This window comes from Esox lucius, chromosome 2 (genome assembly GCF_011004845.1).
Source record: "Esox lucius isolate fEsoLuc1 chromosome 2, fEsoLuc1.pri, whole genome shotgun sequence".
Lineage (NCBI taxonomy): Eukaryota > Metazoa > Chordata > Actinopteri > Esociformes > Esocidae > Esox > Esox lucius.
The window spans coordinates 26,501,676-26,573,764 of record NC_047570.1 but is presented as its reverse complement, the minus strand read 5'-3'; the positions used below and the strand labels follow the sequence as shown (position 1 = coordinate 26,573,764).

The window sequence follows — 72,089 nt, the reverse complement described above, 5'->3', positions numbered from 1 at the left end:
TATTTTGTGCCCTGGGTTTATTTTGGTTTGTACAGTGTATAGTGCATTTTGGAAAGTGTTCAGTTTTACCACATTTTGTTACATTACAAAAATGTATCCAATTCATTATTTTCCTCATCAATCTACACAAAATACTGCATAATGACCAAGCAAAAATAGCTTTTTGTTAGCTAATATTTTCAAAATGTTTGCAAATCTATTTCAAACGTTTGCAAATCTATTTACATTTCTATCAAATTTACAGGTATTCAACCCCATTACTCATTACTTTGTTGAGGCACCTTTGCCAGCAATTACAGCCCATAGTCTTGGATATGATGGTACAGGCTTGGCAACAGTATTTGGGAAGTTTCTCCCATCCTTTTCTACAGATCCTCTGAGCTGTGTCAGGTTGTCACTGCACAGCATGTTTTCAATAAGGATCTGTCTACACATACATCTGTTCATCTTTCCCTTGATCATAACTAGTCTCTCAGCCACTGCCCTGAAAATCTGTAATGCTGTCACTACCAACACTGTAGAGATGGTTAAGGCCCAGTGATGAGCTTTGCCTGGTTTCCTCCAGGCATGAAGCTTAGCATTCAGGCAAAAGAGTTCAATCTTGGTTTCACTAGATCGGAGAATTGTTTCACACGGTCTGACACACTCCTTTAAGTGTTTTTTGGCAAATTCCAAGAGGCCATGTCGTGTACCTTTTCCTGAACAGTGGCTTCTGTCTGAACACTACCATAAAGGCCTTATTAGTGGAGTGCTGCAAAGATAGTTTTCCTTGTGGAAGGTTGGTTTTGCTAACATGCAATGTCAACTGTGAGATCTTATATAAACAGGTGTGTGGCTTTCCAAAACATGCTAACTCAATTGAATTTACACAGGTGGACTCAAATCAAGTTGTAAAAACAAGGATGATCAATTCTGTTTGTGCTTTGTCATTATGTGGTATTGTGTGTAGACTGATGAGGGGAAAAATCAGTTGAATCCACTTTAGAATAAGTCGGTAATGTAACAAAATGTGGAAAAAGTGGGTCTGAATAATTTCCTACTGCACTGTATGACTAGGTGTTAATCTGATGTAAAACAACACAATATGTACCAGCTCTTATTTATAATGATTAAGAGAAGGTGCTGGATATGTTTTTGGCCATATGAGCTTCAGAACCATGCCTTATTAAATAAATGCATTTATAAAAAGTTTGGATGGCCCCTGCTTCCCTCTGGCTAATCAACCAAGATTTTAAATAAATAACGTTGGTTCATTCAGAGCCCAGGTTATGACCGGTTATGACGCGTGCCATTTTGTAACTGTACTGAAAACGATGTCGACCAATGACTTAGACGTATGATGATGGAATACGCCCATATAGAATGTCTGGGGGGGAAAATAGCGCGCCCCGTATCGAGAAGTGACACCTCAACAAAATATTTTGAATGTAGGCGGGACTTCCGGCTAAATGTACCCGGAAGATTTGTATGCATGTTTCTCTTTTCTAACGTGTATCCATATGTTCGCTTTTTATGCATCAATCACTGTTTTTTATTTAATTTAGGTCATTTCAAAAAACCCTGACCAGGAGGATGTTGTCTTTAGATTTCCTTGACGATGTTCGGCGGATGAATAAGCGCCAGGTATGTGCGATAACATTGTTGGTGTTGTGAATGAGGCTGGTGTCGTGACGATTGCACGGCTAGCCAAGTTAACCCCGCGTTGTACAATGCAATGGGGTTGAGCGGCGACCATAAAATTCTCTAAACAACAGATTTTAACAATCAAATAATAAACCGAATTTACACAGTTTGTTATTGCAATGTATTTTGGGCGCTAAAATGTTGAGGTTCGAGTTCAGTCCGTCGGCAATGCATTTCCATATTAGTCGCCTTTCAACCCCTTTCTAAAACGTTAAGTACATTTTTGCTATTCCAAAACTAGACCGTTAGCAAAGAACCATTTCGCAGGTTATAACACGTTGCAAGTCGGTTTTTCTTGCTAGCTCTCCAACTCTGTTAATGTGGTGTGAAATAAAATTAAACGTATAGCTTGCTTAGGTAAGTCAGCTAGCAATATCGTCTTTTGAACATTAATGTATGAAGTGTGCTACACAAGTAGTTAACTTGTTCCTGTAAACGTGTACATTCGGTGGAAGTGGATGTAGCTTCAGCCATTAACGTTACTAGGCTGCTTGATTCTCCCTGGATGAATACGTCTTCTTTAAACCTGGTAATGAGGAGCCACAGTTCGCAGGCGTTTGTTACCGCCTACTAGTTAGTACACACTGGATTCTAACGACTAAGCCCTTTACTGGATAGTACTGGACACAAACTGCTCAGTAGTTTGTCCTTGTCTCAACCTAAACCTGACCATAAACAACTTAAACTGAATGTAAACCTATCATTTCCCCCAGCTCTACTACCAGGTGCTGAACTTTGGTATGATCGTGTCTTCCGCTCTGATGATCTGGAAAGGTCTGATGGTGGTGACAGGGAGTGAGAGCCCTATTGTGGTTGTATTAAGGTAAGCATTGGTGTAGCTGTTAATAATTTGAATTGATTAAGGGTATTTATATGCAGAGTGCATTATCAGACACTCAAATACTTCATTATAGTATGGGCAAGTGGGTTCTTCTATCACCAATGTGTAGTACCCACAAACCTATGCTTTGACAAGTTTTAGCGGGAATGTTCAAGAAGCTATCCTTGACTTTAGCTTTCTTTTGTTTCAGTGGGAGTATGGAGCCTGCTTTCCATCGAGGTGACCTGCTGTTCCTGACCAACCGGGTCGAGGACCCCATCAGAGTCGGCGAGATTGTCGTCTTCAGGATAGAAGGGAGAGAGATCCCCATAGTACACAGAGTGCTGAAGATTCATGAAAAGTTGGTCTATGACGTTTAATACATTACTTATGAGAAATTTAAGAAAATCGGTGTAAAGGTGACAGTGTTAATTGTGGCACACTTTTTTATTTATCTTGTTCATTTTTATTCAGTCTAGTCTTTTAGTCATTATATCTTGAAGCACAGATGCAGCTGAGTCATTTAACTGAAAAACTGTGAAACCCGTGGCCTAAATCATCAAATAGAAGGGGTTCTTTCAAATCACTATAGTGCGGAGAGAGCAGCGTAACCCTCTGTCCACGATGACACACTTGACATAGCGACACACTGTGAAGACGCCTTGTCATCTCCAAGGGGAACTCTTGAGGGTATATTGTCCCATAATTACCATTTCTACATTCAAGTCTTCACCACAAATTGTATACAAATTGCAACCAAACACTGTTTCATAACCGTACCTGTTTCACATGTTCATTTAGGTTTGAAATCTAATGTTAGAACAGAGTGTATACAAATGGCTTGGCGAGAGGTTTATAAGGACAGTGTCGTCTGTCAGTTTGGAAGTGTGACACGTTTCATTGCTGCCGATGAGTACATGTCTGTTCGTTTCTTAGTGTGACAGGTTACGGTTAGGGTTGCGCTTCATCCATTCAATACAGATTTGTTGCTTACTGACTTGCTCTTAGTCAATGTCTGCACCCCCTGATCAAAACATCTTCCCACGGCCAGGTATTCACCCCATGTCACTGGTCAAGCACCGCAGTACGGATGTTTTGACTATGCGTTTGCAAAACTCCAGAAATGTTGAGTTAAAGCAACATTCCTGTGATGTTACAGTTTTAAAGGTAAAAAAAAGTGTGTTGCTTTATGGGGGAAGTAGCATTTGCAGCAACCTACGCGCTTGAAAGAAAGCTCATTCTCTGTGTTGCAACCATGGTTGAGCTTGCAGGCCCTGACCTACCACGAGAAGTCAGTAAATTATGACAAAACAAGCCAACCTTTTCCACTGTATGTTGCACACAACAAAGTTATATTCGGGTTGCTCAGTATGTCACCCCCATACATTGTCTGGAACTGAATTGCATTGCACCATAAGATGCATATGAATCAACCAGTATTGTTCATTGTTCAATCAATAGGAAAAAAAGGTTGACATGACTCAACCGTGATGTATGACGGTTTTGACTGTTGCATGCCATTTCAATTACAGATGAATTCCTTTCAGTATCAGCAAAGTGGCTTGAGACTTACAACATGCATCTGGAAATAGGTGTCCAGTTTGCCTTGCGTGACACACTACCCCGTTCATGTCGTTTCAATACTTGGTCTCGAAAGCAGCCAAATGATTATTATTTTCCATCTTCAAAATGTTTATTCCCAGGGAAAATGGTGACATCAAGTTCCTGACCAAAGGTGACAATAACGCAGTAGATGACAGAGGACTCTACAAGCAGGGACAGCACTGGCTGGAGAAGAAAGATGTGGTGGGAAGAGCCAGAGGGTGAGCATTTATCTCACTCCACCACAGTTAGTCTGATGTTTCATGTCACAGGCAAATTATACTGACCTTGCGTCTGCTGTCATCTAACTTGTGATAATGGATAGGCTAAAGTATTTGGCTAACTATTTAATATGCTGTGTAACATTTTTATCTGAACTCTGCATCTTGATGGCACCATTAAATTGCCATAAACATGTTGTCGGATATTGAATTTTAATATTATTAATGTTGTCTCCAGGTTTGTGCCATATATTGGCATAGTTACCATTCTTATGAACGACTACCCCAAATTCAAGGTATGAATATATATTTTATATTATTATTTTAATTTTTTACAAATAATGAATAAATAGTTCACTAGATTCTCTCATAAGGAACATTAGGTAGGTAGCTAAGGTTAATATTGTTGGACCAGTAGCAAGACTCGGCTGTCAAATGTAGTACAAGGAAAACTGGCAACCAGAAATCAGTTGATTTGAGATTCAAGTAACTGGACTCATTCTATTGTATTCTTCTTTCTTTTTCCAGTATGCTGTTCTTTTCCTGCTGGGCCTGTTTGTCCTGGTCCATCGGGAGTGAGACTGACTACCTGACTGTCCCGGAGTGAGGATTAGAAATCTTCACCATGCCTTTTCAAGACAGAATTATGTTTAATTATGTCAATACACGTTGCTATTTCTGTACCATATTTTGTGGCTCATCTGTAGAAATGTGGATAGTTTTGTTTACATTTCAGAAAAACAAGCTTTACAATTTTTTATGAGTGGAGATTCAATTTAAGTAGCGTAAGGAGCTCTTCAGTACATTAGTAAAATATTTTAAATGGTTAATTACATTTTCTTTCACTGGTAATTCATTTTAACAATGAACATTGTTTTGCTTTGCTTAAAGTATTGTCTGACAGGTATGTTTGTGAAATTAAATATGACATAAGTTTCCCTCTATCCTGCTTTTGGTTAACTTCATCTAGTGTTTTCTTCAGTTGAAGCATAAATTCACAAAATCTAATTGTGCTCTGGGTTATTCCCAGAAAGCTACATTTTAGTTTTGTCAGACAAGTCTTTGTCTTACTTGACCCAGGGTTATTCAAGATAGTGTTGCCACACAGAAAACTGGCCAGATTTCTGGATATTGTTGTCCAGTGGACACTTTGAACCCAAAACACTCTAACTAGGAATTGTACTAACCAACTGTGTGGAACCTCCCAGACACCAGTGTATTTAACCTGAAATCATGTAAAACACTTTGATTGCACATAACTGTTTACACAGCAGCTCATTAGCATACATCAGTCACTCCACACAGTATTGTAGGAATTATTATTGACCTCAGCCACGCCAGCCTTGGGCTGTTCCCTTCATACTGGTCGAATAGGATGGGACAGTACAGGTGTATAAGGGTGGAGAAAGAGTTCCAGAAATGAAACATACATTTCTGCACAAACTGCAGCTGATTCATGGTACATACTATTTAAATTGTACTAACAACAGGGCTTTGTCAAAGCCTATTTCATGCTATTTAACAGTAAAGGTCTACCAGTTTGGCAGCTATGCAATAATGCTCTCCGTAGACTTGTCTGTAGCCAAATCATCAAATTCTGTCGGCAGGCACTTCTGTGTCTGGTTAAAACTGCGATTTAAAATTGAACAGATTTATAAAATAAACAGTCCTGTTAAGATTAATTGTTATATAATGATTAGCTGCTCCATGATGCCTGAACCCAATCAAATATAATTTGTCTTACAGTGGGGCAAAAAAGTATTTAGTCAGCCACCAATTGTGGAAGTTCTCCCACTTAAAAAGATGAGAGAAGCCTTTAATTTTCATCATAGGTACACTTCAACTATGAGAGACAAAATGAGGAAAAGAAATCCAGAAAATCACATTGTAGAACTTTTAAGGAATTCATTGGTAAATTCCTCGGTAAAATAAGTATTTGGTCACCTACAAACAAGCAAGATTTCTGGCTCTCACAGACCTGTAACTTCTTTAAGAGGCTCCTCTGTCCTCCACTCATTACCTGTATTAATTGCACCTGTTTGAACTTATCAGTATAAAAGACACCTGTCCACAACCTCAAACAGTCAATCTCCAAACTCCAATATGGCCAAGACCAAAGAGCTGTCAAAGGACACCCGAAACAAAATTGTAGACCTGCACCAGGCTGGGAAGACTGAATCTGCAATAGGTAAGCAGCTTGGTGTGAAGAAATCAACTGTGGGAGCAATTATAAGAAAATGGAAGACATACAAGACCACTGATAATCTCCCTCGATCCGGGGCTCCACGCAAGATCTCACCCCATGGGGTCAAAATGATCACATGAATGGTGAGCAAAAATCCCAGAACCACACAGGGGGACCTAGTGAATGACCTGCAGAGAGCTGGGACCAAAGTAACAAAGGCTACCATCAGTAACACACTACGCTGCCAGGGACTCAAATCATGCAGTGCCAGACGTGTCCCCCTGCTTAAGCCAGTACATGTCCAGGCCCGTCTGAGGTTTGCTAGAGAGCATTTGGATGGTCCAGAAGAGGATTGGGAGAATGTCAGATGAAACCAAAATATAACTTTTTGGTAAAAACTCAATTTGTCGTGTTTGGCGGAGAAAGAATGCTGAGTTGCATCCAAAGAACACCATACCTACTGTGAAGCATGGGGGTGGAAACATCATGCTTTGGGGCTGTTTTTCTGCAAAGGGACCAGGACGACTGATCTGTGTAAAGGAAAGGATGAATGGGGCCATGTATCGTGAGATTTTGAGTGGAAACCTCCTTCCATCAGCAAGAGCATTGAAGATGATACGTGGCTGAGTCTTTCAGCATGATAATGATCCCAAACACACCGCCCGGGCAATGGAGTGGCTTCCTAAGAAGCATTTCAAGGTCCTGGTGTGGCCTAGCCAGTCACCAGATCTCAACCCCATAGAAAATCTTTGGAGGGAGTTGAATCTCTGTATTGCCCAGCGACATCCCCAAAACATCACTGCTCTAGAGGAGATCTGCATGGAGGAATTGGCCAAAATACCAGCAACAGGGTGTGAAAACCTTGTGAAGACTTACAGAAAACGTTTGACCTCTGTCATTGCCAACAAAGGGTATATAACAAAGTATTGAGATTAAGTTTTGTTATTGACCAAATACTTTTTTTCCACCATAAATTACCAATAAATTAATAAAAAATCCTACAATGTGATTTTCTGGATTTTTTGGTTGAAGTGTACCTATGATGAAAATTACAGGCCTCTCATCTTTTTAAGTGGGAGAACTTGCACAATTGGTGGCTGATTAAATAATGTTTTCTCCCACTGTATGCTTCAGTAACAACTGGTGTTGAATAACTTTGATAGTGAAGTTCAAATTGTATTTGTATTAGACTCTATTTAGTTGGTCAAAATGTATAGAAATGCAAACAGATTTTGATTGATCCTGCTGTACTTCAGAGAAAATAACTGATTGGCCAAAATGTTATCTTTCAGTGTGAAAGTTACTGTAAACAGTACTGTATTCACTGGATTTAAATAATTATTGAAAATGTGTTCTTTGTTGATGGCTGGAGTCAAGACCAATCATATAATAATAATATTTTCACTTTTAATTGGATTTTGTAACCAACAATATGTGAGGGAAATAAGAATGGATACATTCGTCTGCATACCCTTTGTAATGGGAGTTGTAACTGTGTTTCAATTTAACCAACACATTCCCAATTCCAAATCAAACAAAGGTAATTTGCCATCACCTTACATCAATTGAAGTGATTCTGATTAGTCCTAAAAAAAATCAACTATTCCTGTAGGCTTCCCTTAAATGTGTCTTTGCTGTAAAATGCAGAGAGAGCCATGGTCCACAAGGAGCTAATAAAATATCTATAGGATCTTATTGTAAAAAGGTACAAATCAGTACCAAACACACTGTTCTAAAAAGTTGATATCACCATGTCTAAAAGTGACCTCAGACCTATCTGTCAGAAACTGGGCACTCCCGGCACATTTCAACCATAGCACATAGTCTCTGCAAGTCTGAGCTTTGGGGAAGCATGGCAAGACAGAAGCCTTTTCTGAGAAAAAATGTTATCCATGTCTGTATAGACTTTCTAGGAAAACACATTCAGTCTCCCATGTGGGAAAAAATTGTTGTGGTCACATGAGATCAAGGTAGATGTTTTTTGCCATAATTCCAAAAGACATGTTTGGCACATTTGCCACATTCCCCAATGTTCACAATATATTCTGTCAAGCAAGATGACAGCAGTATCATGCTATGGGGCAGCTTCTCGTCAGCAGGGACGGAGCACTAGGTCAGGATAGATAAGGGACAATGAACAGCTCCAAATATCAAAATACTTTGGCATTAACCCTGCTGCCCTCTGCCAGAAAGTTAAAGATTATAGCTTTCAACCCAACAATCTAAAGTCACACAAGGGATGGTTTGAAAAAATAAGATCAATGTCCTGAAATGGCCCAGTCAGACACCAGTCCTCAATCCTATAAAAAATCAGGGGGCTGTTCACATGAGATCATTTTGCAATTTGACTGAGATTGAAATCTTCCGCTAAGTGGAAAATCCAGATGTGCTAGATTGATAGAAACATATCCAAACCAATTTACTGCTGTAATTCATAAGACAACGATGCTTTCACAAAGAATTAGTTCAGGGGTATGCACGCATGCAAATGTATTTTTCAGAGACATTTTCCATATGATTTAAACTTAAATATGGTTATTTACAATAGCTTATTAAAGGTAATAAAACAAATACATAATTTTTCTTGATTTCAGCCTTTACAAAAGCTGCGTTTTCAATAAGGGTGTTCATCCTTCTGATATTCACAGAAAATGATGCTGTGACAATATTGTTCCCTGGGATTTCTAAACATAAAGACAGAGTTGTATTACTAGAGCAGATACATAGAGGGTGCTACTACTCTGGATATTACTAGCCACTGCCAGCAGGTGGAAAGTAGAAACAGCGAGTTGTGGACCAGGTATACAGAGTTGACTGCATGCCGCTCACTTTGGAAATGTCAATAATAAATGGTTAAAAGGATATTAGACTTGTGAGTATATGTCTAAGTCACTTCAGCAGAAGCCACTCAAATTTCAAAGAATAAATTTTCAAATAAAGACGTATCTGGGCAGAGCAGGAATTTAATGTAAAAAAATTATATCACCACAAGATTGACCTGATGCCCCTGAGAATGTATTGAATGATCCATATTTCCAGGAACATTGACAGACTTTGATGTATGTTTGCTCACGTTTGATGGGTGTGACAAGGTATGGCTTGGCAAGGTGTTTTCGTAAAGGACAGTGCCCATGCTAACAGCATTAGACTTTTTTTTACACACTTGACTAAAATGTAACGTTTTGGGGTATTAAAACCATTTACTTAACTAAAGGAAACACTATTTGTGATAGAAATTGACCTTCTGTTGGGGCTTAAGAAGGCTTCGGGAGATTTTGACTTTTAGGTTTAAGATGATATACAGTCTAGATGTGGCCTTACAAATTTGCTAATACAGTTTTTTTAGTAATAAAAGGGTGAATGCGTCTTTATATGTAATTACAATCCTTCCAACAGGCTTAACTTTTATCAAAGGAATAACCAGTGGTTTCTGTCTTTGAAACAGACCTCTAGGGAATAACCTGCATTGATTCACTGGGCAGGTATGGCCAGTTTGTAGGGACCTCACACATCCTTCAGGCACTTCAAAGAGCCGCAGCCCATATGGCTTCCATTCTATAAAGAGTCGAGGCCAGCTCAATAGAGGACCTCAATTTACCTTTTAAGTATTGTCCTTGTCAAGGTTATTTTACTTGGGCTGTAAGCAGCAAACCCATAGAAGGACTTACCCACAGAAGGGTATGCCACTTACAATATTTTAATGATTTTTCTAATCCTAATCTTCTCCACAATATTTTGTGACAACTAATTTGCGATTATGGCCTTGCCTTGTTACAACAACTCCACAGCAGGCAGACCTTACCCATATCCATCCGTCCATGCCTGCCCTCTGCTGTAACCCTGGGCAGTGCTGCTACATGGAGTGACTTAGACAACCTATTGACATATTTCTGAGAAACTAACTGCAATAGCTATAAATCTTTATTTGGCAGTTGCAGGGGTGAAGACTAAACCTGAACAAAATCTCCAAAAAATCACTAAAATAACATTTTAGAAACATCATACTGCATGTCAAAAGGTTTTTAACATGCAATATGATATTTCTACCAATGCAATAATGCACACCTTTAATTATTGGCTGTCCTTTAATGCAATGAAGGACAGATTGGATCCATGAACTCAGGTCAGCTAGTAGAGACCAGAGTCCAAACTAAACATGGCGAAACTGCATTTAACAGTTACGCTGCACACAATTGGAATAAACTACCAGATCTTAGACGTGCCCCAAACGTATACATTTTTATATCAATTGTTAAAAACACTTCTCTTTTCACACGCTTATGACTGAGTGCTTAAACTTAACCACACTGTTTGGAATCTACTATGGAATCTAACAGTTATGTTTTTATTTCTATTTTCTTATTCAGCGGTTTATTGTTGATTATTGTTTTTATTGTAGTTTTCATTCTATTATATTTTTGAATTTGTCTTTCTTTGTTTTTGTTCTATTTTTCTGTTTTACCAATCATTAAATTATTTTCTGTAAGTTTCCGACGCCATCAGAGGAATGACATCTGTGTAAATGTAACAATCTGCAGATGACGGATAATGCAAGTTCTTGTGCTGCTGTTTAGACAGCTATGCAGGGTATTATCTCACAAAAGGACTGACGGGTTCATCCTAGCGCAGGAGTGCAAGGATTGAGATACCGGAGTGGAGAGTCCCCCTGGAGGGAGGGTTGAGAATTGTAACAATCTGACTGTTTTTTATTCTATTGCATTTATATATTTTTCTTTCCATTGTAAAGCACATTTAATTGACTCTATGTATGAATTGTGCTATATAAATTAACCTGCTTGCTTGGCTACCCTCCTGGTTTGTGTGACACAAACCCACAGTGTGCAATCGTAATGAAGGAAGGTGTGGCAGGAGTCTTGAATGTCAAAGGTTGGACAGGGGACAATATAACCTTTCCAGTTGGCCAGGTAGCACCTCTGAAGTGACAAAAAGGATTCTCTGCCTTAACAGCACTAATCGTGGAGTGATAATAAACAGGTACTCTTGCGCGTTTCAAATTGCACCCTATCCTCTGTGCAGTGCTCCATTGGACCGAGTCACTAGGAGTGCGATACATTAAGAACACGTGCCATTTGGGATGCACTCCTCCTGTCCTAAGACTGATGGACCAAGGACCACAGCTGCCTAGGTGCCACAACTGGGCAACCAAATGTCAGGTTACTCAATGTGTAATCTCATTCCTTGACACTTCCGCCAAAAAATAACCTGGGGACAAGATTACTCACTGTGGAACTATGCCTGTCTCTCTCCTAAATGGCACCCTTTTCACATAGTGCATTAATTTTGACTAGGGTCCATATATAATAGGAAGAGCTGATAATGGGCCTCATTTGCTTCTCAAATATTTTCTCCTGTCCCGCAATGTACTGGATATTTATCACAATGGGCTAATACTAAGTTCTCGGTTTGTAAGACTCATAATACATACAAATGATCATATTCACTACTGTTCAAAAGTTTGGGGTCACTTAGAAATGTCCTTGTTTTCCATGAAAGCATTCAATATGAATAGGAAATATAGCAAAATATAGTCAAAAAAACAAAAAAGATATATTAATTGACAGTTTAATATAGTAATTGAATAGATTAGAAATTATCATTTTTAATTGAAATAATATTTGTGTCCTTCAATATTTACTTTCTTCAAAAAATCCTCCATTTGCAGCAATTACAGCCTTGCAGACCTTTGCCATTCTAGTTGTCAATTTGTTGATGTAATCTGAAGAGATTTCACCCCATACTTCCTGAAGCACCTCCCACAAGTTGGATTGGCTTGATGGGCACTTCTTACGTACCATACGGCCAAGCTGCTCCCACAACAGCTCAATAGGGTTGAGATCCGGTGACTGTGCTGGCCACTCCATTATAGACAGAATAGCACCTGACTGCTTCTTCCCTAAATAATTATTACCTAGTTTGGAGCTGTGCTTTTAGTTGTTGTTGTAAGAGGAAATTAGCTACAATCAAGCACCGTCCACAGGGTATGGCATGGTTTTGCAAAATGGAGTGATACCCTTCTTTAAGATCCCTTTTACCCTGTACAAATCACCCACTTTACCACTACCAAAGCACCCTAGACCATTACATTGCCTTCACCATGCTTGACAGAGCACTCCTCCAGCATCTTTTCATTTGGTCTCAATCAATCAAATGTATTTATAAAGCCATTTTTACATCAGCAGATGTCACAAAGTGCTTTTACAAAACACCTGGCCTTAAACCCCAAGGAGCAAACAACAGTAGTATTGAATTTCATTAGGTTTGCGTCTCACTAATGTTGTTTTAATGATCCGAACACTTAGATTTGTCTGTCCACAACACTTTATTCCAATCTTCCTCTGTCCAGTGTCTGTGTTTTTTTGCCCATCTTAATCTTTTCTTTTTATTGGCCAGTCTGAGTTAAGGCATTTTCTACGCAACTCTGCCTGCAGAGGCCAACATCCAGGAGCCTCTTTACTGTTGATGTTGAGACTGCTGTTTTGTGGGTACTATTTAATCAAGCTGCCAGTTGAGGACCGGTGAAGTGTCTGTTTATCAAACTAGACACTCTAATATATTTGTCCTCTTACTCAGTTGTGCACCAGGGCCTCCCACTCCTCTTTCTATTCTGATTAGAGCCAGTTTGCGCTGTTCTGTGAAGAGAGTATTACACAAGGTTGTGCGAGATCTTCAGTTTCTTGGCAGTTTCTCACATAGAATAGCTTTCATTTCTCAGAACAAGAATAGACTGACGAGTTTCAGAAGAAAATAATTTGTTTCTGGCCATTTTGAGCCTGTAATCAAACCCACAACTGCTGATGCTCCAGGTGCTCAACTGGTCTAAAGGCAAGTTTTTTCGCTTCTTCAATCAGCACAACAGTTATCAGCTGTGCTAACATAAACATTTTTCTAATGATCAGTTAGCCTTTTTAATATAGGATTAGCAAACACAAGGTGCCTTTAGAACACAGGACTGATGGTTGCGGCTAACAGGCCTCTGTAAGCAAATGTAGATATTTCATAAAAGTTCTGCCATTTTCCAGCTACAGTAGTCATTTACAACATTAACATTGTCTACACTGTATTTCTGATCATTTTGTTGTTATTTTAAAGGACAGAAAACTTTCGAAAACAAGGACATTTCTAAGTGACCCCAAACATTTGAATGGTAGTGTACATGCCCCGGCCTCTGAAATGTGCTAGAATATTCATTACTCTGTAATGCAACCGTTTCATTACAGACCAACTGAATACAGTATTTTGGCTATTTAACCAGCTCCAAACACAAATGTAGGTTAATATTATTTTAAAGTAAAAATGTTCCATTGCCGAGTTTTACAGAATACACATATGGAATATATTTTAGTCTTCTAAAATTCAACATATTTTTATGACCCTTGTAGGGCTCATAACTAAGATGAGTTTGGGCTTATTACTGATTAAATAGTTTTATTGATATTTCCAGTTAGTCACTAGCTGTTGACACCAATATTCCTAAACAACAAATTGTTCTAATCGTATTTTACGCAGCAAATATATATATTTAGCCTAATTATTGCCTAATTTAAACTGGGAGAATGACTGCAGCTTGGTCAACCATGCTTGTAAAGTGCTCTTCATAAAATCACCCTGACTTCGTCTCAGTCATGCCAGAGAGCCCACCCAGATCAGCACGATATAAATTCAGCATAAGATTGGATCTCGTAGTCTGTCACGAATAACTGCGCTTCTATTGCCACTTTGAAATTGCGCGTCCAGGAGGAGAGTTAGATATTTTTCCGTAGAGATGTCGGGATTTTATTTGAACAAGCTTTGCCAGTTTGGTTTATTCACATATCTCGTGTTTTTTTCTTACATTTCTCTAACAACTTCAGTAAGTTTTGATTTAACTGAGCACAGAAATAAAGTTGCGAAAATTAAGGTGAATCAAAGAGGAAATCTTTGGGCGACAGGTATGGCGTGCGTACGCTTTTTTTTCATCTACAACAGCTAATTGTCAATGTAAAATCAGGAATTGTTAATAAATTTTGCTCCAAATTACAGCAAAAGATAAATTTGAAAGCAAAGTAAATCAATATGTATTTATAAAATATACTTTAAATATATACCATTTAATACATATTAAAATGTACTTGAGAATAAAGATTACACTTATCAAAGTATTTTCCTTCCCCTCCAAGGTCATTTTATGGGCAAGAAAAGTGTAATGGATAGTCCGGTGCTCCAGTCACCCGATGTGCAGGCTGTGGATGCGTTCGAGCTCGCCTTCAGTCCGGAGCATAACGGGATAGTAGACCTCTTCCAAGGGGTGCTAAGGGTCGCGTTGCAAGCCCAACTCAAAGGGGATACAGAGAGCCGCTCTAAAACACAGGTAAGCTATTAACTAAACCAACCTGGTATACTAACATATTCAGTTGAAAATGTGTAAAAATACGTTATTTAATTACATTATTTTATAACATTATTTTATCAACTTCACTGACATTAGTAACAATTTACATGTGCAGTAGAACATATGTCAAATGCATATTTTAATTACATTCTCTTAATATTCTAGGATACTGGATTGTTGATGAAGATATTAAAGAGCTACATTCAAAACAACAGAAAGTGATGCAAATGTCTAACATGATGTCCTTATAACCAAGCAGTAATCATCCAATATATCTCTGACAGTTTTGCTCAATATGGAATATAATACATACATTTCCTATGCTTTACCATGGTTGTAATATATCTGTTCAGCTTAATGCCATTTGCAATATCACTGGATCCAAATTGAGGGGGTGAATGACATTTACATGTGTATTTATAATTTTTGAAGATGTGCTGTATTGTATAATTGATATTAAATTATTTATATTCAATAAAACCAAGAAGTTGAAACATTTTTGACATCAGCTGTATGTGAAATTGTAAAAAGGTTTAAAAAGTAAATGGTTTTATACTTGAAGTGTGAAAAGCACAGAGCATACTGTTATTTCCTGTATACTCCATGCAGTTGAAGGCAAGTAATCATATACACTGATATACTGTAATAATATAATACTAAAGCCCTCTGATTGGGTAAGGCAAGAAAAAGATATAAATAAAATCCTGATGTTTTGGAGGGTGTTTGAATGTCAACCCAATGTAAGTGCTATGACACAGATTGTGTTTTTAAAAAAAAACATGTTCACCTGGATAAGTTAGTGGATATCACATGCTTTATCTGCCAAACATCCAAACTACATTGCTATTGTAGGATATTTGGTTATGGTATGGTTATAGTGAGATACAAATAATAATTGAGAATATGTGAATATACTGTATATGGAACACACATTCAGCTTTAATCTAACGGTAGGCTACTAAACAAGCGCCTTTGTTAGAAGTGAGAATCTGGTACAGTAATTGGAATAGGCAGTTGATGAGTAGGCAGTAGATCTTGATGAGTGTTAATTTGAGAGTAAATGTCATACTGGACAATGTATTAGTTAACTTACTCTAAAACGTAAGAGTTGTATAGTAAGTGAGAGGAAACTGCACCAAAAGTTTGAAACAACACAAAACACCTACATTTGATTTAGTGTTTTGAGTTGTTTCATGAAAAATAAATGTATACTAGCAATGAACTGTTGTTACAACATACCATGTAATGTTTCAAAACATCTCAGGATGATGTTTTAAGACCCCTGCAAGGTAAGGATGTATCTCCTTTACATTGTCAGTAGCCTAGTGGCTAATGGTTTTGGTGTTAAAAAGCTCTTTGTTTTTTATCTGTACAGGTTTACGAACACAATGGCATATAAAAAATAAACCAAAAATTGGAATGCATAATAATTCCACATATTTACAGGAGTGATTTCAACAGGCACTTCAAAGTCCAATTAAGTTATTTACTAACAGAGCAATATGAACATGAGCCATTCTACATGCAAAATCCTCTCACTACTGCTTGTGGACTTGATAAGTAGTCTACTAATTGACAACATATTACATATTTGTCTCCTGATGCTTTAATGGAGAACACAGAAATCTGTGATCTGATGACTATATTACATATTGATATTACAGATATTCCATACTTGAGAACAGAATAAGTAATGTCAAATGTTATGAAGTGAAATCACCTTATCTTGTGGACAAATGGTTTATTAAAAATGCACAAAACAAAACAAGTGGTAAAAAAAAAATAGAATTATTGCAGTTTCTGTGCACTTTAACACTAATATTGAGTGATATTCTATAGGAGCCTATACTAAATGAATTTATTGTAAAAAGATTCACTCTGCTGCAGGCTATAGCAGGACTGAGACTGAGAAATTAACAGATTGTACTCCCAGCATGAGTGAGAGAAAATAGCTTTTAATGAGAATCTAAAAAGTGTGTATTAAAAAATCAAGTCAAAGCAAGCAACACTTAGTTACATAAACAGTACATGTGGGTGCCTTTTATAAATATATCAATGATTTCATGAATATTTTCCTTGACCAGAACAAAATTCAATACTGTATTCACATTCAACATTTGCCTCTCCATTTCCCACCACTCTCTCAGTATTCAATCTCTCAATATTCAATCCATTTTTATTCTCTGTATTTTGGAAAATCTTGGTTCTTCTCAGTCAATAATGACAATGAAATGTCTTTCTCCTTTGTTGCCCAGGGACAATGTATTGTATTATAAACATAACTGATAACATTAGTCAATTGTATTTCAATTACTCTTACCAAAGTCTTTTGAGGGTTGAAACATTTCCTGTAGGCAGGGTATCTCATTTTTCCAAGCAGTTATTTGTTCTGGGTAGCTTACTTGACTGAAACTCTATTCATAGATTGCACATCTGTCACTTGGTTGCATCGTTGCCACGGTCACTAACATTATATAGACAACACAGCCATATTGATGACTTGAAGTTGAAGAAGGGGTAATGTCTTTAAACAGGCTAATTACTGTTTTGACTAAATTATGCTATGGAGCTTGAAAATACGGCACCTATGCTGAAGTAGGCTAAGAAGTAATAAAAACAATGTTTCCGTTATCATCATATCAAATGTAGCCTACTACTTGACAGATTATAATGTTTTCATTAACTAGCAAAGTCAATCAAGAATTGCTAGCAACATTAGCTTGCTAGCCTGCATAGCTACAATTCAATGGATCCCCTCAATATTATCTAGATAGTTACAATTTTACAGCATCTAAACATAAAGACAGTGTAGAGATGGGTAATTTATTGCTTAATAATGTATTCAGTTAGTCTGTAATGGAACGGTTGTATTACAGAGTCATGAATATTCAAGCACATTGCAGAGACCAGTGCATGTACACTACCATTCAAAAGTTTGGGGTCACTTAGAAATGTCCTTGTTTTCGAAAGTTTTCTGTCCTTTAAAATAACACCAAATTGATCAGAAATAGAGTGTAGACAATGTTAATGTCAATGTTGTAAATGACTATTGTAGCTGAAAACTTCTGATTTTTAATGGAATATCTACATATGCGTACAGATGAACATTAACTGCAACCATCAGTCATGTGTTCAAATGGCACGTTATGTTAGCTAATCCGAGTTTATAATTTTAAAAGGCAAGTTGACCACTAGAAAACCCTTTTGCAAATGTTTTAGCACAGCTGAAAACAGCATGGGGTGAAATCTCATAAGATTACCTCAACAAATTTCCAACTAGAATAGAAAGGTCTGCAAGGCTGTAATTGCTGCAAATAAAGGATTATTTGATGAAAGCAAAGTTTGAAAGTCAAAATTATTATTTCAATAAAAAAATCAATATTTCTACCCTTGTCAAACTAATTTCATGTATGTTTTCATGGAAAACAAAGACATTTCTAAGTAACCCCAAACCTTTGATTGGTTATGTATATGTATTTGGAATTTCAACTTTCCAGTTTCCTGAAAACTGACAGTGTGGAGTTTTAAAACCTGTATGGCTATAGTTCTCTCAAAAAGTAAAGCTGCATTCAACAGGGTATAGCCTGCTTGCAAACTCGGCTTAGTGGTCGCCTTTGTCAATTCTTTTTTGCCAACATTTTCGCTAGCCATCGGCTAAACAAGCAAAAAAAATATATCAATACTACCAAACACAATACGAACCTTACCACACAATACCCATGCTCCCATACATTCTCCCTAAGTGGAGATGTTTCCAGTTTTTTATTATTATTATTATAATACGCTGGTAGAAAAGCTTCAATCACTCAGAATCAGAGAAGTTAAAGCTGCATTTTATAGCCCCGGGTAGGTGGGCTTCTGTTCTGGTGGGCCTCACCAATTCAAGGAGTGATCATATAATGAACTTAATGTAGACTGAGCGTAAACCAATACAATATTATACTGTGTCACAGACGGAAAGGAAAACATGTTTTCTTTGGCCTTTCCCATTCACTCCATTACACAAATCACAGTTTTTGCCCACCTTTTGTGGTAGAAGATCCACAGTGATGTTTCTCTGCTCTGACAGCCACATTCATATCGACTGACATGTTTTGCTGGAGGCTTATAGGATATTAACCATGTTAATGACAAGGGGTGCAACAGTCAGACAGCAGAAGATGCATTAATTTGCCTTTCATGAAAACATTCATGTTGATTGGATAGAGAGCTTTTTTATTACAATTGCTCACTATGTCCTTATATCTTTTAGTAGTGAAAGATAGATATCCCGATAATCTTAGCATCCTTTAATGTTGGAAACAGAGAAGTCAAATCTGGAGTAGTGTAGTTTGGGGTAAACTCCACCCTAAGATCAGTCTATTTACTGACACAAAAACAAAGTTTAATGGGTTTTTTGCATGTTGAAGATGGCTATGCTTAGGATAATGGATTATAAAGTAAAATAATTGGCTACAGTTGACTGATTCATTTGTATTTAATCAAATGTAATGTTTAGGAAAGGGGCATTTTTTTTCAGCAACTGGGGTAAGATGTAAGTAAGTTGCTCACCGGGGAATCTTCTCCCATTAGAAGATATTGTCTTAGGATTTTAAAGAATTGGCCTTTTTTTTTTTTTTACCACACTTACATTTTCCATACACGCCTCTTCATACAGTTAAACTAAACTCATTATCGTTTAAATACGGAAAAAAATTCAATCCCAGTAGTCCTTAAAATGAAATTCAGAAGAAAACATTTTTAATAGTTGTTTGAGAAGGTGTGATGATACAGAGGAAATTTATAGTTGAAATGTATAGACTTGTGGCTGCCAGAGGAGGTGTATTGCACCATGTTACCCTAATTTGTTTGGCACATGCTGAATCTGCAAGCATGTAATTGAGCATCCTTACATGTCCTGTAAAGCCAGTGTATTTTTATTTTGAAGAGAGCATCGTTTGACCATGTTAGTTTGCCAGGTGTTTCTTTATCAACATTTGAGTGGAGATATGAAATGACATAACGTTGGTAATGCAAGTGTAAACCCTTGTCTAAATGTTTCCAAATGACCACTTATTACTCAATACGTAATCCTGTCAGTGACATCTGTATGATTAGTAACTCCAATATAACAATAATTGTTTTTGGTTCAATCAAAATTTTGCTAAATCTACATTATAACACACACCTGGACAATTTCCCTTGTTTGGTCATATGATTGCCTGGCCTAAATGGATTGAAAAAGGTACTTGCTCTGAATACAAATACAAGTCTTGTTGAATGTGAGCTAGACACGATTCAAAAAGCCTTTGGGTCCTAGTTTATTATGCATGTGACTGAAATAAGATGGATCAATGTAGCATTAGCTCAACTGAGTAAACACTTTAGGCGAGAACTATAGCCCGAATCCTAAGATATTTGATCTGTGTTTTTTCAAACCCTTCCAGGGTTTGCTGTCAGGTAATTCTTCCTCCCTTAAGTTAGGCATATTTAAGCCCTAGCAATAGTTTCTTAATGTTAGCATGACAATACCATACTGGTTTGTGGGTTTAACAGATGTACTATATAATCAATACAACCATTATAGTTAATCTGAGAAACATACTGGGAACACACTGGTCTGAGTACATTCAGAAACATGCAATGCTCCTATAGAAGTTGTAAACCTGTTCGTAAATCAATATTCAACACATACTTCATACATTGAGGCAAAGCTAACAATTGAGGGGATATACTGCCACCCTCTGGTATGAATGAGCATTTGCATGTATAGGTGTGTGTTCGTGAGATAGAAAGAGAGAGAGAGATATCCAGATTTATTCTCTCTCGTTATGTGAATAAACCCTATGTTTAGACGTGGGAACCTGAAGTCCCCCATAAATAGTAAAACCTGACAAATCAGTCCCCACAAGTTTTTTGGCCGGCCCTCATTAGGAAAAATTTAATTTCCAGTTTCTGGGGTAGGGTTAGGATTTGGTGTCTCAATTTCTACAACTAGATTTTGCAAAAAAAATTAGTAAGGGAAAGTAGGATTTTGCATAGTAAAATGTGTTAATATATTGGTTCTCCATAAATCTAAAATATGTTTGTGTGTGTGTGTGTGTGTGTCAAAGTTGCGTGCAATTTAAATTAACCTGTAATCTATTGAAGAAAAAAATATAACATTGTTCAGAGTATTTCATAATGTTACAGCGTCTGACAATTTCAGATTGTTTTCAGGATCTTGTCTGTACACGTTGCATTAAAACCGCTTCGTTGTTGATGTGATTGGTCAAGGGAAGAATCTAATCCGGGCAGTGCGGCAGGGCAGGACAGCCATTTTATTACCATAACAACATCCATGGTCCATCCGAAATTACAGTAAATATTTTGATTCCAGAGCAACCATGGGCCAGTGTGGGATTACTTCGTCAAAAACCGTCCTGGTATTTCTAAATCTAATATTTTGGGTAAGATAACATCGAGGAAACATCTATTAGACGTGCAAGCTAGTCACGCTTTGACTACGCAACACATAAACTGACATTAGCTTGCTACTGACTCGCGTAAAATAAGTTGCAGCAAGGAGTCAGGCGTCAACTAGCTAACGTTAACGCTGTGTGTTACAGTAATGAACGTGATTTGCTTTCGCATTAAGTTCTCTAGTTAAATATTTATTTAAAAAACAAACGACCACAAAGGTATTGCAAAAAAAACAGGTTAGAACATAAACAACACTTAATGTTGTTTGCGTTACTGCTTGCTACTGTAGCTAGCTATGGTTGCTAGTAATAGCATAGCTAGTATTGATCGTTAACCGTCTTGCGTTCAACGCTGCACTGATGTTTCATGAATGGCTAAAATACCGAAAAGCAGTTGCAAGACTGCATGATTGTATCAGTGTTTGCTGGCTATCTTGCCAGATAATTTAGCAGAATTTGTACTGGCTTCTTAGCCAGCATGAGCATGCAAGCTAACGCCTAGCCGCACATGCGCAAATCATTTCCTCAACCGACATTTCACTGAACCAAGGTTTTTACATGTTTGTATTGCATATTTAGGTCTAACCACTCACCTAAACTCATTCTATATTGTTTGATAGCACATAGTGAAGCAATGTTAAATTAGTAGTAATAACTGTATTTTTGGTTAATCAGAGGTATTTAGCAATTGCCTGTATTTGATCTATTCCAGAGCTAGCACAACTGATTTGTCATTTAATCACTGATTAGTGAAGCAATTGTGCCTGCTTAGGGATACAACAAAATTATAAAAGTGTCTTGAGAGAGAGTTGAACTAGGGTCCCCTGACTGACAATGCACTTCCTTTTGTAATGGACCTACTATGCTACACAACAATCATCAGTGCCATGGGTAGCCATCAGCCGTCTAGAGCTGGCTTCCTTTGAAATGAAAGCTTCTAAACTGCCGATGTTGGATCCAGTGTCCACAGGACTCCGTAATTGTGAAGATTTGATTCTCAAAAGCTAACGCGTGTTCTTGTCAGTAGAAATATCGCAGAAAAAAGGCTTTTCATTTGTTTCTGGCATGTAGCTGGTAGAACATCATCCAGACACTGCTGATGGCAAAGCATTGCAACGGATGTAATGCAGTTGAAGTGTTAGCATAACACCTTGCTACGTCACTGGTAGCTGGTGAGTGACTAACCCTGCCCTTCTGCTCACCAGTGTTTAATTACAACTAGATTGAAAAACAATACATTTTTTAAATTGTCAAACTTGACTTGTGATAGTCAGCTTGAGTGGGAGCGTCAGCCACTCCTGTTGTTTGACGTACATATGGATGTGTCACCACGCGGGCAAACCTTTTCTACAGTGGTCAACACCAATGGCACTGTCTATTTTCTTCTCGATCGGGACTGGCTGAGCATCCTTCAGAGCCACAAGCACCGCTGATCACACCCCCCTGAGTAGCATTCTGCTCAACGTCAATGTGCGCTGTCTGTGATTAGCTACACCTGACACTAAACAAAATCCCCCTCACCATAAATAATTGATGTGCGGGTAAGCCATTGACTATCAAAACTTGGTAATTATAGAGCTTGGACACTGCCATAATTAGACACATCATGACCAGGGTAGAGTAGCAGCACACTACCAACTGTTCACTGATAATGTCTGACACCAAAGGCGGTTGCGTAGCAGGGTAGCAGTATTACCATCACCATCGACCGTAATCAAAGCCCTTGTACTGGACACTTCAGTTTTATTTCCAAAAAGCCAAACAAACAGAGCATTCCAAATTGCTGTATACAAACACCCTGTCGTGCTCTGTGTCTTGTCTTCTCTCTAGGCTGCAGCTGGTATCCTGTGTTACATTGGGGCTTATGTGTTCATCACTTATGATGACTACGACCACTTCTTTGAGGATGTGTACACTTTGATACCAGCTGTCGTTATAATTGCAGTCGGGACGCTGCTGTTCATCATTGGGTTGATTGGTTGCTGTGCCACAATAAGGGAGAGCTCCTGCGGATTAACCACTGTAAGTATTCTGATTTCAATGGCTTAATGCTTGCACCCCTTTTGATTTGATCAAGACCTTCCTTAACATTTCCCAAAGTAGGAAAAGGCAATTTCAGATTTTTTCAGGATCTCGTTTGTACACGTTGCATTAAAACCGCTTCGTTGTTGATGTGATTGGTCAAGGGAAGAATCTAATCCGGGCAGTGCGGCAGGGCAGGACAGCCATTTTATTACCATAACAACATCCATGATCCATCCGAAATTACAGTAAATATTTTGATTCCAGAGCAACCATGGGCCAGTGTGGGATTACTTCGTCAAAAACCGTCCTGGTATTTCTAAATCTAATATTTTGGGTAAGATAACATCGAGGAAACATCTATTAGACGTGCTAGCTAGTCACGCTTTGACTACGCAAAACATTAACTGACATTAGCTTGCTACTGACTCGCGTAAAATAAGTTGCAGCAAGGAGTCAGGCGTCAACTAGCTAACGTTAAATATTTTGCTAAATATCTAGGTTAAATATCATGTTTCCATTAAAGTAAAGCCAAAAAATTGGAGTACAATAAATAGGAAAAAATAGGTAACGTGACTGGTTATGAAAACACTAAAATAAATTAATACAAAAAAAAAGTAAGGCCATTTTACCCAGTTTTCGGAAAGTCGCAACAATTAGAATGCAAACAAGGTGCCTCGAAATGTTATTTTGAGTTGACTGCGACCGCTTACAGTATTTAGATTCTGCAATTATATATGTCCATACAAATAATGGAATTTTACGTCAATGTTAAAACAGATTTCATATTTTTCTGATTGAGTGGGGATCAAATACTTATTTCACTCATTAAAATGCAAACTTATAACATTTGACATGCGTTTTTCTGGATTTTCTTGTTGTTATTCTGTCTCTCACTGTTCAAATAAATCTACCATTAAAATGATAGACTGTTCATTTCGTGGTCAGTGTGCAAACAAAAAAAATCAGCAGGGGATCAGATATTTTTTTCCACCACTGTAGACCTACCAAATAGTTTTAAAACAAGCTTTTTAAATAATTACATATGCTGCAGAGCCAGAGGTTAAACATACCTACATACAAATGTATTTGAAATTTAACAGACTTTACTTTGTCAACGATTATATCATTTCATTGAGCATTCGTTATGGTGGTCAATCGTTAAATAAAATATGGAATTGTTCCGTATTCCAAATCATACTTTCCATGTTTGACCATATTTGTGATCTAAGTCAGGTTAATGAACATACATTGTAGTCTGGTCTAAGTCTAATTGCTTCATACTAAATACATCCTTAAATATATCTTGTAACTGATCAGCTTTAGAGCCTCACACTTTGAGCCTTGCTACATGAGTCAAACTGTCAGCTGAGTAGCTGTCAGCAATGCCATCCTGGTAACAATTATTTGATATCCAAGTGGAATCAACAGAGGCTGATTCAGTAAATGTGTAGTTTTTCTGTGTATATATTATGATTAAGTCTATTATGATTTTATATTTGATGGAGCAGAAAGTATAAACTTAGCACTTAATTCAAGCAGCCCTTTACTAACCTTGCAGCAGTGCTTATTGCAATGCATGCGTTGCACTGTGCTATTTGTGAATTAAATGGGGGGGGGGGGGGGGGGGGGGGTGAACAAAGGAGACAGTTAAATCACGTTAATTACAATTATTTGTATGACAATTAATTGCTAACTAAAATGGCATTTTTTTGACAGACCTAGCTGTGTCATGTTATGAGTGTGCATTTATTTTTTTTTAGGTAAAATTTATCCGTATGGAGCTAAGCACTGGTTAAATCCTTAGGCAAAACGTGCTTCTCTCAGCTGATTGCTCCACACCAGACACTGGTCACTATTAGAAGGAGGTGTCAAACTTCTTCTGATGTTCATAACTTATTTAATATTCTGCTGGTTTCCTGAGTCGTAGTGGGCAAATTGTATAAATGTGAGAGGCTGCAGATATTATGGCTATTCTATCAAGATTTACATCACATCTACTTTTATTATCAGATTATTTTACTGACACAAGATCCAACCATGTCAAGCAGAAATTTATACAATTTCGCCAACATATCATTTTCCTACTTTTTCATTTGTCAGGTAATTTCTAACACATCAAGAGCTTGAATGGAAAGACATTAGTAATGTCCTGTGATCTTTTTGGTATTGAAAAATGTTCACACTAGCGAACATTTCATTTGGGTAATGTGACACCATGTGGCGATTATCTAGCATTCTAGCACTGCTGTAACCACTAATATGTTCACAATTTTTGTACCATAGTTTGCTGTCATTCTCCTGCTGGTGTTTGTCACAGAAGTGGTTGTTGTCGTTCTTGGCTACATCTACAGGGCGAGGGTTAGTATCACTCTTGCTTCTATTTGCCCATTCACAGTGGACGGGGGTGAATGGAAATACAATGTTTTATCTAATATACTGTAAAAAAAAATAATCAGAGGTTGAACAAAATGTGTGGGTTATTCTCAGGTGGAAGACGAGGTGAACCAATCTATTGAGACTGTGTATAATGAGTACAATGGCACAAACACAGATGCCCCGAGCCGTGCCATTGACTATGTGCAGAGACAGGTGAGCACAACTCTACTGGAGTTCTTCACCTCCTGTCATGTCTTTAAAAATTTTGACTTTAGGTGAGTTTGTACATTGTCTACAGCAGTCTCACTAATTTTGTTCTTTTCATTCTTGCCGTCTTTCCCCCGTCTTCCTGCATAGCTCCACTGCTGTGGCATCCACAACTACTCTGACTGGAGGAAAACTCGCTGGTTCAAGGAATCCAGAAACAACAGTGTTCCAGTCAGCTGTTGTAAACCCAACGTCAGCAATTGTACTGGAACTATGAGCAGACCTGGGGACCTATACCCTGAGGTAAGAGAGATACTGCACACTACACTAGGGTTTAATCATTGCTCTGCTTTCCCAAAAATGTATTCCAAAAAAATTAAATCACTCTTTTCCTTGGTAACTTAACAGTCTAACCCGGAACTGTCATGTAAAACATTTGACTGATTCAGCCAAGCAATGTGCTTTCTTATCTTAGTTTGCTTAGAACATTGAATATTGTAAAATCTTGTACCAGTGAATACTCTGAGGAAGACAACTTCATTCAAATTAAATGAGTCCTTTTTGAAGTTGTTCTATCAATTATCTATCAAATTCTTGTTTTTAAAATGTTTGTCATTCGGTTTTTGAAACAGCCTGCGTCACAGAGCCCACATTAAAACAGATTCAAATGAACAAACCACTTCATAGAGCAAATGTTGAGGATATCAGGTCCTTTTTTAGGCATATTGATAGGAATATTCTGATAATTAAATCAACACATAAGTGAACATCTCAGCAGAATGAAATTAATGTGAGCCTTTTGGCTACACACACTTTTTGATGCTGAAGAGAAAGATGGGGAGAATGCAGAAACAACAGCTGCACTGTACATTTGAGGAGAAGGTAATAAATGCAGTCTGATGGCATGCTACAGGGTTAAGCTACTTGAAGGTGTTTAGGAAACCTCTTAACATTCAGTTGGACTGCCACACAAGGTGGTACAGATATTGTAGATGTTATATATGTTGTGCAATGCTGTGTTCTAGGGAGACACCTATTTATACATTTTGATGGTATGATTATAGTCTGAGGATTTAGATTAGATTCAACTTTATTGTCATTGAACAGTACCAGTACATTACAACAAAATGCAGTAAATGTTCACGTCTTGATGATTATTATGCATTAATTTATTTCACAACTCTAGGGATGTATTAAATCACATGAGCATATCTTTAATTAGAAGTTTTATTGTACAAAATTCTGCTTTAGGTTTTATTGTACAACATTTTGCTTTAAACAGTTTCTGCCTTTTAAAACAGAAATCATGCAGTTACACAGAATAATACAGAAACTACAAAATTAACCATGTCTATATCTCTTTGGACTTTAATATAAGCTAACTCTGTAAACATCCATGTCATTTTGATCTACTAGCCCCTATTATGCAATGTAGTTGAGTATTTTCTGTTTGTGTGTTTTGTCACGTTTTTATCAAATTCCCTACCTGCTCAGTGATTCAGGTAACTTGCCACTAAAGTAACTGTTTTTGTTACTTAAGTTATTACTTGTATTACCTTTACTAGGGTGTGCAAAGATGGATGGTGATCTCGAAAGATGTTGTACCAAATTTGAGGTGTTGCACCCTTTAGTTTTTCTGTAAGTTTTGCATATAGGACATCCGTCGTCTTGAACAACCCCATTCTTTCAGTATCCAGAATGCTCCCATACTTGTGTCTTCAGGTGGATACAGCGCATCAATGGTTGAACTTTCGGTAGCCCCCCTCAAATCCAAATGTTGCTCTCCTGACAGTATGTGCCGCACGGTATTTTAAGCAAGCAAGTTTATTTATACAGCACAATTCATACATCGAAGCAATTCAATGTGCTTTACAAAATACAATAACATAAAAACAAATACTCAAGTGAAAACATCAAAACAAATGTAATAAATAAGAAGATATACAATAAGAAAACACAACACATCAAGATTAAAAATGGGATAAAAACATATGAAGCTACAAGGCTAAACAGTGTGGTTAAGTTTAAGTGCTCATTGGTAGGCACATGAAAAGAGAAGTGTTTTTAACCTGGATTTAAAAATGGATACGTTTGGGGCACGTCTAAGATCTTCTGGTAGTTTATTCCAGTTGTGTACAGCATAAGTGCTAAATGCAGCTTCTCCATTTTTAGTTTGGACTCTGGGCTGTACTAGCTGTCCTGTGTTCATGGATCTAAGAGCCCTGCTCGGTTTATATTCTTCATACATATCAGAAATGTATTCGTGTCCTAAACCATTCAGAGATTTATGAACTAAAGGCACCACCATCTATTCTGTAACTGACTGGAAGCCAATGCAAAGATTTAAGATGTGCTCTTGGTCGTGGTTAACATTCTAGCAGCAGCATTCTGAATGAGCTGCAGCTGTTTTACAGTCTTTTTTGGGAGTCCAATTAAGAGGCCATTACAGTTGTCAACCCTACTAGAGATAAAAGCATGGATGAGCTTCTCTTGGTCTTTTTGGGACACCAAGCCTTTGATTCTGGCTATATCTTTTAGATGATAGAATGCTGTTTTGGTGACCGCTTTGTTATGACTGAGGTCTATCTAAACACCAAGATTACAAAATGTATCCCTGGTTTTAAGGGCCGAGGATCCAGCTCTTTACTAATACTTCTATAATTTCTGTTGCCAAACACAATAAAAATCACATTGTTTGGTGAAAAATATCATAATGACTAGAAAATCCTTTTTAACATTGGCTATAATTTCTCCACTAGGTTATCCACTAAGTTGGTGCTCCTTAAAAATCATTATCCAACATGGTGGGATTCAAGTAGATACTATTTGATTTGGCTGGCTATGTTCATTTTGAATCAGGAATATCCTGGAATTGAATTGACCAGAAGACATCATAATGTTTCAAATAACTTATTTTACAACATTGTTCAGAGTCCCCCTTTAAACTTTTTTGACATTCCGTTTATCAGTTTGCATCTATTTGCAGTCTTGTCATCCTCGCTTTAGACACTTAGTACTGACCCCCCCCCCCCCCCCCCCCCCCCCCATCTTAAACCACCCTGGACTGGCTAAAACTATTCTCATCTCTATTCTAAGCTCATACTATTCTCACCTATGGTAAGGGAAAGGGAGGAGGAGACAAGATAAAAAATAAATAAAAATCTGGCTTGTGACAGAATTCTACACAATGCACCTTTATTTGTAGTCAAATTATTTTGGCTTAATTTAAGTTTAGGTTCAGGTTTGAAGCAAATGTTTGGGTGATTTTTCAACTGGGCAAAATGACTGCTTCTGCACATTTTTCTGAGATTGTTTTTTTTTTTTCTATTTCCCTCAGGGTTGTGAGGCTCTCGTTGTGAAGAAACTGAAAGAAATAATGATGTACGTCATTTGGGCTGCCCTCACATTTGCAGCAATACAGGTAAACATCAACAATTGGGGTATATGATAGATAGATACATGATAGAAGTTTTAAGAATATTTGATCCTGTGATTAATGTCTGCGCAATCTTGGTTAGGGTTGCATCTGAAAAACACCATATTTCCTAATTTTTTTTTATTTTTATTTATTTTTTTAGAAACAAGCTACTATCAAAACATTTAAGAGCATTGTGAACCATTTTAGGTCATTTGGATATGTTTTTTGCTCTATTTTGAAGTAGAAAATGTACTTCCACTTCAGCGAATTGTCAAACAAGCTGAAAGGGTGTATAGCGCTTCTTGTAGAGTTTTGTTTAAGCCGGTACAAAGCCATGACTGGCAATTTTTACTGTTACAGTGATGGAGGCTTCTTTTCACCAAAAGGCTGTTTTAGGCAATAGTAGCTTCTACCATCTTAATATAGTCAACTTTATTGATTGATATCTCCTGATGACCCTGATGGACGGTCTGTCATGATTGCATGACACAAGGCTGGGACCGAAACCCTGCAGTACTTTTACTTTAAGAGCAGCATACTGGGAAATGTGAGTCGGTCTTGACTGGCCAGCAACTCAACTGAGCTGGTTAGTGCATGTGAGTGCCTACCAAGATGGAAATGCTAACTGGGCATGCTGTTGTACTCCTCTGTCTGCATATAGATGCTGGGGATGCTATGCGCTTGTGTGGTGCTGTGTAGGCGAGGTCACGATCCTGCCTATGAGTTACTGGTCACCGGAGCAACCTATGCATGAAGAGGACACAGGCCCCGCCCACAACAAGGGCTCCACAAATAAGAATAAAGAAATGAACCCTCATCTGACAGGTCCACAGTACATAGTTTTCAGCTGTAGTAAGCTCAAGCACACCATGCACAGGATAACTAGTAGCCACACACTGGTGATGGGGTGGGAATCTGTGAACATTATTTATTGAACATGCTTTGTTACATTATTTTAATTTTATTTTTTTAACACTATGAAATGCCTAAGGCCAAAGTTGTAAATGGCAAATTGATATTGTGTTGTTGTTGTTTTCCTTTTGCTTAAAAGATACAGCTTTGCCTGTTTTTGTTTTCCTTTTTGGGACACATAAGGGAAGATTTGGGGCTGTTATGGAAGAGAAGAAAACTACCATTCAGCGCAATATGTGGAATGTAGTCTTTCCTTGTGTCAGTTTGCACTATGACTAGAGCTCTGGAGGTGTTTTAGGAATAGGCCTATTTAATCATGGGAATATAGAAGTACCCTTAATGTAAGTACCACTAAACTGAATCAAACCGTTACAATTCCTGTGTAGAAGTTCTATTAATGCTACCTTAGACCCATGTGTAGATGGTTGAAGCTGTGTTTCTGGTTGGTACAAATGTGTATATAGATACATGCCTAGAGGGGAATCTGAATGGAATTTTCTTGATTGTTTTGTCTGTTCTTGCCAACCTTTTCAAAGCATGCTGTAGGAGAAAATCCAAGGGTAGGAACTTCAGGTCTTTTGCTCCAATGTATTTTGAGTAGGAGATTGGGAGGGAGAACAGAAGGAGTCAAGAAAATAAAAATGGATTCCTTCAAAACCCTGCTTAGGCAATTAATGTAAACTACCAATTAATTGGGTTTGGGCCTTGGAGGAAGTCTCACTGTTTTATTTAGTATTCTGTGGCATTGTGTATTATTGTTAAAAACTAGAAGTCAATGTGGAGTAGATATGTAGAAATGTAGCGTAGCAGAAAACTGAACCAAAATCATGTAAATAGATTGGTGAAAGATTTTGATTGAAATAAACCTCTACATTTCAACTAACATGTTTTATTGTTCAGTGATAAATTGTAGCACCAACATTTGGTTCATCCAAAGTATAGATGCAATTAAATTAAATAATTTTTATTAATGAAATATAAAATACAGTATGGCCATTTATCTTAATTCTGTACTTCCTTTTGTATATCTGATTAGTTTGCAGTTTCTCCTCAATCGGGCTGTAGGGTAATGCAGTATCAGCTTCTTGTTACCCTCAGGCTTGGGTCAAACCTTACATCCCAAGCCTGGTACTAGTCTCTCACGCCCTGGTCATCCCAGTCAAAAGGCTACTTACAAAGCATGTAGAGGTCTGTCATTTTCATCATAAGTACACTTCAACTTTGAGACTGGGTCTCAAAGAAAACCATTAGTAACACACTACGCTGTCATGGATTAAAATCCTGCAGCGCACACAAGGTCCCCCTGCTCAAGCCAGCGCATGTCCAGGCCCGTCTGAAGTTTGCCAATGACCATCTGGATCAGGGGTGTCCAAACCATTCCATCGAGGGCCAAGTGTCTGCAGGTTTTTGGTTTTTCCTATAAATTGGTTCCCAGTTCACACCTAAACAACCAGGTGAGGGTAGAAACTAACCAATTAGTAACCTAATTAGTCAATCATGTACAAGGAGAGAGCGAAAACCTGTAGACACATGGCCCTCCGTGGAATAGTTTGGACACCCCTGATCTGGATGATCCAGAGGAGGAATGGAAGAACGTCATGTGGTCTGATGAGACAAAAATAGAGCTTTATGGTCTAAACTCCCCTCGCTGTGTTTGGAGGAAGAAGAAGGAGGAGTACAACCCCAAGAACACTATCCCAACTGTGAAGCATGGAGGTGGAAACATCATTCTTTGGGGATGCTTTTCTGCAAAGGGTACAGGATGACTGCACCGTATTGAGGGGAGGATTGATGGGGCCATGTATCGTGAGATCTTGGCAAACAACCCTCAGTAAGAGCATTGAAGATGGGTCGTGGCTGGGTCTTCCAGCATGACAATGACCCGAAACACACAGCCAGGGCAACTAAGGAGTGGCTCCATAAGAAACATCTCAAGGTCATGGAGTGGCCTAGCCAGTCTCCAGACCTGAATCCAATAGAAAATCTTTGGAGGGAGCTGAAATGCCCACCTGAAGGATCTGGAGAAGGTCTGTATGGAGGAGTGGGCCAAAATCCCTGCTGCAGTGTGTGCAAACCTGGTCAAGAACTACAGGAAACGTATGATCTCTGTAATTTCAAACAAAGGTTTCTGTACCAAATTTAGAGTTCTGCTTTTCTGATGTATCAAATACTTATGTCATGCTATAAAATGCAAATTAGTTACTTAAAAATCACATACAATACACATACAATGTGAAAATAAATAACAATTACAGACTTCTACATGCTATGTAAGTGGGAAAACCTGCAAAATCAGCAGTGTGTTAAATAGTTCTCCCCACTGTACATATAAACCATTGACTATGGCGTTTGGCCTATTGGATGAATGATATTCTCATAACCGGAAACAAACTCATGACTTATGTTCAAAGTTGCGTTTGTGAGTAATCTGTACTGCTGGAGAATCTTACTGGAGAGTTCTCACTTAATGAAGGATCATAACATTTGAGAAAGCAGGACTTCATCTAGAACCTTAACTACAGTGTACAGTTAGGTATACACCCCCTGAAAAGTTGTATATATTTGGACATGGACATTTGATAACATAATATAAAGAAAATAACATTGCGGCCTTTGTTTAATACAAAGCAAAATAAAAGTTACTTCACACCTCTGTGGTTGGGAGCAAACAAAGTTTCTACTCATTAAGCTAACCCCTAATTAATGTGATTATTTAATCATCATGACACCTGTTTTGCCAATTGATTGAATGAAGACGGTAGGGGCGTACTAATATTTTCACCTAAGAAAATTGCATTTCGGATCTAATTAAATAAATTATGAAAAGGTGTAGTTTTCCAGTGTTGTTTGTTCAATTATTTTACTTTGTCTGTAATATCAATGTCAGCTAAGACAGAAACATTTCAGAGGGTGTACTCTGCATTGAAATATATCTCTATATATACATGTATGTTCATGAATGAATGAATGTCTCTAAGTTTGGACTTTGGCTAGGTATGAGCCAGGGACTAGTCCAGCTTGTCCGTTCCTCTCCACTGTCCACCAGCCGTCTTCACCCTGTTCTATTACCACTACCACTTCACCTACAGAGACAGACAGCTCATCTTGGTCCTTGGGAGTACAAGACATATATTGTTAGTATCAGACTTTGAATTACTGTAATGGCTTATAAACATATAGCTCTGAATCTTTCAAATAAGTGCTTATATAAGTCAGTTAAACCTCAGGGATATCAATCTGTCCAGTTAGGAAGCATAAGTGATTGTGAATCAATGTCACCTTTTCTGGTGCAAATGAAAGGGACAACAGGTGAACAGGAGAGGCAACAGCGAGACAACCCCCAAAGGGGGAATGGTTTTGCAGGTGGTGACCACAGACAATTGCTCTCTCCTTATCCTTCCTGGCTGATTCTTCTCTAGTTTTGCGTTTTGCTAGTGTCCTTATCATTATTGATAGCATGAGGCAATTCAGGTTGGGGCATCGACCCGGCAGCAAGATCATCATCTGCTCCTTTGTGTGATGTGGAATAGGAGGAGCACTGCCAGAGCCCTACTAAATTACCTCCAGTGGGCTGCTGGTGTGCATGTTTCTGACCAAACTTTGAGAAACAGACTCCATGAGGGTGGCATGAGGGCCTGATGTCCTCTTGTGGGACCTGTGCTCACAGCCCAGCACCGTGCAGGACATTTGGCATTTGCCAGAGAGCACCAGAATTGGCAGGTCCGCCATTGGTGCCTCGTTCTCGTCACTTACACTGGTTCAGTGGCCCTGGGTTCCTCCTGGTGCAGGACAATGCCCGTCCTCATGTGGTCAGAGTGTGTAGGCAGTTCCTAGATGACGACGGCATAGATGCCATTGACTGGCCCTCAGGTTCCCCAGACCTGAATCCAATTGAGAACCGCTTGGACGTCATGTATCGGTGCATCCGATGCCGCCAAGAAGCGCCACAGACTGTCCAGGAGCTCACTGATGCCATGATCCAGGTCTGGGTGGAGATCCCCCAGGACGCCATCAAGGAGGAGATCCCCCAGGAAACCATCTCATCAGGAGCAAGCCCAGACGTTGTCCGGAGTGCATTCTGAGTCATGTTATGAGTGGCCATGATGAAATGAATGCAAGTTGGAACAGTCTTACTTTGATTGACGTAGATTATGGGTGTGAGGTTAAATCCAGCCCTCAATCGGTTGGTGATTTTGGTTTCTATCGACCATTGCGACGTCATTTTGTTCTCAACAAATTACACAATGTACAGTCGAGTTTTTGATCTTAAATATACAGCTCAGAAAAAAGAAAAAAAGAAACAATTAAGAGACCATTGCACCTTTCCCTGTTTCCCTGTTCCAAAACCTTCCTTTTCACCTTTTTTGGAAAGGAAAGATAAAGGTGCCGTGTTCTCTTAATTTTTTCCGGAGCTGTATATCGTTCATCGAGACCCGAAGTGTGATTTAAGTTCTCCCTGAATTTTTTTTAACAGCATGACGTCACACCTTAAGCCGCACCCCTCTAACCGTGTGTATAAGACTCACCTGTGCAGAGTAATTGTAGAGCACTATGAAGTTATCCTCATCCTCGTCAGTTGTCACAGCAGGCACAGTTGCTGTCGCTGCGGGCTGGAAGCCAGGTATGGATGCATACACTCCATCTGAGCTGTCAGGTACTGTCTGAACACTAGGTGGCGCTAATGAATGCACATTTGAACCATCACTGATGCTCATCTTCGAACCAGAATTCCGTGGCAAGAGATTGGAAAACCTACAAACATATTTTACATGCTCAAACACTAATCTGTTGATGACCGTCAAATGATAGGATATAATGTGCACCGTATAACAATTTTGTAGATACATTTTGTTATTCCAGTTTTACAGAGTGTTTGTTTCCCCGATACTATTAACTGTAGTCCTTTAGTATAAAAAAAAAAAACCTTACAGTTCACTGTATGAGAGTTCAAAACTAAGCTTAATTGTTACTCTGAAGACTGTCCCCATGAGTCCCATGATACCAGACCTTTTTATAACCCCTCCACCTCCAAAGCGAGCACTGCCATTGCTGTCCCCGGTTGGCCACGGCTCCCTGTCATAGTAGTTCTCAAACACAACTGGGTCTAGTGAGATGAGGAAGGAAGTTTGTGGTAATTCAGGACAGCAGATAGAGAATGTATATGGTCAACATTATTGGGAAATGTCCTATCTATGGCAGGAACTGTTAAATTCTGAACCGTTTACAGTTTTGCCATTGGTGGCAATGATACCAGCACTCCCTGGCCCGTTAGGCTCTCTTCCTTTATTCACAGAGCACTCACCTGGTGGACTTGAACCTGTTGTCTTCATCTCTATGAAACAGTTGTTATCTACTGTGATGTCACAATTCTCCAGAATCTTCCTCACCTCGTCGTAAGACTACAAGAAAATGGTACGTACTGGTTCAAATGGAGTTGAGCGGAGACAGATGTTCGTGTTTCCATCCATAACCTGGCGATACCTTTTGATTGTCTGAATTGTGGGTGTTTTGTTGAGCTCACCTCGTCGTCTTTGACACACTGCATGGAGAAGTGATTACAGTGGTCCCACATTACACATCTCAGGACAGTAATGCGGTCTGCCTCTAGCTGCTGAAACACCTGGAACAGCAGAGACACACATACAGTACAAACTCCATGCCTTCTTTCCCTACAATGCTACAATCTTGCCCGAAAGTGATTTGCAAAAAAAATTCTGTCTTGCAGATGAGGTGGCAGAACATTGCATTCTGTTCTCCCTAGCTTTCTGTTTGTGTTAAAAAAACATGTTATTCATGGAATCCCCCATTTTGCATTTTATTTACACTTTGTGTGAGTAAAAAATTCAGTCAAATCCAAGACAGAAGCCAATCGCTTAGCCTGTTTTACCCAAACTAAATGATGTACCACGGAAATTCTAATATTATTTGGTGTCATTATTTTTAGCATCTGCTTTTCTGTGAAGGCAAAGTCTCAAACATGATCACTTAGTACAAGCTAACTACAGAAAAAAAAAAGCTTAAGGAAGTTAACAGTTCTATAAAAAGGGTATATAAAAAAGCTTGACAAACTGTAGATATACTAAACAGTACTCGGGGTAAAGCTTTTCACATTCAGTGTTGTGCATTTACAATGAGAGGCACTGTGCTTTTCTGTAAATGACCTGTACTAACCAATTAATGTAGATGTACAGTATGTACATTTTTACAAATACAGGCCTATTCAGGCAGCCAGTGTTCCGTGTAGAGTTTTGGGTGTTTCATTGCAATGTAACCAAGTGAGATCCCTAACCTCACACGTGCTCTTGTGTGTTTCCTCCCAGTCATGACGCACTTTCTCAAGCTGCTCGATATTCGACAAGTATTGGTTCCCTGAATGGGTGGAAGACAAAATAATTAGAATTTGTTGCACATGACCAAAGCTTTCTTTTTATCCAATGACTTTTATCCAAATGTATTTTATCCAATAATCAAGAACATAATAATGGAATTATAGATTGATTCATTCATTTATTCAGTACTTGATATTATCAGAAACAAACAAAAGTACAGTGTCATGTAACTATTGTTAGATCCACTGTAGCTCAGTTGATAGAGCAGGCGCTTTAAACACCAGGGTTATAGGTTTCATTCCCATAGGGGATTTTTATGACTCAAGCCATGAGTTTCCTGATAAATTACAAAAATGTTGATGTAAAATCAGACCTGCTTCAGTGGCAGCTTGTCTGCATTGCTTGACTTTGTGTTGTACCTGTGAAAGAAAACCAGGCCAGAGAGGAACTGATCATGTTCTGAAGCTAAATATGACTGCTTAAAAATTGGTTGCTACCAGAAACAATAGATACTCAGTTCTCCTTTAAACAAATGACCAGGATGTGCTCTCTTTGCTCTGTGAACCATCTGTTCCTTTAGAAAACCCACTGGACAAAGTTTTCCAATAAATAGAAAACAAAATTCCTGGACTTTCCATTACTTGGTTGTCAGTTGAATTGTAAATACCTTCTAAAACAGAGCAGTTGAGTTGCAGAAGCACTACAATATTGAAGTGCACAACATAAAATAATGCTGGTTCTCTGACTGATTAGTGTTGTGGCTGTGTGTGTGGCTCCATGGGTTTGGCTGATGCTGTTACCTTCTCCGACTGCTTGGAGGTTGTTGATGAGCCGAACCTGTCAGCGACCTGCTCTGCATCATCCGCTTCTTTGCATTTCTGCTCATAGGCCTTCTTAGACTAGAGATGTACAAAAGAGACACCCAGGGTGTCATCGTTGTTGCAGCTACAATGGTCTCTTGTGACTAATGTTTTATACAAGAATACATTAAACCTCTTTAAAACAGCACATAACTCTGAATGTCAGAGTTACAGTGATTATAGCTTGAATGATATGATAGCTTGAAACAGCTTTTATATAATCCCTGATTCATGTAGGTCTACATACATACTAGCTATGCATCTGTACAAGGTCAGAATCTCCATCAGTGGACTAGATCAGGGATGGGCTGTATTTATGGTACATGTATTTGAAATTTGTAATTCAAATACAAAGTAAGAATTTGTAATTTTTATTTGATATGGTTGATGGAAAGGGCTTCATATATTGCATCAAAAATACGCTAGTGTTTAGTAAAAAAATACTGTAAAATACTTTGTGAGAAGTCTACAAGATGACATCATAAAAAGGCTACTGACTGGTGCCTACTCAGTAATTTGCCTAGATTTGTTGAGATCAGAATGTTTTTGAAATAAGAAGGTCAAGGTGGGAAACTTGTAGGTTGCCAGCGTTCCATCGATTTTTAGCATACATTGCCACCATTTTTAACAGTTCATGTTAAGTTTTGGTGTTCGTTTAGTAGACTAGGCTAAATCGTTTACTTATTTACGCAATGTTCTGGCTAACTATTTTAACCAAGTTGCAGCCCTCACAGTTAACGTTAGCTTGCTACTTTCAGCCTACAGTATGTTAAGTTTTTGTCGGTTGTGCACGAAGATATGAGATACTGTATGAGATTGTACCCTGAAGTAGCTGTTTAGTAGGATCATGATTTTGCATACCATTACATGAATGACTGCCTTACACATCATTTTTTATTTTATTTATGATTAACAATCAAATGATTAATTACTTTGAAACTAGTTGCTATGAATAAAGGTGCCATCAGTTGTCATCTTACGAATTACTTGTTTGTCACTGAGTCATTGTTGCTGATGTGAAGTAGGCTATTCATTACCAAACACCAAGTCATTCAATTAGGATACAATTATGAGTCAGTAGCAAACTGTTTTTGCAGGTCAGTAATTAATGTCAACCAAGTCAATGGTGAATATTGTGATTATTAGCATAATTTCTGCACCCCCACTTTTTTCCCTTTTTTTCATTTTCTAATGCCTCATTCCACACTCAATCACACAAACTCACACAAAAAAGACACAAAATACAAACAGACAAACACGATACTATGTAAGTGATGCGTCATCCCTTGCTTTTATCCGGGGATGTGTGGGTCCATGCTCCAGGAAAACCACAAAAACAATCGGCACGTGGGTTGGTGCACCAGCCTTGAGTGAGACTGTATAGCAAACAGTTAGTTAAACATTAAACTGTTGGTTACTTCAAAACTAACCTTCATCTTTGTGATCACAGGGTTATGTGAATATTTGATCTCTTAACTGGTTGCTTATGTTGGATTTATCGCATGACTCGTTAAGCAGAAAAGAATCTGTTGCTATCAAACATTGTTTACTTAGTCAACTGATTCAGTGTACTGGTGGAGGGATAGATCAAATAGACTGATAGATGGAGAGTTTGCAAAGTGATTTCTTGCTCCCTCGTAAAAGTATTTTCAGTATTTTTAAAATACAAAAATACAGTAGTTTATTTTATACATGGTGTGGGTGCTCTGTTTTGTAGTTTATTTTGATACACTTAAAATTATTTTAAATACATTTTGATGTATCTTTGCCCATCTCTGGACAGGGTCTGTAAACAATTGTTTACAATGTACCAGTTTATTTCTATCCAAGGTGTTTTGTGCAACACTGAGCAGTATTTTATAAGTTTGACAGTCCAATCACTAGCATGGCTAGTCCAGTTAATGTAGCTAAAAGCTAGCTAGTGACAGATGCTGGTGTTAGGAACTAGTTAACCAACCCCAAGCCATTTGTATCAGAAGAGTAGCTAGTTAGCTAACTTATGACTCCAGTGTATTTCATTTATGTTTCGGTTTATACATCGAGCTGGTAGTGTCTGCTTTAAACCTGGATGTTGAGATCTACTCATGTGCCTATAATACCTATTGGGGAGTGGTGTGGTAGAAAATTGCAAACGCCAACACAGCAGAAGATCCAACATACAACACAACAACATAAAGTGGTAGCAAAATAATGTGACGACAACTTTTCAGCTACATACCATATACACAAACATAGCTAAGCAGAGCACAAAGCACAGACGAGACACTGGCAGCAGGTAAAGGTGTAACATCTTTTGTATGTCTTTGAATGTGTCAAAGCACAAACAATCAGAGATAGTACTATATGTGCAGGATGTGGTTTCACTGTGGCCTCTGAGGGTTTTCTAAATAAACGTCAACCAATGGATCTTGCATTGGGTATACAGAGATGGTGCTGGTCTCCCGGTGACACGTGTATTTGAAGGCAATTACTTTTCTGCTGCACCATTCAGAAGCCCGAAACTCATATTTTCAATGCTTGTCCTATCCTACCAGTTCCCCATTACAATGATGCCATTGCCCTAAAAAAAGATATTGGCATGAAATCATTAAAAACTATGGAAACATTTAATTGTTGTTCATCATTGATTTTATACTCAAAATGTACTGATCAACCATTATGACTACCTGCCAAATATTGTGTTGGTCCCCCTATTGCCACCAAAACAGCCCTGGGGTCTCTATGGATTGGACTTGTTTGTCAAACACAACCTTAATTGTGTTTGACAAACAAGTCCTTAATTGGATGCTTAATTGGATTGAGATCTGGGGAATTTGGAGGCCAAGTCAACACCTTGAAATCATTGTTGTGTTCCTCAAACCATCCCTGAACCATTTTTGCTTTGTGGCAGGCTACATTATCCTGTTGAAAGAGGCCAATGCCATCTGGGAATACTGTTGCCATAAAAGGGTGGACATGGTCTGCAACAATGCTTAGGTAGGTGGTACGTGTCAAAGTAACATCCACATGAATGGCCGGACCCAAGATTCCCCAGCAGAACATTGCTGAAGTATCACACTGCCTCCACCGGCTTGCCTCCTTCCCATTGTGCATCCTGGTGCCATGTATTCTCCAGGTAAGCAAAGCACATGCACCTGACCATCCATGTGATGTAAAATAAATTGTGATTCATCAGACAAGGCCACATTCTTCCATTGCTCTGTGGTCCAGTTCTGATGCACATTGTACCCATTGTAGGCACTTTCAGCAGTGGACAGGGTCAGCATGGACACCCTGACTGGTCTGCCACTACGCAGCCCCATGCGCAACCAACTGCAACCTTTCTATCAGTACCCGCATTAACTTTTTCAGCAATTTGAGCTACATATTATATTTATATTTTAAATATATGTAAATGTATGTATGTATATTGACAAACCCTACAGATCTTTATTAACATAATCTAATGGAAATGTCTATGATTGCAATATACACTCACCTAAAGGATTATTAGAAACACCTGTTCAATTTCACATTAATGCAATTATCTAATCAACCAATCACATGGCTGTTGCTTCAATGCATTTAGGGGTGTGGTCCTGGTCAAGACAATCTCCTGAACTCCAAACTGAATGTCAGAATGGGAAAGAAAGGTGATTTAAGCAATGTTGAGCATGGCATGGTTGTTGGTGCCAGACGGGCCGGGCTGAGTATTTCACAATCTGCTCAGTTACTGGGATTTTCACGCACAACCATTTCTAGGGTTTACAAAGAATGGTGTGAAAAGGGAAAAACATCCAGTATGCAGCAGTCCTGTGGGCGAAAATGCCTTGTTGATGCTATAAAGTAATCCAACAGCAATCCAACATGGCATAAAGTAATCCAACAGCAATGTGACAGACTGGTGGAGAGCGTATTAAGACGCATGAAAGCTGTGGTTAAAAATTTGGGTTATTCCACCAAATATTGATTTCTGAACTTTTCCTAAATTAAAACATTTGTATTTTATTGTGGAAAATGAATTTGTTTTCTTTGCATTATTTGAGGTCTGAAAACAAATCAAAATGTTTTGGTTATTTTGACAAATAAATGACAATTTGTTTGTTTGGAATTTGGGAGTAATCTTGTCAGTAGTTTATAAAATAAAACAAAACTCTTCATTTTACTCAAACACATACCTATGAATGGTAAAACCAGAGGAACTGATAATTTTGCAGAGGACTCTTAATTTTTTCCAGAGCTGTATATACATATGTTTTCTGTTTCATCAGAGTTATTGGGAACTCTGAAATGGTCATCCATGACTTCCTGTTTCACTGGGGTAAAAATACAAGGTTATGAACATGCATGCCAAACTCAAAGTCTATCAACATGGGGAAGGTAATAACATACAAACTAAATGAGAAACATTTTTGTAGACCTACAGTATGTGTTCTCCCACCTAATCCAATATACAGTATAATAGCATTAGAGAAGTATGAACGCTGTTATCATGACAAGGCGACAGTACACAAAATACTAAATGTTGGGGTGATAATAGTGACACGTAATTTTTTTTTACGATAATTTTTTCTTTGAACAATTTTACTTGAATTAAAAGATAGACTATCTCTCATATTTTGAAAGACAATTTTTTGTTATCTTTGCCAAGGGTTCCAATGAATCTGGGGAGCTCTCTGCACGTGTGGTGTAGGTGTCTATGTGCAGTTTCTTCAGCATTGCGCTGTGATGTGTATTCTCTTAGACAGCTCACTCACATCTAAGGGGTAGCCAGACACCTTTTCTAAATATAACACTGGAAATCTCACGGCCCATTCCTACCATCCAGTGCCATTTCTGACAAATATTAATTCTTATTCAGTTTAATGAAAATGTAAATTCCAAATTTATTTCAGGGCAGGTGTTCTTAAGTTTTAAATCACTAAAAAATATTGACGTTCACCTTTCCAGTGAATGTCCCAAGGTGTTACTCATTATCTTCTATGAGAAATGTAAGGAATAAAATAAAACATTAAATCTTCCTTCTTTATTTTATAGTCCTAGTTAAAATCTGTCTAATCAAAAATTATTTCCCCATTAATATTGTATTAATTATTAATATTTTTATTATTAAATTTGATACTTGATGTGTGTCCCTGAAATCCCATTCCACTCTTAGGTTCTAGTAGTTCTCCTTTAATAAAAATAAAATAAAATTACCACAATGACATCACATACGGGAAATATGCACATTTTATAGATGGGAAAACCACTGCTCAAAGCTGAGTAACTGCATATTGGTTCAATATATTTGTCAGTATTTCATGATGTTAGTATGTGTCATACATTTCCCCACCAAGTTATTCTGTATTTCACATTCCATATTTTCTATTCGAAAAACACTGTATGTTTCATGGAGTAGCTCACTCACAGAGATAGGACTAACTTATCCCTGAAATGACAATCCTGTTTAGAAGATGGAACATGTCCTCAACAGAGGGAAAATGTTACTAGAAAATATCTGAAATTGTAGCAGGCGGGCATGGCCTTTATCATCAACCTATTTAGTCTGCCCAGTTTCCCGTCTCTGTGTTGGTCATCGTTGCTTGTGATGTCTTTGTTCCATTACAAGTAAATCTTTGGATTAAAAATGTTCTTTCATGTACTCCACGACTGTGTCCTGCTCCTTCTTGAAAACGTAAGAGAAATGACTGAGTAATGTCTGTATCTATTGGTGCAGTATCTCACAAAAGTGAGTACACCTCTCACATTTTTGCAAATATTTGATTATATCTTTTCATGTGACAACACTGAAGAAATTACACTTTGCTACAATGTAAAGTAGTGAGAGTACAGCTTGTATAACAGTGTCAATTTGCTGTCCCCTCAAAATAACACAACACACCGCCATTAAAACTGCTGGCAATGTGAAAATGTCGAAACTGGGCCCAAAGTGTCAATATTCTGTGTGGCCATCATCATTATCCAGCGCTGCCTTATCCCACTTGGGCATGGAATTTGCCAGAGCTTCACAGGTTGCCACTGGAGTCCTCTTCCACTCCTCCATGACGACATCACGGATCTGGTGGATGTTAGTGACCTTGCACTCCTCCACCTTCACCTTCACCTTCACCTTTGAGGATGTCCCACAGATGCTCAATAGGGTTTTGGTCTGGAGACATGCTTGGCCAGTCCATCACCTTTACCCTCAGCTTCTTAAACAAAGCAGTGGTCATCTTGGAGGTGAGTTTGGGGTCGTTATCATGTTGGAATACTGCCCTGCTGCCCAGTCTCTGAAGGGAGGGGATCATGCTCTGCTTCTGTATGATACAGTACATGTTGGCATTCATGGTTCACTCAATGAACTGTAGCTCCCCAGTGCCGGCAGCACTCATGCAGCCTCAGACCATGACACTCCCACCACCATGCTTGACTATAGGCAAGACACACTTGTCTTTGTACTCCTCACCTGGTTGCCGCAACACAGACTTGACACCATCTGAACCAAACACGTTTATCTTGGTCTCATCAGACCACAGGACATGGTTCCAGTAATCCATGTCCTTAGTCTGATAATCTTCAGCAAACAATTTGCCGGCTTTGTTGTGCCTCTTAGAAGAGGCTTGATTCTGGGACGACAGCCATGCAGACCAATTTGATGCAGTGTGCGGCGTATGGTCTGAGCACTGACAGGCTGACCCCCCCCTCAACCTCTGCAGCAATGCTGGACACACTCATATGTCTATTTCCCAAAGACAACCTCTGGATATGATGCTGAGCATGTGTACTCAACTTCTTAGGTCCACCATGGCGAGTCCTGTTCTGATTGGAACCTGTCCTGTTAAACCGCTGTATGGTCTTGGCCACTGTGCTGCAGCTCAGTTTCAGGGTCTTGGCAATCTTCTTATAGCCTAGGCCATCTTAATGTAGAGCAACAATTATTTTTTTCAGATCCTCAGAGAGTTCTTTGCCATGAGGTGCCATGTTGAATTTCCAGTGACCAGTATGAGGGAGTGTGCAATGACACCAAATTTAACACACCTGCTCCACATTCACACCTGAGACCCTGTAACGCTAATGGGTCACATGACACTGGGGAGGGAAAATGGCTAACTGGGCCAAATTTGGACAATATCCCTTAAGGGTGTACTCACTTTTGTTGTCAGCGGTTTAGCCATTAATGGCTATGTGTTGAGTTATTTTGAGGGGGCAGCAAATTAACACTGTTATACAAGCTGAACACTCACTCATTTAAATTGTAGCAAACTGTCATTTCCTCAGTGTTGTCACACGAAAAGATATAATCAAATATTTGCAAAAAGATGAGGGGTGTACTCTCTTTTGTGAGATACTGTATTTACTTAATATCCATGTTTCATGTATGTTTAGACATGTTAAATTACAATTGTTGCTATTGTTTTCCATCCTGCTATGCTTCATTCAATCCTGTTAAGTTATTTTTCAAATCGTAACTTCAAATGTTTCATTAAAACAGTACCTTCAAATGTTATGCATACAGTATGTTTGTGTTAACTATTAGAGATTGAATGGTTTAACTGAACATATAGAAATGTTAACCGAATTATATTGTTATTCACCCTTATCAGGAAAAATTGTGTGCTAAAAGTGCTGGTTCTGAAAATAATGTACATTTTACTCAATTATAGTGGAATGAATACATGAAGAAAAAAATGATAGAATTAGTGATATTTGATGTCTATGGAAATGTACAGTAAATCCAGATTAATACACATATTGCTAATTCTTTCAGATAGTTCTGTGTATGTCCTTGACAGAGTGCAAATTTCTCGTGGTCTGGTGTGAACAATCCCCATACATTTATTAAGATGGAACGTTATATTACATGACATTAGAACTGAACTTCGAATTTCAGTTCTTTTTTCAGGGGGTGGGGGGGGTCTAAATGACACAGCATAGTAAGTATCAAACTGAACATTCCGATGGTAGGAGCATCTGTTTGAGTGTACTAAGTATGTTATTTCCTGAATGAATAACATGCCTACCTCCATGGTTTTTCTGTACAAGGACACCTTCATCTTCTGGACCTTCTCCATTATTCCCTCAAACTGAATGAGGACAAAACAACATGTTTCAAATGTGTTAGCTGCTCACAATGTTTTCAAAACATATTTACAAAACTAAATTTTTAAACCTTTTTCCTCTGTTCTTTCTGACGCTCTCTGAATATTTCCATCTTCTTGACCTCTTCCCTTAACATTCCAGATAGCTGGATATGCAGATTCCCAATGTTTTCAATTTCTGAAAAAGAAAAACTGTTATTCTGGTAAATTCTTGTTTACCTTTATTCTGGAGATATGCTGTCGGAAGGGAACAACTTACGTGTTTTAAGTTGATCAAAGGAGGCTTTTAAGGTGCTGAAAACACAAGATGCATTCATCAATGACAAATAAATGCTGTTTGTTACTAGTATAGTGTCCCCTACTTTTATTTAAGTTCATTTAACCTGAAAGATTATCTTAAAGTTACCAACTTGTTTCGCAATGGGATTCTGGAAAGAGATTACCCTGAAACGGTCAATGGCTCCATAATACACATAATACAACACATTACAGACAATTAAAGTGCTCGGAGACTGTTCATTCTATCAGACCTTTACATTTGACAATCACAAAAACCTCCTGTTTTTCAAGCATCATTCAAGGATCAAGAAGCTTTACAGGTTACAGGTTTCCTTATTCCCTGCCCTTGGAACTGTGAAGAAGAGTATTGACTGTGATCGGAGTCTGTAGGATTGTGATTTTATAGTTATGTGAAAGCAAAGTTATTTAGGAAGTAGCCCAAGTGCTGGGTTTTTCACAAATATGTAGGTGCTAAAGTCTTCTAGGTCAAAGGGAAGGCAATTTCAGCAAGTTCTATGGTTCACACTGATCAATGGGTGCTCTTAGTTTTTGCTCAGTGATACACCGCATCTACCATGTTAAGGTTACAGATAACAATTTGACAGCAGCAACTGATAACCTTCCAAACTGTTTTTAAAAAACTGGTGCATCCGAGGCCTCTGTACTCTTTCACGAGAATTCTGCTGAAGCAGTATATTTCCCCTGACAACTATAAACATTGTGCATTGATCTGCAACATTCTGTTTGTTTATCTCTGGATCGCCAGATGCATTTTATTTCTACTTAATATCTTGGTAACTCATAGTAAAAATTAATCATAATGTGCTGTTTTCAGATTGAGAGGTCTGCACCCAGGAACCAGGCAAATTTGATTGAAAGTTCTGGTTGCCTAGGTCTGGTGTCTGGTGTCTGCATTTCAAAGCCGTAGCATGCACCTGCAGATACAGAACTGCGCTGTAACTTCAGTGCTTGTGAGGTACCACAGTGCTTATGTCTGAATAGGTTTTCTAATCCATGCATCTCTCAGATGCAGGGCATGGTCTACCGTGGCGAACGCTTTCAATACATCAATGAAAGATAAAAACACAAGGCCGTTTTGTATATATCCACACTGAGTTTTTTGTTTTGCTTACGTCCTCCAATTTACATTTGTTTCATAAGAATAACTATTTTGGACAGTAACATGATTCTCTACACTATCTAGTGTTTTGTTTTTCCCTCACATAAACACAAATCAAGCGATCTGAGTAGACTTTTTGTAATCAGGAAATTTCTCCCAGCCACACAGTCATGGTTGTTGTGGTGGGGTGTTTAGGGTCAAATGAATAAACTTTTTCCATTTCCATTTAATCCATCATCTCTTTTGCAGGTTTTCCTACTTACAAAGCATGTAGAGGTCTATAATTTTTATCATAGGTACACTTCAACTGTGAGAGACGGAATCTAAAATCAGAAATTCACATTGTATGATTTTTAAGTAATTTATTTGCATTTGATTGCATGACATAAGTATCTGATCACCTACCAACCAGTAAGAATTCCATCTCTAACAGACTTCTCTTTAAGAAGTCATCCTGTTCTCCACTCATTACCTGTATTAAAGACACCTGTCCACACACTCAATCAAACAGACTCCAACCTCTCCACAATGGCCAAGACCAGAGAGCTGTGTAAGGACATCAGGGATAAAATTGTAGACCTGCACAAGGCTGGGATGGGCTACAGGACAATAGACAAGCAGCTTGGTGAGAAGGCAACAACTTTTGGCGCAGTTTTTTGAAAATGGAAGAAGTTCAAGAGGACGGTCAATCTCCATCGGTCTGGGGCTCCATGCAAGATCTCACCTCGTGGGGCATCAATGATCATGAGGAAGGTGAGGGATCAGCCCAGAACTACATTAATTACTTCATACAATGTGATTTTCTGGATTTTTGTTTTTGATTCCGTCACCCACAGTTGAAGAGTATGATAAAAATTACAGACTTCTACATGCTTTGTAAGTGGGAAAACCTGCAAAATCGGCAGTGTATCAAATACTTGTTCTCCCCACTGTATGTGTTGAATGTATGTGTTGACTGGCTGGTTTGTACATCAAGACTGACTGCTGGAACAGGAAACCACCATTACACAAAGGTGGCTATTTTGAGATCGATGGTCGCATGCACACGTTGCATATACACATATACACACACACACACACCCACAGACCTTGCATGTATGTTAATGAGCTCACTGAACCTCTAGAAATATTTGTTGCGGTCATTTAATTCTTGTTAATATACAACTCATGTTTTCTAACAATAACACTATGTTTATTCTTTGAACTACGTATTAAATTACTTATGAAGTGGTTGTGGTGAAGCAAAGTGACAATATCTCCTCAATGGAAATTTTTAACTGTTATGACTGCATTTTGACACACCTTTGCATATAAACGGATCATGGCAGTTACTCTAGATTAACATATTGATATTATCACTATATGTAACCAGCCATTTACCTAATCTCTGACTGTCCCCCAGCTTTACGGGCTATTGCCACAAGGTCCTTGCCATACTTCTCCTCTGCCATGGCCCTGTTGAAAAGGTATATAACAGTCGAACAGATACATAGATGCTAGAAATGAACAAACATACATTCATAGCTATAGATTTGTCATCATATTGCAAAATGTTATTACTATATGAACATTCTGATTTTTTTGGGCAATCATTGCTGACCAAGCGTGCATTACCATTGAAAAGTTTGGGATCACTTAGATATTTATAGCAAAATGAATAGGAAATATAGTAATTGACAAGGTTAATAATAATGCATTTGCAGGAATTACCACCTTGCAGACCTATGCCTTTCCAGTTGTCAATTTGTTGAGGTAAACTGATGAGATTTCACACCATGTTTCCTGAAGCACCTCCCACAAATTGTATTGGCTTGATGGGCACTTCTTACATATCATACAGTCAATCTGCTCCCACTATAATGACCACTCCATTATAGAAAGAATACCAGCTGACTGCATCTTCCCTAAATAGTTCTTGCATAGTTTGGAGCTGTGCTTTGGTTCATTGTCCTGTTGTAGGAGGAAATGAGCTCCAATCAAGCATTGTCCACAGGCTATTGCATGGTGTTGCAAAATGGAGTGATAGCCTTCCCTCTTCAAAACCACATTTACCCTCCACAAATCTCCCATTTTACCACCACCAATGCTCCCCTGACCACCACATTGCCTCCACCATGCTTGATAGATGGCGTCAAGCACTCCTCCAGCATCTATGAAGGTGCCAGTTGAGGATCTGTTAGCTGTCTGTTTCTCACACTGGACACTAATGTATTTGTCCTGTTGCTCAGTTGTGCACCAGGGCCTCCCACTCCTCTTTCTATTCTGATTAGAGCCGGTTTGTGCTATTCTGTGAAGATTGTAGTACACAACACTGTACGAGACCTTCAGTTTCTTGCCAATTTCTCACATTGAATAGCCTTCATTTCTCAGAAGAAGAATCGACTGAGTTTCAGAAGAAAGTTATTTGTTTCTAGCCATTTTGAGCCTGTAAACGAACCCAGAGGTGCTGATGCTCCAGATACTCAACTGGTCTAAAGGCAAGATTTTTTGGCTTTTTTAATCAGCACAACAGTTTTCAGCTGTGCTAACATAATTCTAAAATGGTTTTCTAATGATCAAATAGCCTTTTAAAATGAAACTTATGTATGCCTATTTACATATTCCAATCTGCTGTTTCCAGGTACAATATTCATTTTCAACATTATGTCAAACTGTCTACTCTGTATTTCTGATCAATTTGAAGTAATTTTAATAGACAAAAATGTGCTTTTCTTTCCCAAAGTGATCATAAATCTTGTTTCAAAACATCAGAGATATTCTACCTCATTTTAAGCAGTTCCTCCATGTCTTTGCACATCCGCCTCCCATCGCATAATCTCTGCATGATAACCTCATAGCCCGTATTATTAGTGAAATCAGCTCCCTAGAGAAAGACAGCAAAGAAGTGTTGCAATTGGCAGTTACATAACAATAGTTACAAAATATTCATTTGACTCAAACGAGCTCCGTTTTCCTATATTGGCACACACCCTACATTTAGAGTCCACAGGATGCTAAACTAGTTTAGGGATTGGGCAAGGTATGTGTAACCCTAACCCACACTTAAGATTAAAATATGAATGTGAAAAATGTGTTGCATCAACAATAAACCTAATAGAGGGCGGATGACCAGACATTATCATCGAACACTGTTCAACAGCACACTGCACAATATAAATCAATGTAATATATTTACGTTTGAAGATAAAGTAGATTATGGTATGAAGATTAGCAAGCTGCCTGAGATGCAAATGTAGCCAGTCAGATACAACAAGAGGGCTAAAGCAATAACGACTGTTAGCAGGAAGATGTCCATAGCAACCAGTGCCCAAGGGGAGAGCTGTGCTAACATGCTATGTTTCATCACCAGTTAACCTAATATGACATTGAAGAATGTTGAAACTGTGGTAAAATGGTTGAACCACTTACAGTACAAACCATTATTGTTGAACTAAATCCATTCCAGCTATTCCACAGAGCTTGATAATTCATAGTTCATGATTACATTTAAATGTATTAATATTCAAGTAATTTAGCAGACAGCATATCTTAAGCAACTTATTAAAGCAGTGAGTGCATAAGTTTTCAGCATTTTGCTGTGGACATCAGGTTCTGTCTGAAATGGTTTCTTTTTCAGTAACAAAATAAACTACTCGCCAAAACACTTTAATGTTTGTAAATAGTCATCAACAACAGTTTCCTGATAGTAATATTTCCTGATATTAAGTCTGTTATTGAGTTTGGTAGTAGCTTATATATAGCAAAAATCTTTTTAAAGCACATTGGAATAATACCAACAGACTGTTGTACTTACCCAAAAGGCATCTTTAAACAGCAATGCAGTCATTATGGTGTAATATACTTGTATTCCATCAACATGTAAAGTTATTATTCACTGTAGCAACTTCTAAACAACTAAACCACAAATAGTTACCTGAATGAAGATAAGAAATATATATGCCAAAGCCAGAATGGCTCAGCTGTATATAGCAGTTTATTACTGTTCAACTTTGAATTGGGCTTGAATGAGGAAGTAGTAGCCTATGTCACCAACCACAGACACAGTCTGTTACTCAGCTAGCTAGTTTTGACTATAATTTGAATAATAGATCATCTTAACCTCAGATCTGAAACTGTTCTGAATGGATTCATAGACTATGCTGGGACCAGATGGTCCCCTGGGTCAGAAAAAATATCTAAATGGGGATGTTAATTATATTTATGTACAGATTGGATTCATGTTAAATAATCTCTGTATAAATATAGTCGTATTTCATTTGTGTTTATTGGTATGTCTTTCAACAGCACCCAGTATGTGCTCTGGAAGTGCTTATGAAAGCCATCATATCTGCTGGGGGAAAATGCTGCTGCTAACACATACTGTCCCCTAGTGGTTAACCTAAGGAAATACATGGGTCATAACTTCCTTATGCTAGGTCTACAGACTATTTACAATATGACTCAACTGTACAATTTCTCTTGCCTAAAATCCATAACCATTATTAACACCATTCTTCAATGTCATTTAAAAAATGTACATCCAACATTCCTTTGCCCCAATTCAATTTTTTGCCGAGGTGGACATGTACACTAGATGTAGGATTTGCGTGATCTCATCCATTTTGTATGGAGAGCTTTTTGATCATGATGATAGCTAGCTAACCTTGGTAAATGCCTCTAATAGCGGGAGCAAATGCTAAAATAAAATGCCTTAGGAATGTTTTCAGACCTTGTAAATTTCCGCACATTTGGTTGTGTTGTAGTCTGAATTAGAATTGATTAAAACATATTTGTTCATAAATCTACACAAAATACTCCATAATAACCAACCATTTGAGCCAATTCATTTAAATAGAATAATAAATGCATATCTCATGAACATTTCATGGCAGGGGTGTACAACTGGGTTGGGGCTAAGCCCCCAGTGTCTGTAAATCCTAGAAATGGCCCTGCACATTGGATCGCCTCTTTCAAAGTTTTAACAAGATGTGTGCGTCTGTTCAACAATAGGTCTTCAACAGCTTGCATTAGCCCAGTTTGTTTTGGCACGCCAAGCAGTCTGTAACAACCTTCACAATGGACATTCTCTTGTCCCTGAACTCCACTGTAAATTGACTTGCCATAATTCATCTATACCCCTCCCCCATTTTATCAGTGCCCAACAAGCGACCACTAGGCTTAACTGGGTTATAAATTGTATGCTTTATACGTTAGTGTTTGCAGTTATACGTTGGATTATGGAATAAATAATTATGCTTATACCTGAATAAATCTTTCTAAATTATCTCTATTTTTGAAGGTGCAAATAATCACGCATCATTTAGATTTCAAGATTATTTATCTTTACCATATGACCAGCAGAGGGAGACACAGACCTTTTTTGCCTCGTATCCGTGCCGAACGGACAGTAAGGTAGAGCTAGGTCTATAAAATTGCACCTTAACTCTTCCACTGGCCAGCTCTTCTCTGTCAGCATGTTGTGCCTGTGGATGAGGTAAAATTCCCTCCAGACTGACTCAATTGACCAAAAACCTAAATCACAGTTTTATGTCTAAACTGTGCGACTGAGGACGTGGTAACACATGGATGAACAAACACAAGGAAGCCTATTGATTTTCAGAGTGAGAATGAATGGTGTCTGTCTCTCACTGTCCTCCAGGTCAATAAAATGTGTGAAAATCCGAGGGCTGTCTCTCAGCAGGGGAATCACCTGGTTACTATTATCCACCCAGAGACTGGTTACAGAGGGCATTCCAATCAATAGGCTGTAGGCAGTTCAGAATGAGAATTATAGAACCCGACTGACAAAATGTTATGTCTGTGGTATTAAGCTTATATGCTGCTCTGTAGTATTTGTCATTAACCAATTACCATCAGACCAAAAATCATCCAAAGAATTTTTGAGGGGTAACTTTTCCCCCTTTTTTCTACATTGTCCTGACGTTTTAAGGTCCTGCGATCAGTGTGAGGAGAAACATTAATGGTCATAACTTATTTTAAGAAGCCTATTCTCTACGGCTGTTGACTCCTAAACCAGAAGTAAAGCGTGACTGACAGTCAGGGATACAGGGAGACAGCCCAGGGTCTGTGTGAGCAGGTCCATCTCTGTCTTGGACCCTGCATGAGTGCTCTGATGGAGGGGCAAGGCAGCACTGGGAATCAGCTGTGTAGTCAGGTCCTACCCAGGCCCGTGGGCCCGTGGACACACGGCTTCACGCAGAGGCTCCCTGGAGTGGCAGTTATTGAACTGCGACAAACAAGCTGTGTCAGAGCAAGGACTAGCCCTCGTACCTAGGGGATTCTCACTAAATGACCTTCCCATTACCCAACCACTGGTGTGTTCCCCCACTTGGGACACCTCAGATAGGGTTACACACGCCGGCAGACAACTCGGCCAAGTCCCATTTTCATCGCTGCCGTACGGTTCTTCCTAATGACTGTGGAGGGTTTCCCCACGCGTTTCACTTGTTGTGAACATTGTTGTGAACATGTCGGGTTCATTTCCATACACCATCTTTTTTGTCTGTAATCCATCAGTGTTTACTGACTGTTTTATGCCTGGTTGTCTGTGTTGCATGCATTGGTGTGACCTGGGTTTTTCTGCCTGGTGTTTCCTTGCGTGAGTGAAGCTGTCAGCCTCTGGGGCAGTGGGAGTGACTTTACTGCTTTCACACGTTCCCCAGTCTTTTAAATCCACCATTGCCTATTGGCACCATCCCTTTATGTTTTGGTGCCCTAGGGGCTTGGTCTTTGTGTGTGGTGTCTCTCAGTGTGTGGGTGCTCCAGAAATCCATCCATTTTTGACTTAGGATTTTAGTTCATGTTAAAATTTAGACAGAGTTTTTGAGTTAGGGGTTAGGGTTAAGGTTAAGTTTAGTGAGGAATTGTAATAATGAATTGTAATAGAGAATTGTGTGTGTGTTTTTGTGTCTTGTCGTCTCTTCAGAGTGCACAGTGTAATTCCTTCCTCTGTCTCAGGCCTTGGCAAATAGGAATGCAGTGGAGTGAGCATTCATTGGCCACATTAGTGGAAACCTGTTAGTATCCTGACAGATGGATGGCTAATGATGTGTAGGGAGCAGTGCAGGAGCCTGTAGTTGTTAGTGAGATGATCCGTGGTGGCTGTCATAATAATACAGTGGAAAACCAACAGCCGGCGAGGGAAGGTCTGGTGTTTCTCCTAAATGGCACCCTATTCCCTACATAATGAACTACATTTGAAACAAAGAGCGCATTAAATAGGGGATATGGTGCCGTTTGGAATGTACATTATTATTCAGGAACAAAGTCATTTGAAGCCTGTGAACTAAGCCAGTCAAAAGCCTTTTGCTTTCTCTTTTTTTAATTCAAATTCTGGCTGCGAATGAAACATTTATTAGCAGGATAAATCCACCATATCAGTCCTAAGAGCAAGGGTCGTAATCAATTTGATCTTCCCTGTCCATTATGCTAACGCACACACCCACACACACTTGTATGTTGATATGGATTTTCTGTTGTATAAATATTTGATCAGCCCTGATGTCACAGTCTGGCAACACATGGCCACAACGTTTCCTTGATCCGTTGTTGTTGTTTGTTCCCATCCTGTGGTCCTGTAAAGAATGAGTTCTTCTGCAAGGGGACAAGTTGATGTTGAGGAGAACCAGGGGATGTATAGCCGCATACCAACTGACCCCATTGTGATGGTCGGCGCCAGGGGCAGAACCTGCCCCCCACCTGCCCTCCCACTAACAGACTGGATGCTGGTTGACTAATTTGCCCTGCGGCTACTCCCTCTGTTCCAGCATCTACCCCGAGGGGTCTCCACAAGGCGTGCCCTCCACCACATCCAAACTCCTCTGCTCTGCTTTGACCTCTTCCTGTTTTTATCCCTCTTGGTGAGCCTGTCATGGCCTGGCAATCTTGGCCAACTGCTGTGTGTGTTTATGTGTGTGTGTGTGTGTGTGTGTGTGGGGGGGGGGGGTTCAGCAAGGCTGCTAATCTGCTAAGTGGGTTCATTGGTTGGACAGAGGACAAGGATTCTGCTTGGCTACACACCTTACAGCCCACTGAGAGAACAGGGGAGATGACCAGACACATCGACATGCACTGTGGATGGTCTGGCTGTTTTATTTATTCACTGGTTTCAGTGGCTAGAGAAGTATACAGGTAACATTGCTGCTATCGGAGGCAATAGCCGAGAATGACAGCATCACATCTCAGACGGAACACTGTCAGTCTACTGCGTAATTGCAGGCTTCCCTAGTCTAGTGCCACTGCCAATGATTAGTCCTTGTTGAGAAGCTTTTTATGATGTGTCATCACATGTGTTCACCAGCAGGGGGAGCTGTTGTAACTTTGACCTTTTCTCCATGTTTTCTCGCATTCTTTTTGTTTTCTGGTTAGTATCACATAGAGCTCCGACAGCTCCTGATGAGAGAATTATCACTGGCCACTCCCCTGGTCTCTCTGAACAGACCAGAGATTGATGACAGAGGGTAAATCTTACGCTGTGCGTGTAGCTTAAAGGTGAGGGACAGAATGTCTAACGCTGTGAGAGTGTGTGTGTGTGTGTGTGTTTGAACAGAGAGGAAGGAGTGGAGTTGATCTGTCTCTGTGACTCAGAGTTCCCCAGCAAGCCTCAGTAGTTTTTATGTGACAGGCTGTCTTTGATCGTGTGCAGCTCGTGTGAGCTGTGCAAAGAAGAGGAAGTTTCTATCCAAATGGCATCCTATTTCCTATGAAGTACACTACTTTTGACCAGGGCAATGGTAAAAATGAGTGCACTCTACAGGAAATAGGGTGCCAATGGGGTTCTTACACAGGAGGCTGAGGCCGCAACATCCCTAGTTTTATTACCCTGGTAAAACTTAACAGTCATATCAATGCTACAGGTCAATAGTGCTGAACTCACTGTACCTTGGCTAGGTTGGACCCCAGTGTCTCACACACAGTGCTATGCTATGCTTCTATCAGTGTTATCAGTGCCAGGTAGTCCTAATTACAGACCAGCAGTAGTGGGACTGTGTAGCTCTCTTACATTTACGAGAAATTCTGATTCTGCATTGTCTCTGGGATTTAGTCAAGATTTTAACAAAACACTCAGTTACACAGGAAAACTATAAAATCACAAAGGAATGTACAAAGGAATAGCAAAATATCAATACATGACACTCTTCCCTCTGGTATAATGATCAAATCCCAATGTCGCAGGGCAGTGAAGGAGACGCTAGAACTCTGCCTAGGCTGAAATCTTTTGGGTGGGATGTTAAATGGGTGTACTGACTCCATGTGGTCACTAAAGATCCTACGTTAACCACTCAACATAAATGCAGGGGTATTAATCCCTCTGTCATGGCCAAATTACCATTCTGGCCCTCAAACAAACATGGCTACCTGATCTCCAGCGTCCAAAGGAAGTGCAGACCAGTGTCTTCCAGAGCCCAGCTTTCTATTTCTGGGTTAGTAGATGTTGATGAGCAAGCTGAGGAAGAGGGGAGATTTGCCTTAGATGGATTTGTAGATGGGCTGTTACCAACTGTGTCTGGTGTTTTTTGTGCATCAAGGGACAGTGCCAAATGGTGCCAAAGGACAATTTCTAATACTGTTTGTCCATGCCTAGTTAACCACGGGTATAGAAAACCAGTCTATAGCCTACTCTCAGGCCAGATCAATGAAATACTACAACAGAATCAATACATAATAATATGAATAACAGCAACTTGTCCATGACAGTATCCGGGTAGCTATTTGAGTGACCATACACTATGACTGCCATTTAATTATTTCGCATGCGGTGGTAGGTATTAGTGGTGTTGTTGTGCTATGCCGTGGTAGGTATCAGCAGTGGTGTTATGCTATGCGGTGGTAGGTATCAGTAGTGTTGTGCTATGCGGTGGTAGGTATCAGTGGTGTTGTTCTATGTGGTGGTAGGTATCAGTGGTGTTGTGCTATGCGGTGGTAGGTATCAGTGGTGTTGTGCTATGTGGTGGTAGGTATCAGTGGTGTTGTGCTATGCGGTGGTGGGTATCAGTGGTGTTATGCTATGCGGTGGTAGGTATCAGTAGTGGTGTTGTGCTATGTGGTGGTGGGTATCAGTAGTGGTGTTATGCTATGCGGTGGTAGGTATCAGTAGTGGTGTTGTGCTATGCGGTGGTAGGTATCAGTGGTGGTGTTGTGCTATGTGGTGGTAGGTATCAGTAGTGGTGTTGTGCTATGCGGTGGTAGGTATCAGTAGTGTTGTTATGCTATGTGGTTGTAGGTATCAGTAGTGGTGTTGTGCTATGCGATGGTGGGTATCAGTAGTGGTGTTGTGCTATGTGGTGGTGGGTATCAGTAGTGGTGTTGTGCTATGTGGTGGTAGGTATCAGTAGTGGTGTTGTGCTATGCGGTGGTAGGTATCAGTAGTGGTGTTGTGCTATGTGGTGGTGGGTATCAGTAGTGGTGTTGTGCTATGTGGTGGTAGGTATCAGTAGTGGTGTTGTGCTATGCGGTGGTGGGTATCAGTAGTGGTGTTGTGCTATGTGGTGGTAGGTATCAGTAGTGGTGTTATGCTATGCGGTGGTGGGTACAGTAGTGGTGTTGTGCTATGTGGTGGTGGGTATCAGTAGTGGTGTTGTGCTATGCGGTGGTGGGTATCAGTAGTGGTGTTGTGCTATGTGGTGGTAGGTATCAGTAGTGGTGTTGTGCTATGTGGTGGTAGGTATCAGTAGTGGTGTTGTGCTATGCGGTGGTGTGCATGATTATCGACCGGCCTGGCTGTGCTTTGCTTTCCTGTGCTTTTCTGCGGTGTGTCATGCAAGATAATGGCTGTGGCAGCGTGGCTCTGTTGACTGCTCTGCGGTCAGATCATTAGCTCAGCCCGACTGGGAGGGGGCTTGTGGTCAGACTGCAGACACTCAGACATCACAAGGAGTGGAGCAGGCTGTGTAAGGGGATCAGCTGCTGGGGTAGGATGCACTATCTCTCCCTCTCAATTCTGTCTCTCTCTAGTCTGTGTCTCTCTCTAGTCTGTGTCTCTCTCCAGTCTGTGTCTCTCTCCAGTCTGTGTCTCTCTCCAGTCTGTGTCTCTCTCCAGTCTGTGTCTCTCTCTAGTGTGTCTCTCTCTAGTGTGTCTTTCTCCAGTCTGTGTCTCTCTCTAGTGTGTCTCTCTCCAGTCTGTGTCTCTCTCCAGTCTGTATCTCATCATCCCTGCCCCTCCACTGTCCTTCGTCCTACAGCTTTTTTAGGCAGTGCATCAGGCATCACTCTGGCCACACGTCCTAATGGTTCCTGTTGTGAGAGAAAACACATAGACACAAAACTTACCACAAATGCGTCTTAACCGAGCGTCTGGAGCTAATGCACAGGGCTGATAAATGGTTGAATTAGCCTGTGGGGAAGTAGGGAGTACTGTGGGCAGTCTGGCATAGTGGTCTGATCCAGCCCTGCTGGGGATACTCGCTTTCAAGAAAGGCGAAAGTGCATCAAGATGGCAGAGTTCCGATATATCTTTATGGCTTATCTTATTAGACACAAGACACATCGGGACTTAGCTTATCTTACTATCCGCTGAGGTTATAAACTGTGGTTTGTGACATCATTCAATGTGGTCATAATAAAAAATATATATATTAATATTATTTAGCGTAGTGAAGTAAAATAAAAATGTATAAGGTGTAGTTTGTGCAAATAACCCTTACCAAAAACTGTAATGGAAGGTAATGTACAATAAAGCGAACTTGGCAAAACAATAAATGGGTACAAAGCTTTTGCGAATGAGCTTTCAACGTGCAACATACATAAAATGAAGAGCAAATGATCAGAAATTACTTTATAACTGCTACAAGAAAGGCTCACTGTATTGAAAAGCTTTATATTACTTTGAAAATGATTGAATTCACTATGCTCTCCAATGTTCTCTCTCTCTAGCAGTGAGGACAGTGACGGGCAGTTTGTTGATTTATTAGTAGATTTTAATAACAGCCAAATCTCTAACTCAGATTAAAGGCCTAATTTGGTTGTTTATTGGGAGCTTGTTCCAGCCCCTGCCTTGATTTATACCACCTCATGCTTTATAAGCAGAGGAGACTCTCATTAGACTAATTTGTATCTAAACATGAATGAGATTAAATGGTAAATTGTTTAATTGAGATTGAAGGAATAGTTGAAATGGCTTTCTCTTCAGTTGGGGGAAAGACAATGGCTATGGAAATGGAAGTTACATTAGTTAGCATGTCAGTTATGATTAATGTCAATGAATAGCGTCCCATTGAATGATTGCATCAGTATTCTCAATGAGCAACACAATACAGTCCTATTGATTTACCTGGTGACTCAGACGCAGACCATCCATCTATGTGTTCCTATGGGCCTGGTCAATTGTGCTATATGGAGTCAGTAGGGTGTGATTTGGGACACTACCCGTATGTCTTGGCCTGATAAGAAATGCATTGTGAGATCAGAGGCCTGTTTGATGTTTTTCTCCACATAACGTGGTGATTTCTCACATATGGATACATTAAGGCTGTTATGCCTAAGAGCTCTCTTATGTATGGATGCAGCTTGTTGTTTTATTGTGTAGCTTGTTGCGTATTCCTTTTTAAAGTTATCTTCTTTTGACTACAGCCCTGTGGGTCCTATTTGTGCACCACACTATAAATGCAACTGGGTTCTATTTAGAATCAGGCCTCATGTCTTTCAACTGTAATGTTTCAACAGGCCCCAATCAGCCCCTGTGTCTCTCCACCATACAGTGAACCAAACATAATCAAGCCCAGTGTCTCTCCACTGTACAGTTAACAAAACCAAATCAGACCCTGTGTCTCTTCACTGTACAGTTAACCAGACCTAATCAGGCCCTGTGTTTCTCCACTGTATAATCAGGCCTATACCAGGTGAGGGCTGACACATCTCTCAATAGTTGACTTGTCATCAACTAAAAACACAAGAGTGCTTTAGTCCCTATTACCATTTCCCTCAGTTGTGAAATAAATCATCGTGTTTGTATTCGACACAAACACACACACACACACACACAGACTCACTCTCACCATAGGAGACCAAGCTCAGAGCGTTGCTCTCTGCTGGTGAGATTTACATTATTAGAACTGTACTGTAACAATACCTTCCCCTCCAACCTAGCCCTGTCCCCGTTTATATTGACTTCAATGGTTGTTTAATTGGTAGAGGTTTCAGCCCCAGAGCAACAATGGAAAATAAACCTCCTCAATTAAACTGTTATGATATTTTAATGTCTTCTATTACCGATTAATATCATAACCTCAGCCCATAGCTGTAGCATAGGCACTCGGTTTGATATCACTTTCAAAAGGAGGCTAAAATCCTTTGTATAGTATTTAAGTAAGTTGGGGTGTGTGGGACTAACTGAATCCCAGAGTATTTTTATCAGCCCCATCGATCTGATTCTCCCTCCTCCCCCCCAGACGCTCCCTCCTCTTCACCCCTTCTCTCATCCAACATCCTCTCCAATTCTCCTCCTTTCTCCTCCCCCCATTCCAGACTTGACCTTCAGCGTGGGAGGTATCATAGAGCCATGTGACCTCCTCACTGGGCCGCTGTGTTCTACACCTACACACATGCGCGTGCACACACACACACACACACACACACACATGCAGAGAGTTGGGGGGGAGGGGCCGGGAGAAACACAAGGTTCCTGTTCTCTTTGTTTGTCGTCAGCACCTTCTCAGGCGGTTGAGGTTTCTCCGTCTGTCTCTGCGCTCATTCGAGCACTTCCAGTGCGGTGTGTGTATGTATGTGTCTCCATCTGTGTGTGTGTGTGTGTGTGTGTGTGTGCATGTCTGCGCAGATGTGCAGCTGGGTGAGTGTGTGTAAGGACTGTGCCTGCAGACAGACAGGCAGACAGACAGGCAGGCAGTCAGAAGCCTGTATTGATGTCCTCCAGCAGCCTCCCCTGGGCAGGGCTCCGTGGGATAGTGTGTCAGTAGGACAAAGAGATGGCGCCACCCGTCCTGCTCTACGCGCCACTAACTAGAATTAATTACAAACCAATCGAATTTGTTGCAGCCAATTGGTAAACTAATTGGTAATTTCAGCTGGACATCTAGCCAGGGTCCTGGGCTGGCCTTGGTCCTTCTCTGAGGGACTTTTGTTCTCTGGGACTGTCTGTGGTTCTGCCTGAACAGAGTGAATGGCCTTCATTGCCTGCGGGGGCTGGAGAGAGACGGGCACCAGTGACTCTGCCTGAGACACACACACTTACACTCCTTCAGCTGCTTGTCCTGTTTTTCTAAAAGGTGAACAGGGTGTGGATGTGGGTTAGGTGGGGTTGAGTTACAGCTATACCCCACCTGAATGGCCCTCGATGGGGACCTGATAGAGGCACAGTTTTGGGCTCTGCGTCTTTCTAGACATTCTCCTCAGATGGGGCCATTACCTGGGGCAAAGCCCTATTCCCCTGGTTCATTCAGGGCTATTCAGCCTTTCAGCTTTTCTATTGGAGTGGTAATGGGTCAGGTTGTTGGTGGCGAGGGTGAAGAATGGGAGGATTGTGGGATGCTGGAGTGGAGCAGACAGGACAACAAGCTTTTTTGTATTGTACAAAATTGGGTTTTGTTTTCTTTCATCTGGTTATTTCTGTCACAAGTGTGTACCAGTCTGGCTAAGTAGGTCAGTGGTAGGGGAGGTGGTTAGATTCAGGCATATATTTTACTGTGCCGTGTTCTTGTTCAGGCTGAAAAATGTGCAAAAGGGCAATGGGCTCTTTTAGTCAGTCACCCGTGAATATGGCTAGGTGTCAGTCTCTGAAAGGAAGTGGATAAATAGGAGGAAAGGCATGTGGAGGTGATAGGGTTTCTGAGAAGCATCAATCTTCCAATTAGTCCTGAAATAGCTTTACTGGGTATGGAAGAACAGAGGAGGGAAAAGGGGGAGTGGATGGGAGGGGGGGGGCTTGGAAGAGCGGAGATATAGGGTGAGAATGAAGAGGGGGATCGGTGTTCAGCTCACTGGGCCTGTCAGTAGTGGAACCAGAGAGGCCAGAAGCAGTGTGGCACAGGGGAAGTGGTGGAGGGGTTGGTGGGGAGGGGGGGGGGGGAAGAAAGAGGGTGATGGAAAGAGTATTGTCTTCTCTGACAGCTCTTCCTGTACCTCCATTTGCATTAGGTTTTAGTTATCCTTGTTCTTAAAGAAGAGGTGAAACTGAGTAGTTTTCTTTGCAGATAATATTGTTTTAAACAAACAGATTGAAACACATTAAACCAACGCATTCCAATACAAGACACCCAATGGTCCGGATCATTCTTTCAAAATGCAGTGATATAGAATGAAATCTGTCTGTTAAAATGACACAATATGTAATTGATTTAATCCTGATTAGTAGAGATATTTTTCACGTCACAGCATTGGAGTCCCAAGTAGAATTTGTTGAGACTTGAGTCAGGTCAATATCATGCATATATTTTGCATACTTACATAACACATTGCAATTAGGCTCCTTAACCGACTGCAAACAGATGTGTTTTTATTAGGGCATAGGCTGCTTATGTGCTAATATATTTTGACAAATATTTACAAATACCAGGTTTATAATGAAATGTTTAGGCCATTTCGACAGACCAAACAACTAGTAGGCCAGATCTAGTAACTATAATAATGATTGCTTGATGAAGCATTGCTGGTGAGTTTGCCGCTTAATTAGTTGGCCTGATGACTCTTAGCTGCCCAAATTCCTCCTGGTTGTGTTGCGGATCAAGTTGCTGCCTGATGATTCCTGCTGTCACTGCTCACAGTTCACATGGTTGTGTCTGTCCTTGTCTACCTGGTTGTCTCTGACCTTGTCTACCTGGTTGTCTCTGTCCTTGTCTACCTGGTTGTGTCTGTCCTTGTCTACCTGGTTGTCTCTGTCCTTGTCTACCTGGTTGTGTCTGTCCTTGTCTACCTGGTTGTCTCTGACCTTGTCTACCTGGTTGTCTCTGTCCTTGTCTACCTGGTTGTCTCTGTCCTTGTCTACCTGGTTGTCTCTGACCTTGTCTACCTGGTTGTCTCTGTCCTTGTCTACCTGGTTGTCTCTGTCCTTGTCTACCTGGTTGTCTCTGACCTTGTCTACCTGGTTGTCTCTGTCCTTGTCTACCTGGTTGTCTCTGTCCTTGTCTACCTGGTTGTCTCTGTCCTTGTCTACCTGGTTGTCTCTGACCTTGTCTACCTGGTTGTCTCTGTCCTTGTCTACCTGGTTGTCTCTGTCCTTGTCTACCTGGTTGTCTCTGTCCTTGTCTACCTGGTTGTCTCTGTCCTTGTCTACATTGTTTTGCAGCTGATCTTAACTCTGGCCCAGGGTGTATTTATTGACCTGCGGCATACAAGGTCATGTACTCTTATAATCTTCACCTGGCCTCCCCTCAGAGTCCAGCTCCAAAATTAAGTTTCTTCACTTCTTCAATTCTTGTTGTTTGCTCTTTGGGATTTCAGGCTGGGTATCTGTAAAAGCCCTTAATGACAACGGCTGATGTAAAAGCTGCTTTATGAAATACATGTTATTGTTTTTCTTGGCGGGAGCTGCATATGTTTTACGCCCCAATCCTGCTTTTTAGCAATTGCTTGGATAAGCAATCTAAACTGGTCAGCGGTAAGGTTATGACCACTGACAGGTGAAGTGAACAGCACTGATAATTTCTTTATCATGGTACCTGTTAGTGGGTGGTATATATTAGGCAGCAAGTGAATATTTTGTCCACAAAGCTGATGTGCTAAAAGCAGGAATAATGGGCAAGGATCTGAACAAATTTTACAAGGGCCAAACTGTGACGGCTGGACGACTGGGTCAGAGCATCTCTAAAACTGGGGACCTTGTGGGGTGTTGATGCTCATTGATGCATGTGGGGAGTGAAGACTGGCTCGTGAGGTCTGAACCAACAGATGAGCTACTGTAGCTCAAATTGCTGAAAAGGTTAATGCTGGTACTGATAGAAAGGTGTCAGAACACACAGTGCATCACAGTTTGTTATGTATGGGGCTGCGTAGCTGCAGACCAGTCAGGGTGCCCATGCTGAACCCTGTCCACTGCTGAATGTGCCTACAATGGACACGTGAGCATCACAACTGAGCCACGGAGCAATGGAAGAAGGTGGCCTGGTCTGATGAATCACATTTTCTTTTATATCACGTGGATGGCCGGGTACGTGTGCATCGCTTACCTAGAGAACACATGGCACCAGGATGCACTATGGGAAGAAGGCAAGCCGGCGGAGGCAGTGTGATGCTTTGGGCAATGTTTTGGGTCCTGCCATTCATGTGGATGTTACTTTGACACATACCATCTACTTAAGCATTGTTGCAGACCATGTGCACCCTATCATGGCAACTGTATTCCCTGATGGCATTGGTCTCTTTCAGCAGTAGAATGCGCCCTGCCACAAAGCAAAAATGGTTCAGGAATAGTTTGAGGAACACAACAACGAGTTCAAGGTGTTGACTTGGCCTCCAAATTCCCCAGATCTCAATCCAATCGAGCATCTGTGGGTTGTGCTGGACAAACAAATCCGATCCATGGAGGCCCCACCTCACAACGTCCAGGACTTAAAGGATCTGCTACTAACGTCTTGGTGCCAGATACCAGAGCACACCTTCAGAGGTTTAGTGGAGTACATGCCTTGACGGGTCAGGGCTGTTTTGGCAGCAAAAGGGGGACCTGCACAATATTAGGCAGGTGGTCATAATGTTATGGCTGATCGGTGTATTCACTTGTTTATCTTTCCCTGTTGTTATTGGCAGTTTTCTGGTCCAATCCGATGTCCGGCATCTCACGAGCTGTTGCAGAGATTTGCTGTATTCAATTACTTTGTTGTGGATCTCATCCCCAAGCTTGAACGGAGTATAGTGAGAAAAGAGGATGAACAGGGAGCGAGCCTATCACAGCAAGTAAACATTATATCACAATGTGAACCCTAATTCATTGAGTTCTATAAAATAAGTGTACTAAGGCTTTTGCCACTCCTGCCAGTCAAGTCTCAGTGACTTGTTAGGCGCTGTGAAAACAGACTTCTAGACACAAAGCATCACCTGGAAAAGTTTAGGCTGAGACTACAGAATGAGTAATTAAATGAAAATGTTACAAAACATCTGAATTTGAATTAATCAGACTCAAGTTAAAGTCCTAAGCCTTGAGGACCCTAAAAGTCAGACTTGAGTCCAAGTCATTCACACCTCAGCCATTTCTGCAAGAGTGCTTTGTAAGTAAACAAAAGACAGTCCACCTTAAACTCTCAGTGAAGCCCATCCTATCTTCTGATACAAAATATTAGGATCATTCCCTGAGTCTTACATGGTGATAAATCTAAGGGCGCTGTGAAAGACAGCATCTAGTTGTTTAAGTCATCTCTTAGAAATTATGTCTGACGAAAGCCTGAAGCATTTATCATTGTAGAACATCAGTAAATAGACTCTGTGCACCAGCGTAGTGACGAACTTCCGCTTTTGTCTATTGCAGTTGCGGTATTGCAGTTTCCGGTTTACTTACTAATACTCATCTGCATTAGTAAACACCTAAACTCACAACAAGATGAGTGATGCTGTTTTACGGAGAAAAAAAAGAAATATAATGTACGTGACACATTTAAGTTTCAAGGTACAAGTGGGGCATCATTTTAATCAGGAGAATGTCCTCTTTTTAATAAAATATGGATTGCACCATTCAATGACTTCAAACGCTAGACTAGAAATAGTCAGAAAAGGCGGGTTTTTTTTATATACTTCCACGTAACGCAGGTTTAAGCGCAATTAATACCATATAGGACCAGATGTTTACTTCCTATGCCAGTTGTTATTTTTCAGTTTCGTTGTGAAATGAGGTTACAGTAGTAAAATAAAAGAGGAGACATGTGGTGTTGGTGCTTTTTTGAGGCTATGGAATTTTAAGCTTCATTCAAGTTAGAAGAGGCTGAACAAAGGTTCGTTTCAATTCACTTGCTATGGGGACGCGCTAGTGTTCCAGCTCAGCCAGCGTTCTTTTTCAATTTTTGAGGCCAGGGTGAATTTTTATGCGTTCTATTGTCCTGCCTAATACTACACTAAAAAGGAACACGTCGCTAACTAGCTTAGCCGATAGCCAGCCGGCACACCACAGTAAACTACTTACCCTCGTAGTTGTGCAGATAACTCGATACGTAGAGTTTAAATCCCTTGTTCCGCTTGCTTTTTGGAGCAGGGGACCAGGCATCAACAATTCAATGGACATCACTAATGCTTATTTTAGGCAGGTCTTGGAGACATCTACTAAAAACTGAAATGTTGGGCAACGCGGGTGATCGCCTTAAGTAAACCGGAAACTGATATGCCGACTTCTGGCTAAAGCGGAAGTTTGTCCATACGCTTGTGCACAGAGCCTATTGTTGGCTGTGTTTCATTGACACATTCACTGGGATGTTAAACTTGTTTGGACTGATTCCAGGAAAAACAGATTTCAAGGTTAGTCCAGTTTCCCTTGCTCATTGTGACCAATGGGTACCCAAGTCTGTTTCAGGAACCTGGAAACTGAAAAAACTGCTGCCTCCCTGCAACTTTCCTCATTAACGTGGTGGGTCAATAGGTTCAGCTGTAATTCAAGATAATCCACCAGTTTATTGGCTCTAACAGAATGACCAGTACACCCATACATTGACTAAGGCATAAAAGTGCAGGGCTTTTAAGCAACCCCCGAAATTGGGCTTTTAGCTCAGTCTGTTCATTGATTTGTTGTCCAATCGTTTGCATACAGTACAGACATTGCTTTGTTTCCCATAAGGGTAATAACTCAGTTTACTTGATGTGGACATACATATTAACATATTAACACAAGCTAGTTGGTAGTATTACTGACTTCCCCAACTGGGCAGATAGTAATGGTAAACCTCATAATTATTATCGTGTATGTTGTCATACTAATGGTCCTACTTCTATGTAGAACAGTTGTTGTAGTATAGGATAACCCTTTAATGGTCCTACTTCTATATAGAACTGTTGTTGTAGTATAGGATAACCCTTTAATGGTCCTACTTCTATGTAGAATGGTTGTTGTAGTATAGGATAACCCTTTTTTATTGATAGCCAGTGCAGTTAAGTGTATAACTATCATGCTGTATTTTACTTTTACTGTTAGGATATGAATATGAGAATGTGTGAGAATACATACATTGCTGTATGCAATATGCTAGATTTCCTGTAACTATTATCTGAAATAGTGACTAAGAGTCTTCACCTATTACATTAACACTGTTGATCTAGGCAGGATAAACAGAAAGGCAAAGTAGATTACAAGCACATTCCCTTCTCAAATACCCAGTCTGCATTGCCAGGATCCAAGGCCCCCATTGGACTAAAACTAGGGTATCAATTGCTGCCCGAAAATCATTTGTTTAATTTGATTTGTGTGGATTTTCTCTCCTTAAGCATGGAAGTAGTGGACAGCTGTTGGTTGAGGGGAAAAAGAAAGTGTGGTTGGAGTCTGCTGAAACATTGGTTCAATATATACATTATTCTGTAACCCGACACCACAGGAAATAGATATTGATCATGATGACCCTTTACTCACAGTGGAATTGAGTGGAGTGGGGGCCGGGTGTGGACAATGTGATGAAGTTGATGACGACGAAGAAGAGGAACTTAAGAAAAGGAAGAATAAGAGGATGAAGACTATTAGAAGGAAGAGGAATAGTGAGAAAGGAATGAGAAGGAGAGGGGAAAAGCAGAGGAAGAGAAAGAAAAGAAGCAGATGGGAGAAGAGGAGTAAATGATGAAGAGGAGTAAAAGAGGTTGGTCTCACCCAGGAAAACACATTCTAAAACACATTTTCCTGCAATTCTACACACTGACATCATTTTGCTAATTTTACCACAGACATTTCTTAAATGAGTTATCCACACAAGGGAAATTATGAACAATTTTGTTTTATGATTCTAGGAATAGAAAGGTTGTCTGAGGTTAACACGATTATGATATCAGGGCTTGAGCAATAATAGTCAAACCAAAATGGACTAATGGAGTGTTTTTGGTACAAGTAACAAACGCCACCAATAGTAAAGGTCACTTAAAAAAAGAAAAGTGTATTTTCCTCTATATTCCAAGTAAATTTTTATTTTTATTTAGAGCACCCTAAGTTACTTTTTGAGTTTCTGTGCATTCTCAAATGACCTCCCCAGACCACTGTTATTAGTTACATTAGACAGTCAGACAAACAGAGGGGAAATTCACTTAGCAGTTCAGTTCTATATTGTAGTATTATTCAGTTCTATGCATAGTGTAGTACAGTTCTATATTGTTGTACTATTCAGTTCTATGCATAGTGTAGTACAGTTCAGTTCTATTGTGTAGTACTATTCAGTTCTATACATAGTGTAGTACTACTCAGTATTCAGTTAAATACATGTGTCCTTCAATGGCAGAGGTTTTGCTTTTATTTATGACACCAAGTTTGAATTATCAGTGTTTTTATCTTTTTGAGGCCTTTTTGTATTTTTCTATTCATTAAATCTATTTAGGCTGGTCTATCACTTTTCATAGCTATTCACCCCATATACCGTACATGCTCCTTACTGACTTCCCTGAATATGTACTGGACCTTGTAGTCAAGGCAGATGGTATTCACATCACTGACCCATGAGAAGGCCTCTGTATCAATAACTCAGTGGGCTACGTTCAACATGTCTTGGGACTTATGCAATGCCACAATCATACTTTGGATTAATTTAGCTGTGGAATAGGTATGGTTGAAGACAAATTAACTTGGACCCCAAACAAGGACTTTCAAAAGCTGTGCTATGTATTCTCGAACAGGCCAAAGATACGGGAAGCCCTTCCAGTCTTCCTCCAACTAACCAAGGATATCAGAGTAAATAAATCGGTTAATCACCACACAGAGAATCTAAAGCGAAACAAAAAACAGCATCCATGATCTACTGAAACTGCCAAAGCCTTCAAAAGAATTGGTACAGATGACGCGCCATGGTCCTGGCTGCATGTGCATAGACGCCTCCCTGCCGGAGAACAGTGTTCAGTTCCTTCCTCCAACCTTCAACTGTGTGTTTCTCCACTTCACCTGTCTCCCCTTTATACCCATTATTCCTGAAATCATTATACCCATTGTTTGTAACCAAAAGATATAACAATTTCAGATGTTCTTGGATTGCTTTGAATTGCCTGGACCTTGGTCAATGGGGACCCCTGGCTCCTCCAAGTGTGCCAAACATACTAAACAATTCAGTAATAATGGTTCCCTTAACATAAACCAAAGCATGATCCAGAAAAATGTAGCTGTACATGCAGTGTATTGAATTTCCAATTCCTCTGAAAAATATAATCTAAAACTATTTGTCCAAAATGAACTTTTCTTACCTTTCTTGCAATGCTCTACTTTTCTTGGCAAACACCCATTCTAACCTTTAAATCTTTACGGGCAACTGTTCCATACTTGTCTCAGCTGGTTGGTGATCTTTTACCTTTGGTGGTCTGGGGCTTTGATTTGCCAAAGGGGTGGAGTTATTTCTTGGTTGGCCTTGTCCGGATTTCTGTGGAATGGGCATCATTGTCCCCAGACTCCTGTCTCAGTCCCCAGTATCTACGCTGCAATACTTTGTGCCGGGGGAATACTTTCAGTCGTTCCTATCTGGTGTAATTTTTCCTGTCTTATCTTGTATCCTGTTTGATCTTTGGAGTATTGAGTACAACATCTCATGACCACTTGATCTGAAGACTCCTCCTGTCACCAGCTACAACAAGAGGATTGGCCACCTCCCTTCTCCTCTACAGGAAGGACTAGAATGAAATAGGAAAAGAGGAAGGGGAAGAAGAGCAGGAAGAAAAAGTGGGTGAAGCAGATGATATGGAGGAGGAAGAAGAGGAGGAAGAAAAAGTGGGTGAAGCAGATGATATGGAGGAGGAAGAAGAGGAGGAAGAAAAAGAGTTAGAAAAAGAGATTGAGGACAGAAGAGCAAGGTGAGGAGGAAGAACATGAGGCGGAAGAATAAGTGGAAGATTAAGAGGAAGATGCAGGAGATGAAAACAAGGGAGAAGGATAAAAGCCAGGAAGAAGAGAAAGAAGGAAGAGGTGGACAAAGATTATGATGAGAAGATAGAACAGAGACCAGGACAAGAAGGAAAAGCAGAAAGGGGAAGAAGAGGACAAGAGATGGAAGTGGAAGAAGAAGAGGATAAAGAAAATGTGTATGGGATAGGAAGAGGAAGAAAAAGAAATAAAGTAGACAAGGAATATAAAACAGATAGTGGAAGAAGAGAGACGGAAGAAGGTGTAAAGGAAACTATACAAATTCAAAATAAATGCCTTATGCTTTGTGGGATTCAATTTCACTTATTAAAACCTGCTTCATCACAATCATCTCTTAGCTTCATTACAGACATGTCACATCTCTTAGCTTCATTACAGACATGTCACATCTCTTAGCTTCATTACAGGCATGTCACATTTCTTAGCTTCATTACAGACATGTCACATCTCTTCAATCAATCAATCAAAATGTATTTATAAAGCGCTTTTTACAACAGCAGTTGTCACAAAGTGCTTTACAGAGACACCCGGCCTTAAACCCCAAGGAGCAAACAACAGTAGTGTTGAATTTCAGTGGCTAGGAAAAACTCCCTAAGAAGGTCGAATTTTAGGAAGAAACCTAGAGAGGACCCAGGCTCAGAGGGGTGACCAGTCCTCTTCTGGCTGTGCCGGGTGAGATATTAAGAGTCCAATTGGAATAATAAATACATTTCTCTGGGCTAAATCTTAGCTTCATTACAGACATGTCACATCTCTTAGCTTCATTACAAACATCTCACATCTCTTAGCTTCATTATAGACATCTCTTAGCTTCATTACAGACATCTCTTAGCTTCATTACAGGCATCTCTTAGCTTTGGGAAACCTACGGAAAGGAGGAGGTACAGCTCTGGAAGAAATTGAGACCACAGCACCTTTTTCTTTTGAGTGAGGAACAGAAGGGTTAAAATTAAGAGACCACTGCAAATTGAATGCTTCTGTTCCTCACTCAAAACTTTCCTTTTCAACTTTTTTGGAAAGGAAAGAAAAAGAAGCAGTGGTCTCTTAATTTTTTCCGGAGCAGTATGTGTCATTTTGCAAAAATGGGACCAAGGACTGACAGAGATAGGATCATTTTGAATTTAGCCTGTGTGGAAAAGCTGGTAGAAATATAGTGCTGTACAAAAGTCTTAGGCACCTGAAAGTCAAACAATTTTTTTTTATTTGGATTGTAATAATATATATTATATTCATGTATATGTGTATATATATGTATATGTATGTGTGTACATATATATATGTGTGTGTGTATATATGTGTGTGTGTGTGTGTACACTCACCTAAAGTTTTAGGTAGGTTCAATTTCTCATTACTGCAATTATCTAATCAACCACTCACATGGCAGTTGCTTCAATGCATTTAGGGGTGTGGTCCTGGACAAGACAATCTCCTGAACTCCAAACTGAATGTCAGAATGGGAAAGAAAGGTGATTTAAGCAATTTTGAGCGTGGCATGGTTGTTGGTGCCAGACGGGCCGGTCTGAGTATTTCACAATCTGCTCAGTTACTGGGATTTTCACGCACAACCATTTCTAGGGTTGACAAAGAATGGTGTGAAAAGGGAAAAACATCCAGTATGCGGCAGTCCTGTGGGCGAAAATGCCTTGTTGAAGCTAGAGGTCAGAGGAGAATGGGCTGACTGATTCAAGTTGATAGAAGAGCAACTTTGACTGAAATAACCACTCGTTACAACCGAGGTATGCAGCAAAGCATTTGTGAAGCCACAACACGCACAACCTTGAGGCGGATGGGCTACAACAGCAGAAGAACCCACCAGGTACCACTCATCTCCACTACAAATAGGAAAAAGAGGCTACAATTTGCACAAGCTCACCAAAATTGGACAGTTGAAGACTGGAAGAATGTTGCCTGGACTGATGAGTCTTGATTTCTGTTGAGACATTCAGATGGTCGAGTCAGAATTTGGCGTAAACAGAATGAGAACATGGATCCATCATGCCTTGTGGTGGATCCATCATGGCTGGTGGTGGTGGTGTAATGGTGTGGGGGATGTTTTCTTGGCACACTTTAGGCCCCTTAGTGCCAATTGGGCATCGTTTAAATGCCACGGCCTACCTGAGCATTGTTTCTGACCATGTCCAGCCCTTTATGACCACCATGTACCCATCATCTGATGACTACTTTCAGCAGGATAATGCACCATGTCACA

The 72,089-nt window shown here is 39.7% G+C and overlaps 3 protein-coding genes across 4 annotated transcripts; 2 read left to right on the top strand and 1 right to left on the bottom strand.

The window, feature by feature from the left end:
* The first annotated feature begins 1,526 nt into the window (after nucleotides 1-1,526).
* Nucleotides 1,527-5,268, top strand: sec11a (SEC11 homolog A, signal peptidase complex subunit). The gene is given in 6 exon segments (NM_001304059.1): nucleotides 1,527-1,623; nucleotides 2,397-2,506; nucleotides 2,715-2,864; nucleotides 4,207-4,326; nucleotides 4,565-4,622; nucleotides 4,855-5,268. Coding segments are annotated over 6 exon segments (540 nt in total). The 5' UTR covers nucleotides 1,527-1,572; the 3' UTR covers nucleotides 4,906-5,268.
* Nucleotides 5,269-21,148: 15,880 nt separating this feature from the next.
* tspan3b (tetraspanin 3b) lies at nucleotides 21,149-31,161 on the top strand. 2 transcript variants are annotated; one of them, XM_010891239.5, is made up of 7 exons: nucleotides 21,149-21,328; nucleotides 23,171-23,362; nucleotides 25,649-25,723; nucleotides 25,853-25,954; nucleotides 26,099-26,251; nucleotides 29,286-29,369; nucleotides 30,028-31,161. In XM_010891239.5, exons 1-7 carry the CDS (start codon nucleotides 21,266-21,268, stop codon nucleotides 30,118-30,120), a joined length of 762 nt encoding a protein of 253 aa, XP_010889541.1. In that variant the 5' UTR covers nucleotides 21,149-21,265; the 3' UTR covers nucleotides 30,121-31,161. The 2 variants fall into 2 exon arrangements, with proteins under 2 accessions (XP_010889541.1, XP_010889542.1); XM_010891240.5 differs by lacking the exons at nucleotides 21,149-21,328; nucleotides 23,171-23,362 and adding an exon at nucleotides 23,435-23,699.
* A 1,841-nt stretch (nucleotides 31,162-33,002) lies between these two features.
* Nucleotides 33,003-50,958, bottom strand: LOC105022635 (proline-serine-threonine phosphatase-interacting protein 1-like). The gene is made up of 14 exons (XM_010891238.4): nucleotides 50,720-50,958; nucleotides 49,689-49,789; nucleotides 48,307-48,381; nucleotides 45,787-45,821; nucleotides 45,599-45,705; nucleotides 45,450-45,512; nucleotides 37,408-37,506; nucleotides 36,981-37,026; nucleotides 36,568-36,647; nucleotides 35,800-35,898; nucleotides 35,581-35,677; nucleotides 35,286-35,382; nucleotides 34,805-35,030; nucleotides 33,003-33,389 (listed from the first exon to the last, which is right to left on the bottom strand). The coding sequence occupies exons 1-14, from the start codon at nucleotides 50,750-50,752 to the stop codon at nucleotides 33,252-33,254; spliced, it is 1,296 nt and encodes a 431-aa protein (XP_010889540.1). The 5' UTR covers nucleotides 50,753-50,958; the 3' UTR covers nucleotides 33,003-33,251.
* Nucleotides 50,959-72,089: the final 21,131 nt, after the last annotated feature.

Bases quoted from the DNA above. Each gene is read 5' to 3' on its own strand.
- tspan3b (XM_010891239.5), top strand. From the start codon at position 21,266: ATGGGCCAGTGTGGGATTACTTCGTCAAAAACCGTCCTGGTATTTCTA. The intron at 23,363-25,648 runs GTAAGTATTCTG...TTTGTACCATAG, and splicing joins GCTCCTGCGGATTAACCACT to TTTGCTGTCATTCTCCTGCT. The intron at 29,370-30,027 runs GTAAACATCAAC...GTCTGCATATAG, and splicing joins TCACATTTGCAGCAATACAG to ATGCTGGGGATGCTATGCGC.
- LOC105022635 (XM_010891238.4), bottom strand. From the start codon at position 50,752: ATGACTGCATTGCTGTTTAAAGATGCCTTTTGG. The intron at 45,706-45,786 runs GTAAGTTGTTCC...TTTCTTTTTCAG, and splicing joins CTTTGATCAACTTAAAACAC to AAATTGAAAACATTGGGAAT. The intron at 35,031-35,285 runs GTCTGGTATCAT...ATATGTTTGTAG, and splicing joins GGTGGAGGGGTTATAAAAAG to GTTTTCCAATCTCTTGCCAC.